The sequence below is a fragment of the Phyllostomus discolor genome, chromosome 2, assembly GCF_004126475.2.
Source record: "Phyllostomus discolor isolate MPI-MPIP mPhyDis1 chromosome 2, mPhyDis1.pri.v3, whole genome shotgun sequence".
Lineage (NCBI taxonomy): Eukaryota > Metazoa > Chordata > Mammalia > Chiroptera > Phyllostomidae > Phyllostomus > Phyllostomus discolor.
In genome coordinates, this window is record NC_040904.2 from 150,652,634 (window position 1) to 150,724,722 (window position 72,089).

At 38.3% G+C, this 72,089-nt stretch overlaps 1 protein-coding gene and 1 pseudogene across 5 annotated transcripts; both read right to left on the reverse strand.

Annotated features, from left to right (window-relative positions):
• Positions 1-573: 573 nt before the first annotated feature.
• On the reverse strand, positions 574-34,324 carry CPSF6 (cleavage and polyadenylation specific factor 6). Of its 5 annotated transcripts, none has more exons than XM_028531692.2 (11): positions 34,158-34,324; positions 25,213-25,422; positions 23,193-23,296; positions 20,165-20,310; positions 19,104-19,277; positions 18,865-18,975; positions 17,873-18,377; positions 15,424-15,539; positions 14,611-14,764; positions 11,989-12,178; positions 574-5,431 (listed from the first exon to the last, which is right to left on the reverse strand). In XM_028531692.2, exons 1-10 carry the CDS (start codon positions 34,215-34,217, stop codon positions 11,992-11,994), a joined length of 1,767 nt encoding a protein of 588 aa, XP_028387493.1. In that variant the 5' UTR covers positions 34,218-34,324; the 3' UTR covers positions 574-5,431; positions 11,989-11,991. The 5 variants fall into 5 exon arrangements, with proteins under 5 accessions (XP_028387493.1, XP_028387492.1, XP_035874590.1 ...); XM_028531691.2 differs by having other exon boundaries at positions 11,989-12,181; XM_036018697.1 differs by having other exon boundaries at positions 574-11,908; positions 11,989-12,181.
• Positions 34,325-62,479: 28,155 nt separating this feature from the next.
• On the reverse strand, positions 62,480-63,589 carry LOC114512934 (annotated as a pseudogene).
• Between the last annotated feature and the right edge of the window lie 8,500 nt (positions 63,590-72,089).

The window sequence follows — 72,089 nt, forward strand, 5'->3', positions numbered from 1 at the left end:
GGGGGAACAGAACAACAAATCTGCATCAAATTTTGCATTAGTCTTGAACATTCCTCCAAGGCAACTATTCAGATGATTCAGAAGGCCACAGCCATGGGCAACTGGTGATTGGCAGCTTCATCATGACACTGTGCCTGCTAATACATTAGGTCTCATGCAGTGTTTTTTTTTTTGTTTTGTTTTTTTGTTGTTGTTGTTATTGTTGTTTTGTGAAACATCAATTCATCGTGGTCACTTAGTCCCCCTATAGCCCAGGTTTGGCACCCTCAGACTTCTGGCTTTTCCCAAAACTAAAATCACTTTTGAAAGGGAGACTGAGATTCAATCAGATTCAGGAAAATATGACGGGGCAGCTGATGGCAATGGGAGAACTGTGTGCGGTCCCAAGGTGCCTACTTTGAAGAACTGAGGCATCACTGTCCTATGTACAATGATTCTTGTATCTACTTCAATAAATATGCCTCTTTTTCATACTCCATGGCTGGATACCTTCTAGACAGACCTCGTACATTAATTAAACCATATACAATGGTTAACAAATTATAAATCAAACAAAAAGGACAAACTACAAAGTATTATCAAAACTGGTTTTATTATCAATACAAGATAAATACCATGCTTGTTACTAGTGCAGTTTAAGGCCAACAATGGCCATATAGCAAACTGCTGAACAATCACCTAAATGCTAAAGAAAGAAAAGACAGAAAGTAAACATTAAACACAAAATTGCAATTACAAACATTTTAATAAAATGGAATGAGCTTTCTAAGAGAAGCAAATATGGAAGTCTAGTTCTTATGGACACCAAAAATATGTACTTTTGATCAAATATCACCTTACCTTTTGCACAGAAATCTTATTTGTGTGAAGTCACCAGAGTCAATAGCTAAAATTTCAAGACTTTCTTTGGCCTTCTAGTATTAGACAAATTATTTACAAACTGTGATTCAGTAATTCATGGATACTGGAATATGATACAATTTTTTTGTTAAGGGCGTTCCATTAAAAATTGTAAAACAACTTTGTAAGGCTGCACAAGGCTGTAAACTACTTTGCTAATATGCCACTGGATGAAGAGGAAGAAGGAATAATAGACCTTTTTTTAAGGCTAAAGTCATCAATGTTATAGATGCATTCCTTAGAATACACTATGATTTACCCCAAAGGATCCTTTCCCATTAAATACCACCTGAGTACTTCAATTTTCAACGTAAAAAAATAAACGTGAATTTACCACTGTATTTTAAAATAACTTATAAAATGCTGAGAAGTGTTACGCAGTAACAATGCAACAAGAAAAAAATCCATCTTCAAAATGAAATGCTTTTTTTCCTGAATGCCAGTTCTGTCCAAACATGAAATGACTGTAAAACATTTACACCCATACTCTCATATGGAATGAAATTTTTTTCTGTAGTATTTACTATCCGCAGACACCATTTTAAGATTTGTGTGACTTCAATTAAATCATACTTAATATTTTAAGACTCCCATTATAATGTTAATATAGCAGGAAGTCCTTAAAACATTAAAATCTATCTGTATCTAACCAAATCTTTATATGTCCCACACAAAAACCATAGTAGCTGCATACTCAGTGTGAATGCCAACAACCTGAAATTTTAAAGAAACATTAGTTAAGACAAACCTAAATCAATCTGAGCAGGATACAACTGTCTGAATATTTTGAATATTCAGAAAAATTCATATTGCTTCTTTCTAATCCCAAGAAAGAAAAGTGTAAGAACTTCCTCTCAGAAGCCTAGACATTTTAGCACATTTTCTATTTCAACTTACAGTGAAACTTTAATCCTGTATCTTCTGATTTCTCTAAATCAAAAAGCTCACATTACTAACGCAAAGAATGCTATATGTAAGGCCACATCTTAATAAATTTATAATTTTTGGTTGAATATTTATTTAAAAATTAGTCTAAGGCTTCTAAGAGTCAAGTTGCTAAAAAAAAAAAAGTACAGCAGTATTTAAACTTAAGATTAATGTAAAACAAAACACACACACACATACTTTAAGAACAGAAAGATAGAATGCTTTGCTACAAAAATCCCACTTAATGTATTTTAGAACAAAAATGTCCAATATGTACAATGGGTAAGCGTGCATTTAAGTACATACAACTGTGGGAAACATTTACAAACAGCTATGGGATGCAAATGGACTTAATGGATTAAAATGTAAAAGGCAGATAGTATCTGTAAAACACCAAGAATTTCAATACTGAATTATCATAAAGAATCAGAACATACACTTTCTCTTAACAAGCTAAACCTTAAAACACAAAATTGGAGCCATCTTATGAGATACAGAAAATGCAATGATCATTCAGGTAGTAAAAACCAAAATGTAGAGAGCACTCCAACAGGAAGTTTGTAGTACAATCTCATTGTATAAAACAGTATGTGTTTAGTTATTGGCACATTTAAATATGTAAGGGAAAAGTTACCCTTCTAACAATTTTCCCCTTTCACTATAAAATGTTGTACGACATTCATTAAAACCTCCATGTTTAGGAACTGACCTTAAAAAACTAGTAAAAAACAAAACAATGTTCTCCACAGGAGATTTAAATAAAAATAATACCTTAAACTACAATGTGTAAGTTATTTGTGAACTGGAAACTGCAGTTAACCGCTTAAGAATAATATTCTAGGTAAAGGGGACATTAAATGGACTACAACCACTAGCCACTGACTAGCCACTGCAACTTAGGCCGCATCTTGCTTACAAAAACTGACAAAATAAACATTTCCAAATTTACACTGAAATATCCTTCCTATAACATGTCCTTTAACTAAAGGTAGCATACTTCAATTCAAAGTGTTGCTTCAAGAAGCAATACCATTCAAGTGCTGTATCACTCACTCATAACTTTATTGGCTGAAAGGAATGTTGCCGCATAGCACTAATAAATGCTATGGTTTGAAATTAACTTCAAGTTTGTTTTCATATCCAGTATAATTATTACTAAGAAGAAACTGAAAGGTCTCCAGGACTCTTTTTTTGGTGTGTCTGTAAGTAAAGATTTATCTCTTTGGATTGTTTTTGTACATTAAAAGAAATATTTTGTTTTGTTTTGTTTTTTCCAAATACATCAGCCCACAGACAACAGAAGGGAATATAAATAAAACAAGTCTTGCAATTTTCACCTTTATAGCTATACATTCATGTGCTATCATGTAGAGAAACACGGCAAAAATTAATTGGTCAAACCAAAAAGTTATTTCCCTCTGACAATACTTAAAAATAAAGGACCAGCAGCAAGCAATTCTAGTACACTCACACCTTTTGCAACAAGCCACAAAATGAAATCAGCCATGTAGGGAGAGGAGTGACACAGAATGAGCAGTAAAGGGTTCCACTGATAAAAAGTGAAAAAGTAAATGAAGAATTTAATTAGCATAAAATTTCCAGTTTCATCAAGTTCAAATGCAGTTAGAGTTTTATGGTTCCATTTAAAAATTGTTCAGAGAAAATTTTATTATCATGGGTATTTACTTACCTTTTAAGCTTACTATTACCTAATTTCCCCTGTAATATATATTTATGTCCATACTTGGCATTAGGACATTATAATGAAAATATAAAAAACTAGGAAAATGACAAAAAAATAAAAAAACACCTATACAGAAAACAAGAAAATCAATTGATACAACTATCAGATAATGTTAAAAAGGCAAGTGCATTTTCAACAAGATAAAAGACTTTAAAAATCTGTGAGCAAACAGTTCTGATAAACACCAATGATCCATGCATAAATACACTCACAAAATATTTTAAAATAAAACTGGCAATATCATGAATAATTTGAAACAGCTAGTTTTGTAAGAACTTGTGTGACAGCGCACAAGAGGAAAGTGAGGACTGCAGTACAGTTCTCTAGAGGGCTTCTACAGTTGCACGTGACATAATATCTAGGATACCTAAAAATACCTTAAGCACTGTCCTAAGATTTGGTGATACTTTGAAAAAACCAATGTGTATTATCAGAAGATCTCTTAAATATAATCATATTCCAAAACATTAAAATCAAATTGTAACCTGCTTAAGGTTTTAAACTCAAATTTCTGTAGTGATTCAGGATAACCTTCCTATAAAACATCTAATCAAATGACACTGCCTATGCTAATCTTGCAATTTAAGAACATATGCTAGGCAAGTGCTTCTGTAGGCCTATATGCATGGCAGGTTTGAAAAAAAAAAAAACTCTAGCAAGAACCAATAGGCTGCATGAAAATATACAGAATTCCTTAAACTGTGGAGATAGGATATACCTATAAGCTCCCATTACACACACAGGAGAATACAACTTGATGTTAATAAACATCACATCCTTCAGCAATCTATATAGTAACCAGAAAATAAAGCTAAGGCTTTCTTTACTTCAATCTGTCTGCTTCATGACTGTATTTACACTGACCAGGGCTTCAAAAATTAACTACGAGCACTATCAATATAAAACCACAAATAACTGCCGCATCAAATCAGAACTGTCAAAATAGTTTTTCAATGCCAGCAGTTTACAATTAAGCATTTCAGTACATCTGTGCTGTAATTAAGCTGCAGTACTGTAGCAAATAACGTATGAGTCTTCACTAAAATGTTAAAACCACAAAATCGTTTTGACCCCTACACATTGCCTGAATTGCTATGTCTGTGAAATTTCATTTTTACAGGTTTACATACCATTCACAGCAAAAATCACAAGCTAACTAGGTAAAAACAGCTAGAAAAGCAGAATATAGAAATATTAAATATCCATGTAATCACCTATCCTAATATCAAAACCAAGGGCAACAGACACTTAATTAGTATGTTTAATTCACTGAACGCAAGATTAGATTGATGCATATCCAAAAATGCTATTGCAATGCGTTTTTAAAGGACAGTATAAATGTCATAGTAACATTATCTTTAGATATTGCTGAACACAAGACTTTCCCTGAGGTGTAAACATCAAATAACTTGAACAGCTTTACACATCAGCCCCATTAAACAGTTTATTACAACACTACATCTATTGTAATCAAAGTGGTGCTGTTTACAGACATTATCATATGAACATTTTTAACAAGAACATACTACTATAAAAACAAGCATTTACTTGACATTTTTCCAATTGCTTGCACATTATAATGGCCAAAAAGTATATAACCAGTAATAAAGTTGCAAAAGCTATAACTTTTTAAATCACACAGGTTTTCTTCAAATAAAAACAGTTAAGCAACATAAAAAATAAAAGTAGAGCTACTGGTTACCATTTATGCAGATTTGCTTTATTCAGATCTATTCCTGTTCATTTTATCCATGAATCCTTACAGGTTCAGTTCAATCACAAGAAGCAAACTGCTGGACAAGCGTCATGTTTCCCTCATGAAGACTGTTTTTGTCTTGGAAGGTGTTCCTCTTCCTTCAGCTGTAATGTGTCAAAATTTGTGATGTAGATTTTGCTATTCCCCATAATACACAGAAAAACGCTGGCTTAACTATACATACACAAGTCGTGCATCTACTTCACTGTTAAGTATTCTAACACAAAATAAGAATTAACTGAAACAGTAGCTGCCTTTGTGGTGGAGAAATGCTCCCAATTTATATAAAAATTAAAACCGAGACATTCTGATTTCATTCTTCGTGGACATTACAGCCTTATAAATTTAATGACTGAAACAGAAGTGAAAATATAACAGCTACTGTTTCTGTAATAAAAACATTTGTAAGTCATTTCCTAAAGTATGCATACTACAAAAATAAATGAAAAATGCTTGAACGATTTAATGTGATTATTTTTCATTCAGCCACATATCAATTCTATAGAACGCATTAACAATGAAATGCGAACTGAATATAAAATGCAATAAATTAGTTTACAAATTAGTTGTATTTATTTGACAGCATACAGGAACTTTTGAAATGTTATCAATCAAAAGGTCCTCCATGTTACAATATTTATAAATAAAATTTATGAATATATAGCTCAGTATGCACATTTAAATAACATCCACATACAAATCTTTAGACATAATACAAATTTAAAACATTTACTTTCACTCTATTTCACCTATATTTAAATATTTAATGTATATAAACTAACCAAAAACAAGCTAAATAGAGATCTACAATGATAAATTTCATTGAAAACTCACATAAAGAAAAAACAACCAATAAATCTCATAAACTAAAATTTCAAGAATACATAAATATATGAACTTCAAGTAGAGCTTCACAAAAAAGACATTTAATTAACTTGGATATAAGTGATTACTGAAGTACCAGGCATTTAAAATATAAATGCAAAGAGAACATTTCAATAAATCTTATTATTGAAACAGTAAGAGGCAAAAAAGCACAATATTTTAGTGGTATTTTGCCATAAAATTAAGAAATACTCTTGCTCTACTAAGAGTAATTAATATTCTGTTGTAACTATAAATTTCACCATTTATGTCCTTTCCACTAGCTGTGAGAATCTTAAGAGCACCAGTACACATATACATAATATTTATACTGCCTAGCAGTAAATCCTAAACTGCATGGCTGCAAAAGAAAAAAAAAAACAGCGCTACAATCCTGGACTTTCTCTTTTAAATGGTTTCTATTTGCCCATGTTCTTCAAAAAGATTATTTAAGCTATTTCTAATGTCACCTGTTACTGTGCCCTTATCTGATTGTTGATGAACCTTTTGGTGGAAAAAAATCTAGAAAGGCTGCTTTCATGTATTATTTTTATTTGCAATGTACTTTTAAAACTAGTATCATAGTATTAAAGTGACAACAGATATGAAAAAATGGATTACTGAAAAAAGTCATCAATCTTACTGCAAAAGAATGCTAGCTCCCTGTTTTGTTTTGTTTATGCTTGGAAGGATGAGTCATTAAAAGGGAAAGTTTATTTAATGTGACAGTGAGCAAAATAAAAATACCCAACCCTTCCAAAAAACATATAGCATACATTCCAACTTTATATCATTCATCACTCCAATGGAAAATTTTACTGTTTTTAATGTAGAAAATCCTGTTCATAAAATTACAAAACATCTTTATCCAGGACGAATGAACTCATCTTTTGCATGATTTATACTTTTGAGTTAGATCTTTACTATTAATAAGTCTCTCATTTTCACCATACAGACATAAAATCTGGGGAATACTCTGACAATTTATATTTCTATCTCTAAACATGTTACAGTTATCCATTGTGGAAATACAAAATTTACAAACTGAAATGGAAGCAAATTTGAAGGCAACACAACCCATATCCAATAGTCCAATTCCATATTATAGTCTTAAATTTCTAAGTAGACATCTATATAAACAAAGATATCAAAAAGCTTAAAAGTGACAAATACATCCAATGCTTGTTTTCAGAATACCATTTGGTCAAATCTTTTCATGTCAAATCCACACAATTACTTGCTTTAGCTATCAGTCATAAAAAGGAGATCTACTATAATGGGTTAAAAACAACTAAGTCGACAAATGGAACCTGCGCCTTCTCAATGAAGTCTTGCAAGTGAGCACTAAATAAAATTTCAATACAGAGAGGCATCTGCATTTTCAGATTAATGTGAGATCAAGTCAATACTAACAATTAAAATGATGAGTTCCGTGTTAAAAACTATCTAACCGAATTTGTTAACAACAGTATCTTAAATGCATGACAAATCCAACCTTCAAGTAAAAGATTCAAATGTATATTAATATGGCTCTTTTGTAGGTTTTTGTATTAATCACTGAATTTTAATAACTCTAATATTTTAAAGATGTGCTTCTATTAACTCAGTGAAATAAAATTCACTTTTATCTCAAAATTTCTCCTTAATGAGAGGAATGGAGACGATGAGCAAAAGAAACAGAAGTATCTTTAATGTAAGTTAAATCTTTTCAAAAATCAGAATTCCTTCCTGCATCAACAAGAATGTATTATACAAAATTCTGTTTAGTGTAGATGTTTACAAAAAATTCCCTTACTACCCAAACATTTCGTATTTCCATCTTTCAACCTTTAGACACAGTACTTACCTCATTTTAACTAAAGCCTTTCATTACACTATAAACCCTTTACATGATTGTTGCTATAGGCAGTTCACTAAAGAGTAGAAATAACCTTCACCACAAAAACTTAGCTTTGCCCTTAAAATTTCACAAAATGGACATTTCAAAATAAGTTGTTTATGTGATTCAGAATTCACTGCAAGAGTATAAATATGCTACTGCAGAAAGCAAATTGGTAAATCTAGATAGTGTATATGGCAAACTTAGCCCTTGTTGGTTATCAGGTTTTCATTTAACAATGCTAACTAGTCATTCAAAATATTACTCATTCAAAACAATCTAATTTACAAACTAAAACAATGGCAATAAACTTCATACTAAGATGATGGTGAGAGCAAAGTGACTCACATTGGCACCGATTATTTTTTTAAGAGGGAACATAAATTGTTTGTCAACAACCATATTCTTAAACCACAGTGAGCAAACACACTATACAGTCATTCAACAGGATCACTTCCTACCCTCCCACACTTAACAATTAAGATAGCTGTAAGTCAGACAGGTTTTGCAAGTAATACTAAAAGCAAGAAAAATTAGAGCAAAAAAAGTGAAAGCTAGCATATCCAAATGAAGCAGTTAGGATATCCGGGAAAACACAAAGAAAACACAGGGCTGGACAATATTAAGGCAGTCTCAGATGACCTGAGAGTTACAGACATAATTTTTCAATCTCATTACCACCAGTATCCTTCATCATGTAATTAGGAGAGTTTAATTTTCACATAAGCCTCAAAGTAATACTAACTCTTAAGAAAATGAAACATCTTAATACATAAGGAAAAATTTATGGTTCTTTTGGCTTTTTAAAGTTTTTTCCAAATTAATGAAAAGTTATAAACTGAATAAGGAATGCAAAGTGCCCTAAATCTTGTGCAACACCAACCTCTTTTAAGATCGTAACATTTATGTCTAAGGTAATCATTCAACAAAAAGTAAAATTATTTAATTCATATTTCATACATAATGCTTAAGTTTTTTTTAAATCAAAGAAACGGATAATGATTTGAGAATATATAAAACCTCATTTATCAGGGAGAGATGAGTAAAAAGTATTTTTAAAAATTTAAAAATAATTTGGTTTTAATACTCTTTAGTACACAAAGAGAAACTGAACTGTTAACAGAAATTTACTGAGTAGGGTTGTTCCAAACAAGTAGTAAGTGGAATGCAACCTAAAATAATACAACTATGAAAGCAAAATTATTTCTGTAAGAAGTGTACAATTTTAAAACACGGAAATACTTTTGTTTTGCTCAGAGTGGTCTGAGAATAGAGGCAGAAATTACAGAATTTGAAGCACAATGTATTTACATAACAAAAATTTACAATACTGATATTCCCATTAAAATATTGTCTATTTAAAATTAGATACTATATTGCTTTTGGAAAAACTAATACATTTTAAAAATGAGAGAATGCAATTAACATTACCAACAGTTCGAACACAAAAAAATTAAAATGGAACAGACATTAACAGCTTGCCAACATCATTATGTTTCCAGTTAAATTAAGAACTTGCTCTTTTAGCCATTTATCAGCACTTTAATAATAGATTACATTATTATTTTATTTATATACAGACTTACTGGCATTCACTTTAGCTTCCAAGTTACTCTTATTCCATTTAGTCAATTTAAGATTTACATAAAAGCTCAAAAGGACTCATATTTAAAAACTTCTGTAAAGGTCAACAGACCTTATTATTATGGTTATTAAATGTGTAGAAAGTTGACTATCCCAGTCCCCATCCCTTTATTCATGTCTACACATGTAATAAGTAAGTTTGGTATAGCAAAGGTATAATATTCCAGAATAACAGAATTTTCTGCACTGGAAATGCTCATGTAAAATTTTGCTTGGATGTAGGCACATAACAATATTACAACTCAATTCTGATTAATGTACAAACAAAACATGGAAATTTTGGTATGGTACACATCAGTGATTTATAAGAAATGTCAACAAATAGTTTGCAAGTTAGGAATTCACAATTAATGTCTGAATCCTTAACGAAACTCAAGCTGTAAACAATCTATTTAGGTGTACCCATTACTAAGAATGTAATGTTAGTTAATTCAAACACTATGCTAGTTTAAATAGAACCAGTTAAAACCACAACAACAACAAAGAAAAAACCAACCCAAACTCATTAATTAATTTTGGGCACCAACTGGTTCAGAAGCCCCTGATGAAGACATATAATCTTAAGAGATGACTGAAAATGTATGCAGGTTTCATTAACATGCCTTCAGTAAATGGAATCTTATTGAAAGCTGACAAAGTCTAAATAAAAATTTAACTTGTAGGATCTGTACCTTATTATATAAATGAAATGGCTGATATAAAGTTGGCCACAATTCACCTTAAGCAACTGATGGACACTGAGAAGTTTTTCGCAAGATGAGATCAGATCTATTCAACCCAAGGAGAAAAAACCCTGTATGTTTAAAATTTAATGTTTGAATTTACATGATACAACATTCAATTCTTACTCATATCCAAAACACAGTATCAATTTCAATAAGCTTAATTTTAAAAGTAAAAGGTGATTTGCATATTAAAAATGTTTTGAGTTATTTATATTGCGTTCTATAATACAATACACGGAGGATTATTTTAAAATTAAAATTTCGATACTCAAAATGCGTCTTTGAAATGCAAGGAAAAGTTTTAAAACTGGTCTTTTCACTTCAAAGATCCCTTAAAACTGGAAATAATTAGTGAAATAGCCTGCTGTGTACCATAAAAATAAGACTTACATACTTACTTTATAAATAGTATTATTCAAAAAAAATTTACCATTTGCTATAAATACCTACTATTAAAGAAACTGCTATCCTACCACAAAATTATACATTTGATAGTCTTTGATTTTGTCCATAACAATTTAAATACTAACAATTACCATCACTGAATTTTTCAGTGTTTCCCATGATTAAGGAAAACAATCATGTGAAGAGTAGTTACGTATAAAGGGTTTGTTTTAGCCTAATTTGAGTATGCCACCAACATATAAAGAAAATATTTGTTTACAGAATAACCTTTGTGTAATATGCACAACTCTTTGTAGTGCCCTCCTCCCACTTTTCACATGAATAAAAATAAAGTTACACGTGAAAATGAAGTAGAAACAGACAACTCTTCCCGCTTTATGAAAAATGTACACAAGAAAGTTTTAAAATACAGAAAAAAAGACAATGATTATGGTTTATGAATGAGACATCAAAGAAAATTATTTCAAGGTTATTCTAACCTGGGATGTATAATTTGATACAATTTAAAATTCACAGATACGAAGTACCCTGAATCCATTTAAATGGAATAAGTGTTATATCTTCTTTGCAAATTATATTCTTTCTTTTAAAAACAAAAACACCAGACACTAGAAAAACTATATTTACTAAATAATGGGTTTTTTTGAAAGTAGAAATGCTCTTTGAAAGTTGAGTAACCATCCTGTCCTTTTAAAAGTTTTAGGGATAAATTAAGTTTGTTCCAGGAGAGAAACTTGAAATTTATTTTTTAAAGTCCATGCACTTTACATATATATATGAAGTAACTCCCGGTATTTTTATATTTTAAATCACATGCTTACTATGTGATTAAGAGAATTCTAATTTCTAGATTTCAGAAGTAGACAATGAGTCCTCTTGATTATTTTCTTGCTTTCCTAAGACCCTTAACAATCTGAAAGCTAAAAGTTATAACTCAGCAATACAATATTCAAAAAAAGTCAAGATTTTTTTACCTGTTATTACTTACCTGTCATTTGTTTCAGATGCTTCCAGAAGATTAAATTCAGAACAAGTAGTTGGACCATTTAAAATGTAGGTATATACTGTATAAACAACAGCCTCGGAGTTATGATGACTGTTAATAATGTATATACTAAGTACAGCAGGAATAAGGAATACTCACCTTCTAACGATGACGATACTCGCGCTCTCGGTCACGCTCTCGGTCACGGTCCCGGTCCCGGTCCCTGTGTCTCTCTCGTTCTCTACTTCTCTCTCTATAATAATCATCGTGACGATCTCTACTGCGGGATTTATGACGCCGACTCTTTTCTCGTGATCTACTGTGGTCCCTCTCTCTTGATCGTTCACGTCTTCTAAAAGAAATTACTGGATTAATGCTCTCCATAACTGCATAGCTTAAAAAGATTTTCAATATTTTGGTGTTTAACACCAAAAATACCAAAGGCAAAAAAATTCTTTCTAAGTCTAATTTAGACTTAAGATATCCTGAATTGTTGATAATGATTTATTAACTCACCTAAAAGTATGAAGTAGAAATTCCATTTTTAAAATATTCACCCCCAAATTGGGAACCTGTCACACCAGGGCAACACACCGTATCATCTGTTATATCTATTATAAGTAATAGTCTAAAACAGGAATGTAGTGTTTACTGAATGAAAAACAGAAAGGTGAAGGATAAAATTTCAAAGAACTTCTGTTTCAAGCTAAAGAACACAGAGGAGGTAGTTCTGTAAATTCATGAAGTCACTCAATATACAATGGAACTTAAATATAATAAATATCACCTATTAACATAGATTATCTAAACCTATATATAAATATTAAATTTACATTTATAACTAACCAAAATATGCTACTGCTCTAAGACGTTTTCTAAAAATGTATACATGTTTGCTTCAAGGGCTGGGAAGTGCGGTAAGCAGCAGAGAAGAAAACCTAGTAATTGCGACCACTAGTAGAGGCTGGGATACTATTCACATTGTTACTTAAGGAAGAGAAATGTCTCACAAACCACTTGAAAAACAGGTAATTTAACAAAGCATGTTCCCTAAAGTACTTTTAGAAATTCTATTCTAAATTTGAAATCCACAATAAGGAGATAACAACTGTGTATGAGTTTAAATTTCTACTTTGTGTTTTTGCACCAGACAACTACATGTAGCAAACATTTATTAGGTGCTTACTTTGGATTTCAACAGTTTAAAAGAAAACTGTGTAAGATATGGTTTTTAGCTATGACTAATTTGTTCAGATAAAAATCCTTATACTGGGTCAAACGTTAATAATTATAAAGTTGGGGACCATAACAATGACAAGCTCCTTTTCCTTAGTTTTATGAAGCAGACTCTACCACCAGATAAAGCACACAAAAGACAGATCTAAGAGTATCATGAAGATTAAAGATCTAACTTTCAAAAATATCCAAAATTTCAAGGTTAGCAGTAATGCTAAAAAATGGAATTTACCTAATTAAAAAACTAAGAATAGATCTTTCATCCATAAACTCCCTTGTTCAAGAAATGTTTATTTAGCACCCACTCTGTACAGTCATTAGAAGTACTGCAGTGACAGCCACTATGGAAAACAAGTGTGGAGGTTCTCCCCCAAATTAAGAATAGAGCTACCATATGACCCAGGAATCCCTCTTCTGGGTACCCACCAAAAAATTAAAAAACATTTATTTATAAAGATACAATGTACCCCTAGGTTCAATGCAGCATTACACATGGTAGCCAAGACATGGAAATAACCAAAGTGTCTGTCGATGGATAACTGGATGAAGATGTCCATACACATACACAATGTTCGTATACACAATGAAATACTACTTGGCTGTAAGAAAGGATGAAATACTTCCATTAGCAACAACATGGACGGATCCTGACAGCATCATGCTAAACGCAGTTAGGTCAGATAGAAAAGGACAAGAACCATATGATTTCATTCCTATGTCGGAGATGAAACAGAAAGCAACAAACAATAAAACTCATCGACAGACAACACTATGGTGGCAACAGTATAGGATAAGGGAGGTAGGAAGATTCTGAAGAAGGTAAAGGGCAGGTCAAATATATGATGATGAATGGAAGCTAGACTTTGGTGGTGAACACACAGTGTAACATGCAGATGATGTATTATTGAATCGTACACTTGAATATTATATAATGTTACTGTCAGCCCAATAAAGTTGATTAAAAAAAGAAACATTGTAGTGAACAGTATGAGGAAGGCCCCTTCCATCTTTCAAAGTGAGAAGAAAAAAAAAAGTAAATTAACAATAAGAATGTAGTAAGTACTATGAAAGAAATAATAGAACATGACAAAATATCCCAGGAGAAGACCCCTGCTAGAAGTTAGAGGCATGAAAAATAAGAAACCCTGTGATGAGCCAAAGAAAAGGGCTCCTAAAAGAAAGAATGTCAAACATAAAAACAGTGAGATGATCAAGTGTTTGAGGTGTCAAGAGAAAGAGAAGGGAGATCAGTATAGCAAGAGAATAGTAAGCAAGTGGACAGGTACACAATGAAGATGAAAAGACAGGGACTATTATCACACAGTCTGTTTACAGTCTTATTCTAAGAGTAATTGGAAGTCCTTAAGGGGTTTTAAGCAAATGAACACCTGACATTTGATTCAGAGTTTAAAAAAAAGCACAAAACACTCTAATGAGTAAACAGTAATAAGTATAATCAAAGTCCTATTTTAAAGTCCCAAACATATCATTTTTCTATTTGTAAAAGCAGTAGTTTTAAATAAACATGAGACAGGAAAGTTTTACCTTGATCCAGAACCATAAGACTTGGATTCAATTCCATGAAGGCAATCTTGCAAAGAGCTAATAAGAACTTTGCAACGATCATCAGCAGATACTTTGGATTGTTTAATTAAAGAAATTGCAGTTACCAATGTCTCAATAGCACTCCCATAATCACCTGCGAGGGGAAGAGAGGCTCAAGTCAAATGAATTTTGTTTTCAAAATAACATCAAACCACCTGGAGGAAGAGTGATAAAGCATTTTACAAAAGGAGTGAACTAAAACAATCACAGAAAATGTCCAAATTTTTCTTTTTTTTTTCAGTGTTTCACCATTTGGAAAAAGAAAGAATACAATTTGTTATTACTATAGCTGTGTGAAGCAGGTTATCACTTTGTAAATATGATAATAAATGAGTTACCCTAAGGCTCCTGAATTAATGTCAGGGATAAGATTTAAGCCTACATCTAAAAATTTTTAATTAGGTGTTTTTCCATTAAACTGTGACTGACACATGGCTCTCTTCAATACCTTTTAAAATAAAATACAGGTAATGATTTGGAAATAAAAAATTACTACATCTAAATCATTATTCTTAATAACATAAATAAGAAGTATTAACCCTGGCTGGTGTTGCTCAGGGGATTGAGTGCCAGCCTGTGAATCAAAGGGTCACTGGTTCGATTCCCAGCCAGGGCACATGCCTGGGTTGTGGGCCAGGTCCCCAGTGGTGGGTGTGCAAGAGGCAACCACACATTAATATTTCTCTCCCTCTTTCTCCCTCCCTTCCCCTGTCTCTAAAAATAAATAAACAGAACAGGAAGAAATATACAAACCAGCACTAGCATCAGACACAGCTCTTGAAATAGCACTGCTTGAGATTGCCCTGTTTCTGTTCATGATTTCTTCAAACTCAGCTTCACTCAATGGTGTTCTTGCTGTATCCATTTCCCTGTGAAATAAAAATAAACCTTAAATCATACTCAACAGATTTTCTAAATTAGTATTAATAGTATAAAGGATTTCATACTGGTTGCTTTTGACAAAGGCCTTAAAGCTAAGGTTTACTTTTCCAGATGGAAGCATGCTATTTTCTCCTACAAAGAAAGCAAATCTAAGCAAAATTCTCACACCATTATCTTACAGGTAAAATGAAGTTGCTTAGAAATCTTGTCTGAGGTCCAAAAACAATATATTCACATCCCTACAATATAATATTCTTCAGACATACAAAAATAGGTATAAGAAATTGTTCTGATGAATACATACACAGACACACACAGTTGACTACAAAAAACATAGCCTATAAAATCAAGAGCAGGAATTTGGTTTCATTATGTTTGGATCCTCTAGGCATAGGCCCAACTCACAAATGAAGAATAATAAATGTCTGATGGCCCTGTGTGGCTCAGGAGACTGAATGCTAGACTGCAAACCAAAGGGTCACCGGTCTGATTCCCAGTCAGAGCACATGCCTGAGTTGCAGGCCAGAGGCATGCAAGAGGCAACTACACAATGATGTTTCTCTCCCTTTCTCCTCTGTCTAAAAATAAATAAATAAAATCTCAAAAAGAAAAAAAGTAGGATAAAATTTCAGGACAGATAAGATCTTGTTTGCCACTGAATCCCTAGAAGAGTATCTGGAAAATAAAAAGTACTAAGTGTAAATATTTGTTGAAAAAAATGAATAAAGTGCCAAGATTTTCTAAAGCTGCTTGACAAAGACTACTTTAAAAATGTTATATGTACAGTACAGGATAAGGTAAATTTTTTGCTATCTTAGTTACTAGTTACTTGGTAAGACACTGACGTTTAGGATACTGAGTTAAGGCTGTTCACAGTTCATCTAAGTTTTGCATGCTTTATAAAGGTATTAATTTTATTCACAAAAAAAAAACCTTTATAAACATTCTGACCAAATTATAAGTTGTTCAAAATCCATATATGATCTCGACTAAATGCTGTGACTTCTACCCATCGAAAATCAGCACACACCCTGCCCATTAAAAAGCTCATCAATAATACCTCCTCCAGTTCTTGAAAACCTGATACTGGATATGGCTCAAATTTTAAGCTGCTGAACCACTCATCCAACCCAACTCTATATACTAAAGGTGAACACTTGACATGTAGTTGGCCATGGGAAGTGAAGTGAATAAAATAAAAATTATACTAACTTAGCAGTTGTAACATTTTCTTCTATAGAAAATGAAGCATTTTTGGTAATCACAAAGATGCAACCTCTATGGAGAGATAACTGTTAACAGAATTTGTTTACAACACCAAATTTACTGGGGGTGGAGGGTCTGGTCAATTATATAGTATTAGGCAGACACTGAAATCCATTCTGGAGGATTCTCAGACAAAATGAAACACTAAGTAGTTTAAAAGTGATAATTAAACAAGAATCTCAAAAGAAACTGAAGGGGCAAACATTTCTTGGAAATATTTCTTTTAAGATTTTATTTTTTTTTTTAGAGGGGAAGGGAGGGAGAAAGAGAGGGAGAGAAACATCAACGTGTGGTTGCCTCTCACATACCCCCCACTGGGGATGTGGCCCACAACCCAGGTATGTGCCCTGACTGGGAATTGAATTGGCAACCCGTTGCGTCGCTGGCCAGCACTCAATCCACTGAGCCATACCAGCCAGGGCCATTTCTTGGAAATTATAAACACAACTTTCCAAGTTATGACAGTATAGATAATTTTTAAATTACTTTGAGAAGGGGCTAAGACATCACTTAGTTCAACAGGAATTTCTACCCAGCTTTTCTCCAAAGTTGCCATTATTTTAATTTCCACAAGGCCTGTGTTTTACAAGCTACCCAAATACTCTTGTACATTATTTTATGTTCCCATTTTAATTAAAAGTTAGTGATGTGCCACTCAGGACTCACAGGCAGCATGAGATAATCTGTAGTAGTTATCAAACAAACTCATCTAATTCCTAAAACAATGAAGAAACTTTAGTTTTATGTGTAATGCCATCAATTAGTAAATAAGATTCAAATATTAAAATCTTAAAAATAGAATTCCACTCTCCAGGGGAATGACTCTCCAGGATTTAGTGACTTGCCCTAAATCACATGGCTATATATGTGGTGGAGCTGGATTACTCCCAAACCCTGTTCTGTATGTTTTTCACCATATCATACTGCCTTTTCTAATAAGAAGAGAAAACTGAATACCTGCAGAAAAGGACATAATTTTTTTTTAAAAAAACCTCAGTGACGGAGCCTAGAATATCTTTTACCAAACACAATTCATAAACACATACTAACTCACCTTCCAGGAGGCCCATAGTCACCCCTATCATATGGCGGAGGTCGGCCATAAGGATCTGTTGGGGGTGGACCCCGGCTATCTGATGTAGGCATGCCGCTGTTAGTTGGTGGAGGAAAGAAAGCTGGGTTCACATGTGGAGCTGGCGGTGGAGCACCTGGAGGTGGTCCAGGAAGATGCGGAGGAGGAGCAAGTGTAAGGGGTGGCCCAAGAGGACCAGGAGGGCGAGGTGGAAAAGGGCCTGGAGGTGGAGGTGGTCCCTGTTGCGGAGGTGGTGGACCAGGAGGGGGGCCATAGCCTGGAACTGGAGGTGGAGGACCAGGAGGAAGCGGACCCAATGGAGGCTGTCCAAAAGGTTGTCCAGGAAAAAGAACTGGCGGTGGGGGGCGATCTCCTCGATTAGGAGGCCCGGCTAAAGGAGGAGGCAGAACCTGACCAGGAGGTGGAGGACCTGGTGGACCAGGTGGGCCTGGAGGTCCTAGGGGTGGACGTGGTGGAGTCTGTCCAGCTACAGAATAAAGTGGAAAGAGGGAGAGAGAAAGGGACAGGGAGAAGGGAAGAGAGGGAGGGGGGAGAGAGAGAGGGAGAAAAACACTTCAATAAGGTATTTTTAACCTTTATGCTAAGGTTATACTTTTAAAGCATAACTCACAGACCAAGATGCTTTCTCTTTAAATAAAACCCATGTGGTAAATGCTACACTAACAATTACAAAGGTGAAGTCTATCCTTACAAATTTAACTTCTCAATTTATGCTTAAGAAAAATTACTGAAACAAAAACTTGACAAAAGACAATAATGCTTAGAGATAGTTTCCATCTTTCAGTATACACACATTTCTTATGGTGAAATAACCCACCTTATATTCTACTCTGATGCCAAGCTAGAAAGTGAAACAAGGAAAAATGGTCTTGAAAGATTTTAAGAGGTAAGAAAATAAGACGGATGTAAATATTCTATATATAAGTCAAGCAAGTTTGGAGAAAAATAAAGACCTTTTAGGCCAAAAATGGGTATTTCCTCTATGCTGTGCCCCATATGCCATGGAATCCTAGTTTCCAGGAACAAAGGCCGAGTTCCTTTAACAAGATGCTTGATCAAATTTCCTGGATTCCAAAAATAGCATAACAAGGAGAGTAAGACACATTAATAATGCATTACTTGAAAAGAGAGAAAAGGAAAAGAGGTATTAGATAGATACATTTTATCCATGGTAATTTAAGAAAATTTTTACCTGGAAAAGGTGGGGGTGGCCCTCCTGGTCCTGCTGGCCCAGGAAATCTGTCCCCACCGGGAACAGCCCCTGGAAAACGGCCCCGTCCTCTACCACCTTGTGGAAATGTTGCACGTGAACTGCCTCCCGGAGGACCAGCTTTACCTTCCCCAGACATTTGTCCTGATTGTGTAGCTGCAAATATCCAAATACTCATAAATAGCATTTATTAAAATAGTTCTCTGAAATGTAACCACTGTTATTAGAAACAACCATTTCATTTCAAAGTTCATTTATACTATATACTAACTTGTAGATGCCTTGGGCCTATCCAAACTACTTCAGAAGTATTGGTTAGGAAAACATTCACATATACTTAAGTTCTTTTGAAGTATCAAATATTCAGGCATACGTGTACTTCCAAGAAATAAATGAGTTACTTTCAAAATACAGTACTCTGCAGCAGCCAAGACCACAATTCTCCAACAGAAATCTGAATTTCATTAAACATAAACCATTTAAATTTTGCAACATATTCTTCAGTTAAGCCTTAAGTGCCACTTGAAGTTCTGTTAATTACATGATCATCCATATTAAATTATCTCTGTAAGTGATAACATTCATAAGTGGGTAATGGCAAATCTTTTCTATATTCACTTTACCAAGTGGTGAAAGGTCTTGGTACCAAGCAGAAATCAACGAATATTTTCTGGTTATCAGTGGGTTCTCCACCACCATAACACACATCCACATTAAGTTTGCTTCAATCTAAGGATTAGAATGTAGTTTCTTCCTTTCTCTAGGATGGGAATGACAGGAAAAGCATGGTAGGGCTATAGAACTTGCACACTGTTGAATAGTATGGGTTTGTGACACCTAGAGAAAAATGGGAGGAGGTTTCCAGTACACAGAACCATAGTCATAACCAGTAATTAAATCAAACTGAAAGCACGGACTTTCAAAAGTGGGTTCCCCAACAAACTAAATATTAAGATGATTTATCTAGTATCATATCTAATAAATGCTAGCAACTTTGAGTAAAATACACCTCTTCTAATAAAAGCCTCAGAGGAATTGCTTACTTTTCCTGGACTGCATTTCAAATTGACTCAGGAACTGTTTATTGCATGGAGTTACAACAGGATTCTGACCATGAAGTTCTCTTTTAGGCAACAGATCCATTAACTTTTTTGAGGATGCTTCAGATCCAACACCAACAAGGGCAAACCTAAGAGATGTTTAAAGGGGCAGGGTAGAAAGTGAGGAGGCATTAATAATGTTACTATTGTTAAAAATGAAATAGCCTGAATTCAATTTTATCTAAAATATTTCTTAATTTAAGCGGTACAACTTCACACTTTCATCTTTAACTTTTTAAAATAACGTACAATTTACTCATTTAAAGGGTATGGTTCAGTGGCTTTTAGTACATTCAGAGTTTTACAACCACCACCACAATTAGTTTTAGAATATTTTATCACCCCTAAATGAAACCTCAAACCCAGTAGCCACCATTCCATTTCCTCCCATCCCCCAACCCTAAGGAGTCACTAATTCACTTTCTAAATATGGATTTGCCTATTTTGGCCATTTCATATAAATGACACCATACAATATGCAGTCCTTTGTGACTGGCTTCTTTTGCTTAGCATAATGTTTTCAAGATTTAATCATGTTCATGTATCTGTACTTAATTCCTTTTTAGGGCAGAATAATATTCAATTATATGGATAGGACACATTTAAAAAATCCATTCATTGATGGATATTTGAGTTGTTTCTACTTTCTGGTTATGACAAGTAATGCCACTATGAAAAGATGCTCAACATCATTAACCACCAGGGAAATGTAAATCAAAACCACAAGGAGATACCATATCACATCCACTAGAATAGCTTTAATCAAAAAGACCAGTAACAAGTGTTAGTGAGGATGAGGGGAAATTGGACGCCTCATACACTGCTGATGGGAATGTAACATAGCACAGCCACTTTGATAATCTGGCAGTTCCTCAGAAAGTTAAATATGGAGTTAACACATAATCCAGTAATTCCACTCCTCTGTGTGTGTGTGTGTGTGTGTGTGTGTGTGTCCAACAGAACTAAAAATGTATGTTCATTTAAACCTGATACATGAATATTCACAGGGGCATTATTCATAATAGCAAATACTGAAACACCCCAATGTCCATCAAATAATGGGTGACATTGCTAAAAATGTATATTCCTATGATGGAATATGTACCCATAAAAATAATTAAGTACTGATACATGCTACAACATGAATGAACCTTGAAAACATTATGCTAAGTGAAAGAAGGGACCACTTATTGTATGATTCCATCTATGTGGAATGTTCAGAATACGTGAATCCATACGGACTTCTTAATAGGTGTAAGATTTCTTTTGGGGTGAGAAAATGTTCTGGAATGAGTTAGTGGCAATGCTTGAACAATTTTATAAGTATACTAGAGTACTTTAAAAGGATGAATTTTATGGTATACGAATTATATCACAATTAAGAAAAATACATTTGAAACAAAAAATGATTACCAATTTTGCACAGCTACACAACATTCTAGATTATTATCAGAAGGGTTCTTGGAGTTTAGAATCCTTTTCTCCCTAATGTTCAAAGTGGTCATTAACTAGATTCCTTATTCTGGTCAACAAAAAAATTCCAGTTTTGAGTCAAGATTAAATTTAGAAAAAAATTTAATGAATTCATTAATTTAACAAATATTTATTAAGCAACATAATACCTCCTACATGCCAGGCAACATTCTAGGGCTAGGGATACAGTAGCGAACAAAACAAAATCCCTACTTTCATTCAGCTTATAATGTAATAGGACATAGGGCAACAAACAAGTAAAAATACACTAGTAACAGGAAAAAAGAAAAAAGAAACAAACACAGTGATGGGAACAGAAGGTGCTATTTTGCACAAGATGGTCAGGGAGGGAACTTTAAAACAGTCCTGAACAAAGTGAGATCCATGTGCATAGTTGAGGAGAAAGTAAACTAAAAGAGGAAACCTCTTATGTAAAGGTCCTAAGTAGGAATGTGTTTGAGCAACAACAAAGAGAAACTGTGTAAGGAAGGGAAGAGTGGTGGGAGATAATGTCAGAGAGGTGGCGGTGAAACAGATTGCACAGTGCCTGTAGCCACAGCAAAGACTCTGGCTTTTACTCTGAGTAAGACAGGAAGCCATTAGAAGATTCTGAGTAGAAAAATATTTATGTCTCTTGTTCCCAACTTCTACATGCAGCATAAACTGTAGATCAGGCTGAAAGCAGGAACACCAAAGGAGCTACTGCAAATGTTCAGGAGATAGTGTTATATAAAATAATACCTGTTGTAACACATTTACAATAGGTAAAACAGTAACAACCCAAATAAAAATAAGAATGGTAAATTACAATAGCATACAAGGTATAATGGAAAGAATTAGACATTAGAAAGAATGTTTATTTATTGATAAATAATTGTTTTACTGCTTGTATCTAAACATGTGAATTGTAATCCTGGGGTTTTTTTGTAATAAAAATATCAAGAAGCACTATGAAGAAATCTGAAAGTATATTCGCTAAAATGTTCACAGTGATCATCTACAGATGGTGTGATTATGGCTTTTTTAAATTTTTTTACTTTTGGACAGCTAATGTTTCATTATGTTCCTATAATGACCTTATCTCATTTATATAGTTTAAAGTTTAGAAAAATAAAGGAAAACATCCATGTTACATTATTTGCCAGTTGCCCATCTTCCCCCACCCTTTAATCACAAGAATGATAACACTTCTTCAAACTGTCATCTCAATAATCACTGTAGCCACAGGCAGAGAAAACTAAGGAAAATTAAAGAATAGACATTATCTGTCCACACTTCCAACTCCACTAGTTGTAGTGAGTTAGACCACATGGTGGAATGAATTGAGTACAATTCTTTACCCAAGAACCTCCTGCCAATCAATGTGAATAATAAAGCACCCTACACACATTTATAGTTACCACTAGCTTTAAGGAAACTTACCCCCCAAATTGTAGTACTAATTACTAACTTATATTACTGGGGTGGGGGGGAGTCGGACAACGACAAGGACACTTACCCCTTTGATTGGCCATTTGCCCGATTTTCAAAAAATTTTATCTCCAAAATATCATTTACTCCCAAAGAATGAACTGCTTCAGTTAAATCTTCATCTGTTGTCCACTGCAAGACATTTCCCCTTCATTAAGCATCAAAATATATCCATGATTTTTACTGTTTCAATTTAGTTTTAAAGAGTAAACTCAAAATAAGATAAAACGAATGCTGAGTGCAATTAAGTGCAGTTACTTAAGTCAGTCTCCAATTTTAAAAGAGCACGAGGACCTGAGGACAAAACTTTATTCCTTGATAATTTTCAGAAACTAGAAACCCTTAGAGATAGACTTTTTTTTTTTACTCTTAGTAAGTTTCTGATCTCTTCCAACTTTAAACTGCAAAGATTTTAAATTTTCAAAAAAAATCAATCTCACTTGTCATTTCCTCTTCTTAAAGGCAAATTTTTGGGGGGAAAATAAATCCCATTAAAAAAAAATAAAAGATGAAAAGAAAAAACTAACATGTATTGAGTACCTATCATGTATTTTATATCAAATATTTAACTCTTAAAACAATCTTACAAGTCCTATTAATCTTATTTTACATATGCAATAGAAAGGCTAAAGAGTTTGTCCAACATCACACTAATAAATGGAAGAACTAAGATTCAAAGCCTTACTTGACAACCATTCTATACTGCTACAGTCTCCAATACTATAAAATTGTCAGAGTGGTAGAAGATCAATTAATTTTTTAATGTAAAAACTTAAAAATAAAATGCTATTAGGAAAGTGGAGAAGGGACAACTTTTAAATTTTTATTGAATTTATTGGAGTAACATTGGTTAATGGAGTTATATAGGTTTCAAGTGTTAATTCTGTAATACATCATGTGTGCACTGCAGCGATTTTCAACCTTTTTCACCTCATGGTACAAATAACCTAATGACTAAAATTTTGCAGCACACCAAAAAATATTTTTGCTGATCTTACAAAAGGAGGTATAATGTTGATTCTTTCATACCAGAAGGCTACTGTTGTGTTGGCTGTTGTCATTTTTTACTTAAGCAATCTAAGGAAAAAGAGGTCAGTGTCCTGACTAAATAGTGATGTGCTGCATGTTTTAACTCTTGCAGCACTGCAATTGAAAATAGCTGGAATACACCATAGCCAGGTAGCTCAGTTGGTTAGAGCATTATCCAGATACAGAAGGTTGCAGGTTCAATTCCCAGCCACTGCACATATTACGAGAATCAACAAATGAATGCATAAATAAGTGAAACAACAAAAATCAATGTTCCTTTCTTTCTCTCCCTCAAATCAACTTTTTAAAAATTGTTGGTATACTGTTCTATGTGTTCACCACGCAAAGTCAAGTCTCCTTCTGAGAAAGGGTAAGTTTTGATTACTAGACAATTTTTAAACTTCCCAGTATATACATGTTTCCAAGTAGAGATGTAAAAATTCTATAGGACTGTTTTAGTGAGTATTTAAAATTTAATGCTAATAAAATTAACAAGTTATATTAAACATCCATTTAATGAAACTGCCAACCACTAATCTTACAGTCTCATAAACTGAAATTAAAATAATGTATACAGCAGTACTTCCATAAATCAGATTTCAAATTTAAGAGGAGAAATTAAACTCAACAAGTCTGTAATATGAATTGTGTCTCTTTCTCTCCTATAGTTCTGAATTCTGGTTTTGAGACCTTATGTGAACATTTTTTTCTTTGTAAAACTGAAACAGATGAAGTCTGGAAGTGGGAGAAAACAACTGCCTTGAAGACAAACTAGTTGAACTATATTTAATTGGTATCTCTACCAAAACAAGTTGAATGACTACAAAATTCAAAACTAGAAGATTGGGAGTTTATGTTTTAAAGGTACTTTTATTGTTCTCCTTACTGCATAAGCAAGCATACAGAACAACCAATCTAGTAACTTCAAGTTCTTTTATATAAGTTGAGAAAAACATTAACTATTGGAGTAGTTAAAAACCAATTGCCAATAATCTAATTCATATGGTAAGTTTACTTACCCACGTTAGGTTTCCAATGTACAATGCAATTCTCTTTCCAGTATATGTATAGACAACATTTGGTGCTGCTCCTTTACCCACATCATCACCAACAGTTGGTGGGAGAGTATCCATGTAATCCCGATCTTCTGGGGCATCTCCATTATTTGCCGATGGAGAGATGACATCGTCATACAAATCTATCTGATCATGCCCACCATATTCAGCTTCCTGAGACACAGAAATAATGCTCTAAATTATATAATAGACTACTACACTAAACAGATTTGAATATAAATTCATTCAACTATTAATTTTTAAAAGTTTGGTAGAAGATCAATGACCCAAAGATATCAGTAAAAAATCTTCTCACTTCATGCTACACATATGTTCTTGAATAGTGCCCATAAATGGCTATACAATAAATCCAATTTTCTCACTATTTATTATAACACAGAGAATCATGTTCCTCTGGGAAAACAACATGAAGACAAAACAATGTAAAACTTTTCTCGAAAATAAAACATTCTTAAAGTGAAAGTAACAGTACACAAATTAATACAAATAGATGAGCTTTTAAAAAACTGACACAAAAATACAAACAAATCAGGGCCATTACAAATCTTTACTATTTAACTGCAGAAAAACACAACTACTATTTTCTGTAGTATTCAGGATCTTGTTTCCTAGCACTGTGAAATCCACTAGTTTTAGAAAAAAGCATAGTGAGCTAAGCTGTAGGGAAGGAATAATGAAATGTGGGTATTGAAATAATTTAAATGTCATAACAAATGAACAAGAGAAAGAGAAACAATAAATAAAAAACAAGTAAAACAACAAATTGGTGTCTAGCAATAGTTTTATTATTCTCAGTCAACAAAGAATTAATGCTTGACTTTTTAGATATCTAGTTAATTAGCAAGAGAAAAAGGGCGTGGGCCTGTGAACCAAAGGGTCATGGCTTTGATTCCCAGTCAGGGCACATGCCTAGGTTGCACACGACAGGTCCCCAGTGGGGTGCTCAAGAGACAACCACACATTGATGTTTCCCTCCCTCTCTTTTTCCTTCCCTTCCCCTCTCTAAAAGTATATGAATAAAATCTTAAAAAAAAGAAAAAGGACATGAACGAGGATATAGTAAAGCTTTGTCACTGTCACCAGCAGAATTAAAACAATGCTAGAGGACACCACTTGCATTCCAAAATAAGAAGAGGAAAACAAAAAAAGAAACATATATAAAGGAGAAAAATGAAAAAGGAGGGTTCAATTTGTAAATAAAATGAAATGCAGGGATTGGCAGAACACTCAACACCACTTATAACTGCCTTTGGTAACCATTATTAGACCACTGGCTTAACTTCCTATATCAGAGGAAAATCTACTTTCATCTTTCTCCCTTTCCTCCATTAAGTACCTATAATTGATGTGAACTATTTTATTCCTGTGATGTAGAATACAGGGTGGGGGCAAAAGCAGGTTTACAGTTGCTTGTATGGAAAATAATACAATAAATAAAGAGAAATACAAGAATAAATTCACTCAAAACTGTAAACCTATGTTTGCCCCACCCTGTATTTGAGATAATACAGAAGCAATCACAATTACAAAGCAACAAACTCAAAAAATTCTGACATAACTCATATCCTCCCATCAATACAGTTTTTTATTATTATTAAAAAGGAGCTGTCTATAAATGGCACAGTAAGAGGAGCTAGTAGTTTTAGGGACTATCACATGAAAAGAGAATGACCCAGAGACAGCATTTGTAATATGACTGTGAACAGATCAACAAAATATTATTACGGGCCCCACAGGAACATAGTGTTACTCAGAATGAAGGCAGAGTAAAGTCGTGTTGTTTTTTTTTTTAAGAGAAAAGAAAAAGACCTAGGAGAAATACCATTTATACACATAGCCAAAGGGACCTGAAATTTGTCAAGTCATCTTCAGGTAATCATCTGCATAAAAGAGCCAACCAGTTTCCTAATTATACAACGGAATCTTTACATAATAATTTTGTTATGAAATAGAATGTAAGACATTTAATGAAGGTCCCAAAATCTCAAGGTAAGCCATAAAACAAAGCCATCTTTAGCAATGGGCAGAAACTAAGACCACAAGTCACTAAATGCCATAATTTAATTGTTTATACCGCACTACCAAAATAAGCTTTCAGAACTGAGATTTTGTTAAAGTAACATGCTCAAATTGCAGTGATAGTAAAAAGTAGTGGTTCCACACATCTGAAACACTAGAAAGCTTCCCACAAGGGGTAGTGGGTCCTTTAAAATATTTTGCAACTGGGTTCTGTACCTCAAAAAGTATTATTACTTTTATTATATAAAGGGAGTTGTATTTCCTCAGCAGAGACTACAATCATCATACATGATCTGAGGGAGAATAAAAAAGAATGCAAGAGCTATTAATAACAGGACTAAAATAATAAATTTTTACTTTCACTAAACATATTAATACATTACTTGATTTTTCATTGGTTGTAAATCTAGGACAATATTTACCTAAGTAGACAATAACTTACAAGTGTAACTGCAGCTACACTAACCTGGTCAATCACAATCACTATTTTTGCCCACCCACGAATTCCTATGCTGACACCAACCAATTTTCCACATTGGTATGATTCTACCAACATTAAGGATCAGCCAATTTGGTAGTTAGACTACCAACTGGTTGAAGTATCATGCTAATTGAGACCATGGTCCTGGAGTTTGATCTCCATGTGGGCTGGTTAGCTTGGCTTGGTTCCCAGCCCACAGCCTGTACTTCTAGCCCCAACAGTATGCATTCGGATGTGGTGAAAAATATCAATGACTCTAAATACATCTGTTATCATTACTAAAAATTCAACTCAGAGTACATACTACTCTTTTGTAGTATTAGTAACCTTCCTTTTCAGTTTCAACATATCACACTTATCTTCCACATTAAAAAAAATATACATGTCCTTTTGTTCCCACTTTAAAAAGAGGGAAAACATGCATATTCTATGCAAAATGTGTATCATAAAGAGAGTTCTGAAAGTCTACTGAACAAACAAAAATATGGCTTCTACTTTGTCAAAAAGAAATGGTCAACAATGTCAGGTTCTACAATGTAAGGTACTTTCAATTAGTATCTCTAGAAAATTTTAATGGCATTCAAAAACAAGAAAATATCAACACTACCCCTCTAATTATTTAAGATGCCAAATGCTGCAAAATCTTAACTATCTACTTTTCATACTAGCTAATCACCAATAGAGCTGCACATTATATATAATTTCCAATTATTTACAGCACTTAGGGTTTGTTTTAAAAATCCACTAATGCAAGCCCTGGCTGGTGTAGCTCAGTGGATTGAGCGTGGGCTGGGAACTAAAGTGTCCCAGGTTCGATTCCCAGCCAGGGTACATTCCTGGGTTGCAGGCCATAAACCCCAGCAACCGCACATTGATGTCTGTCTGTCTGTCTCTCTCCCCTCTCTAAAAAAATAAATAAATAAATAAAATCTTAAAAAAAAAATAAAAAAATACAAACCCACTAATGTTTTTTCATTCCCTACATTCTAAATCATTACAATCATTCTAAAGGCTAAGCATCCTCTCAAGATTTTGCACTTCAAAAGTAGCTGTTGCCAAGTCAGAGAAAACACTTAAAAATAACATGGACAGTAATCAAAATTTTAATTCCTTTTTAAAGCAATGTTTCTCAACAGTTTTTCATTATCACCATCGCCCTCCTCCCAAAGAGTTATTTTTAAACACATTTTCCCCTAATCACCTCCTATAAAATTTTAATATCATTGATATACTGTATATACTGAAACCATTGTTAGAATGACCACAGTATAGCTGTACCATGTTTTATTCCCCCCAACAGGGTCAACACTGCTTTTGGTCCAAAAATTGTAGTAATGTCATTCTTGCATTATATGATACTACCAGTAATGGCACAGTAAAGGCCACTTATTTCAAAACCCCACTACTGGGGGGTGGAAAGAAAATCAAAAGAATTTAAGTCACTTCCATTTAGAGAAATATAAGCAGGGGAAAGTTACATCTTGTATTTACAAATATATTCTATATCAAGAAAGAAAAATACTAGCACACAAAATCCAGTATCAGATAACCCAATCTAATATCTATTTTTTAAGAATATATTCATTTTTTCCCTGGCCAGGTATCTCAGTTGGTTAGAGCACCATCATGATATGCCAAGGCTGCAGGTTCGCTCTCTGGTCAGGGCACAATACAAGAAGCAATCAATGAATGCATAAGTAAGTGGAACAAATCGATGTTTGTTTTTCTCTCTCTCAAAAATCAATAGAAATTTTAAAAAAGAAAATACATCATCTTCTGATTTTGTCTAATTATATTGAATAGATATTAAAATTAGTTTGCAATCCCTGTAAAAAGCTCAACTCATAGTAAGGAAGCCAACTTCTTACTAAAAGTATGCCACATAAACCACAAAGTAGACAATTTTATAGGCAGCTGAATGGATCACGCTTAAAAACAATAGAGCTGAGACCCTGACCAGTGTGACTCTGTTGGTTGGGCATTATCCTACAAAGCAAGAGGATCACTGGTTCAATTCCCAGTCAGGACACATGCATGGGTTGAGGGTTTGGTTACAAGAGCAACCAATCAATCAATGTTCCTCTGTCATCACACAGCTATGTTTCTCTCCCTCCCTTCCCCACACTCAAAATAAATAAAATCTTTAAAAATAATAATAGTAAGAGTTTTAACTTTCCTAAATACTTCCACCCAAGATTCTGAACCAGTCTCTACCTATCCAATTCTCAATCTTACATCTGTATCTTAAAGGGTTTTCTATTAAATATAAATTTTTCAGAAATAAGGTTTCGCTGATATATGTCTAATAAACTCATTTCTCAATATTGGCTAGACAACTTGCAAGGGCAGATACATAATGATCAAATATAAAGTAGAATCACTCATGAAATAAAGGCAAGCTGCCTTATGAGGCTGTCTGGGTCCATAACTTCCAAATGAATTTTTTTTCCTGACTGCTACCAACACACCATTTCATTTTTAAGTTGGGTGGTCAGATTACTAAAGCAGTGCTGTTACCAGTGACCTACTGTCAGATCACTAACTAAATTCTAAATTCAGAGCTTTTGATCCCCAACAAGCAAAACACACACTACTTCAATGCATACAGTATCAGCTTTCCTGAAGTTCATAGAATTGTTGACTTTCCCCTTCGCTGCCCACAAAAATTCTACAGGTAAAGATGCACATAAAGAAGTGGATTCTACAATACACAACCTGTCAAGAGTGTTAAAATTATGTAGGTGCCTCTCACCCACACTACAATGCATTCTACCTAAACTTTGCATCCTTCCTTGTTGGCATATAATAGAAACTCAAGAAATGTTTTGAACTGAGTTCTAAAATTTATTGAGTTTAGTAAAAATAAAAGTCTATTAGGCTAGTAACACTATATTTGAGTACAAATCCTAGATCAAATTAAACTGATACACACTAAAAGGGTAAAACAAAACCACTTTCTTCTCAATTCCAAATTCAAGTTAATTCAGAGATTTGGAAGTAGTTCAAACTCTCCTTCCACTGGAACAACTGTTCTCAATTTGGTTACATCTAAAGACCTTCAATTTAAAAACTAAAGTGTTTACATAAAAAAATAGCCCAGTCCCTGTGCCTTTTCTCCCCTTCAACTTTCTTTTTGAAATGAGTTTATACCGTGCATTTCCAAAACAAACACACACACACACACACACACACGCACGCTTCATAAAAGTATGACTATTTAAAATGGAAGAGGCCCTGGCTGGATAGCTCAGCTGCTTAGAGCATCATTGCAATACGCCAAGGTTGCAGGTTGGATCTCTGGTCAGGGCAGGTAAAAGAATCAATCAATGAATGCATAACTAAGTGGACAAAGAGAGGGTTCTTTCTTTCTCTCTCTCTCTTCCCCCCCTCTCTAAAATCAATCAAACTTTAAAAATAAATCAATAAAATAGAAGAAATGGAAAATACATAGACCACAAAGATTTTTTAATCTTACTTTTTAAAGATTTCATTTATTTACTTTTAGAAGAGGGTAAGGGAGGGAGAAAGAGAGGGAGAAAAACATCAATGTGTGGTTGCCTCTCGTGCGCCCCCTATTGGGGACCTGGCCCTCAACCCAGGCATGTGCGCTGACTGGGAATCAGACTGGTGGAGACCCTTTGGATTATAGGTCGGCACTCAATCCACTGAGCCACACTAGGCAGGGCAGACTACAAAGAACTTCAAAGTACACACATTCAATGAAAACTGCAGCTCACATTAAAGAACAAAGATTTTTTAATATGTTCACAGCAATTTAGAAGCTAAAATAAGTCAATACTAGTTATATTTAGTAAAACATTTTACTCAGCTACAATAAAGTTAGTTTACTACAACAACCAATAGAAACAATGACACCAGCTAATAATATAGTGCAAAGTCAGTCAGTAATAATTTTGTAGTTGTCTCGTGATAAAAATTTCAGGAAAAAAATCAGTAATATTAATATTAAAAAAACCCAAAAAAACAAAAAACTAGGATGAGCCCTGGCAAGGTAGCTCAGTCAGTTAAGAGTGTCCTCCTGATACACCACGATTGCAGGCTCGCTTCCCCAGTCAGAACACCTACAAGAATCAACCAGTGAATGCATAACTAAGTAGAGCAACAAAGCAATGTTTCTCTCCCTTCCCCCTCCTCTCTCTAAAAATCAATCAATAAATAATTAAAAAACAGGATAAACCTTGAAAACCAACTACCCTTCTGTGTCTATTTAATCTCATTAAGTATTCAAAAGTATAAACATTTTACTAGTAAAATTATACAACTATGTGTGAGATAAAATGCTGTAGGTACAAACAACAAAAAGCTAGTTTTAAAAGAACCCGATAAAGCAGTTCCTCCTCAGGACCACAAAACTTTAATCTCTTGTTACCTCCTGCTCAGTCAGCACCAGAGATAAACAAGTATCATTCCATCCTCGAATACAAAATACAGAAATGCTCACCCAAATTAAGCCTGGGAAAGCCTTAAATACATCTCACAAAGAGGTCCTGAAGAAAGCTCAAGTTCTAAAATTGCACCTCAATTCTTCATTTATTGTGTGTAGAAAAGCAAAGCAAATGTATATACTCTTGTAAGAAAAGCTAAGAAAGACAGTCTTGAACATTTAATTGTTCCTTTAGTTGCAGGTAAGGCCCGCTTTTGGATGAAATGTTGAATTGGTTTGATAAAAGGAAAAAAAAATCCTGGAGGTCTTTACTGGCCTTAAGAGCATTAGATCTGACTGTGCAGCACTCCACATGATTTTCTAGCTTGTCACTGACATAACTAAGGCACCATATATTCCAAATACAAGTACAATAAAAAGAACAAAGATTTTAAAACCTTACGTTTGATTACAATGAGTAACATTTAGGCATACTCGGTCTTTAATAGAGTAGGAAATAGTGAAAGCTAACTAAAAAAATTTTTCTTTTCTAATGTTGAAACCAGGACCACAAAGTCTTTCCTGAAAAAGAGAACGATAAGGCTTTCTAGCTTTCCCAAATAAAACAAACTAACTCAAGCCCCTAGTCACACAAAAGATCCTAATGGAGGGAGAAAAGAAACATAATTAACCGGTAGAATTTTATTAAGTTTCTCATACAGACCTGGGAAAAAAAATATATATATATAAAGCTTTTTGGTGCACTAGTTTTAGGCACAACTTGATTTTTAAAAGGTGTTACTACATAAAAGTCAGTAAAGACGTGAAGGGCAGGCTCAGAGCTTAAACAGCACTACTCTGGTCACAAGTAAGACCTTTACGAGGATGCCCAACATAACGCGGCGGCTGGTTCTAGGCCAACTGTGGCCTGTGAGATGACCGGGAAAACCTTGCACTCTCACTTTCTCTACCCTTCCAAAACATAAAGCAGATCCCTCCCAGGACACTGAGCATTTTGCTTTTAAAAATCAAGTCATATATACAACCCTTTATTTTTAGACGGTATCATAAGAATTTCGGGCAAACGTTCTTTAATCACTCCTCTGATCTTAGTTGAGCTACCATCTTTTTTGTTCCATCCAACCATTCTGCTTCCAAGTCTTCCTTTTGGCCCAGGCCACCTATCTTCCCAGGTATTTCCATCAAAAAGGCCAAGAATGGATTGGGCCTCAAAGGCACCGCAAGCCCTCCACCACGGAGGCACAGCCAGCACACCGACTTTTAACACGACGTGTGGGTCCAAAAGTCAAAGGACTTGTTGCAAACGCACTCACATCTAAGCCGCCGTAAGAAAATGTTAAGGAAGAGGAAGGCGCCACGCCGAAGCTTGTCGCAAACAGCGAGAGAGCCCAGGGAAACCCGGCGCGCGGGTTACAAAGGGCCGTGAACGCGGCCTTCCATGCGGCGACCGTGCGCGGACAGAAAGACAAAATGGAGCGCAGAGGAATCGGAGCCCGAGCGGCCCGGCCGGGGAAGAGGCTGCGGATGGCGCGCGCCTCGCCGGGCTTCCTCCTCAACCCGCGGCGGAGGACGGGGCGCGGCGACGGCGGCCCGTTCTTCCCGCCGCGCACACGCGGCCCCACCGCCCGGGCCTAGCGCGGCGGGAAGCGCCCGTCGGCCGCCGCCAACAATGGGGAGCAGCAAGGCGGCGGCGAGGGAGGAGCCAGCGGCGGGGCCACTGCGGCCAGCGGCGGCGACACTGGGCACCGCATCCGCGCTTACGGCCCCGCGGCGGGCCGCACCGCCCGCGGCCCACAAAACGACGCGCTAGAACGAGAGGCCGGGGCGCGGAGGTCGCCGCGCAGGGGTCGGGCGGCACGGCCCTCCGACGGCAGAGGCGCACCGTCTGCAGCCGCACCGGCTCGCAGCCCTCGGTGGGCCCAAGTGAGCTCGTGGGCCGCAGCACCGCCCGCTTCGGCGGCGTGGGCCCGGGCCCTCACGAACCTGGTTGAACTCTTCGCCCACATCAGCGTAAATGTCTATGTGGTCCACGCCGTCCGCCATCTTCCCTTGGCCTCGGCCGCAGCCACCGCCGCCGCTGCCGCCTCCTGCAGGTCCGCCCGCAGCGGCAGCAGCAGCCGATCTAGCGGCGGGGGCGGGGCACGCTGCGTCACTTCCGAGGCACAGAGCGGGGAGGGGTGATGAGGCGGGGGCGCCTGGGCGACGCGAGGTTGGGGGGCGGAGGTCGCCTCAGCAGCGGAACGTCTAGGCGGGCTGAGAGGAGAAACTACCTCCCTGAGGGCGAGAGCGCAGGCGGTTTCTTTTGTGTGTCTGAGTTAGCCCTTGGGAGAACGGTGCGGGAGCAGGGGGCGTCCCAGTTGTTTTCACAAATTGTGTTTCCTCGCTGCCCCTGGCGCACTCATACGTCTTGTATATTTTCATTTCATAGCTTTTCTTACATTTCTCACAGCTAGGGCTTCTAGAAAGGCGGGAGTTCCATGTGCCCCATTAAATACACAGTGTAGCCCAGCATTCTGTGACCGCCTCGAGAGGAACAATGTCTACTTACCCCTGCATCCTCGTTCCGACACCGACAGGGTTTCATTTGCCCTGTAGACTCTAGATAGCCGTTGATGGTGATCTTGAGTTATTTGCATGCTACTTAAGTTATTTGCATTCTATTTCTGTTTACAGCTCCGCCGCCTGCGTCGTCTTTTTCATCTCCTCTTACCTGTTCATTGCCTCTCATTTTTTTCCTCCCTACATCTGCAGTTGGTTTTCTTTGGAATAGTTCAGATGCCTCTAACTCGAATGCAATCATACTAGAGCCCACCCAACAAGGTGGAGGCATCTTGAGGCAAGGGGCTTCTCTCATAGAATCATAGAATGCCCCTTCCCGCCGCAGTGGGGGCTGGGGGCGGGGATAACACTGAAAAGGGTGTTATTAGGTCCATACATCTGAACTTACAGATGAGGATACTGAGGCCTCATAGAATGGATGGAATTTAACTGGAGTCACGTGGTCGATAAGGGAAGAGCTGTTACCACCAATGCTTGATTCAAAGGTGTCTCCCAGTTTGAAACCTTTCTTCATTATTTCTTTTCCACCAAATTAAAGTGTGTTTCCTAAGCTCCAGACTGGCCAGAAAGCATTCATACATTGATAAGCCAAGCAATATCTGTTCTGGATATGGTGGAAAAACCTTTGCGGGAGTCACGAAGACCAATCTGGTGATGTGGATACAGACTTCTAGTAAGACACTTACCAGCTAGATGACGTCAGTCAAGTTACCTAATTTCTCTCATGTTCAATCTCAGAACCTTAAAATCAGGGTAACTATTTACCTCGCCAAGGTTGAAGGTTGATGGTAGTTTTAAATGAGGTAGTATGCAAAAATGCCCTATCCTTTTCTGCTTTCGAAAAATATTGTACTGATTTCCTTTTTTCAATGGGGCTTTAAGGAAGAGCCCCTCATGGTAAAGGATAGTGATGTGGCAGGCACAATGATGGTCCACCATAGAAGGCTACATCCCAATCCTCAGAACCTGTGAATATGCTACCTTACAATGCAAAATGGATTTTTCAGATATGATTCAGTTAAGGATATTGAAGTAAGGAGATTATCCTTGTTTTTCCTGGTGGGTCCAAAGTAATCACAAGTGAAAGAAGACTGAAGAGTCAGAGAAGGGGATTTGACTCTCTAATCAACTGAGCAACTCAGCCAGGGCAGCATGACTGATTCTTTGAAGTTCATTGTGTGCCTGGGGTGGGGAGGGGGTGGGGGGAGGGGGGGATTCCCTGGCTGCTTTTGAGAGGCTGCTTTTGAGATTTTTTTTCCTTTTTAGACTTTGATTTTCTGCTCTTGCAGTATGTATGTTTGGAAGAACCCTCAAGACAGCACAAACTCTCTTTGGAGCACTCCACATCTTTCCTCTCACACATGTATCTTTTCTCTCCTAAACTCTAAGGATCCCCACAAGACTTGCGACTGGGGGAGCAGCAGGGAGCAGCAGGCAGCAATAGCTGCTCCTGGGCTTACCCCTTGAGCTTGTCTCCAAGGCGCCATTTTCTCTGACTTTTCAGTAAGCTTTTTAAAAGAAGCCTTGCCATGGCTCACTTTTTTCCTATCATGTTTCTAGAGAGCCAAAGTAGAGTACCGCCTGGGCTCACTCCTGTTGCTTTTTCTATTTTAGACTTTCCAGTGAACTAAAAGCAGCCTCACCTGGGCTTACTTCTTTCACTGTAACTTTTACTTCTGAGTAAGTCCATGCAGCTCAGTGTGGCTCACTTTTTTTCATATAACATAAGCCAAAGCAGAGCGCTACTTAAGCTCTCTCTCCTGTTGCTTCTTCTACCCTAAGCCATTCCTTTGTTTCACTGTCCACAGCTTTAATAAATGCACTCTCAAAATAACTTAGACTCATATTGTGAAATATTTTCTGCATGAAGTCAAGAACACATACGCTATCTGCTGGCCTGAGGCAGACCCACTGTGGGACACTGATAATTTCACTATCCAAAGTCCCATTCAGTCTGTCGTTGGTTTTTGTTCTAGTTATTTGTCATGTTTTGTTTGTGCTGGTTCTCACTCATGTTGTCTTGTTACCTGACTATCTTTGTGTGCTCAACATAATTGAAGAAATAATGTGAGACTTATGACTTTTCTTTAATAAAGGATTTTCATTTTCTTCTGGCAGGATCTGGGAGTACCAGCAAACAGGAGCACCCTAATCTACATGACTGGGCATCTTGAGGATGATTAATTTAGTTTGGTTCACCCTTACCTCCCAGGGTCCTGTTGTTCTGAGGACCAACCCAAACCATGGTTTACCAGAAACGCCCCATGTGATAGGACCTACACTCCATATTTTGTTCCCCTAGATGTCAAAATTGCAGCTTAACCTCTCAACCATATTGTTCGAATCTGAAAATGCCCTCAAGGGCAAGAGCACTTTGAATTTTGTTTCAGGTATTTTTTTAAAGATTTTTATTTATTTTTAGAGAGAGAGAAAGAGAGAGAGAAAGAGAGGGAGAGAAACATCGATGTGAGAGAGAAACATCAACCAGTTGCTCCTTGCATGAGCCTGACTGAGGACCGAACCTGCAACCCAGGCATGCACTCCAACTGGAAATCAAACCGTCAGCCCTCCTCTCTGCAGAATGATGTCCAACCAACTGAGCCACATCAGTCAGGGCTTGGCTCAGATATAAAAAAGAATCAACAGACCCCACATGGAGTCACTTGTAGTAAGTCCTACCGAGACTGAATACCTAACCTAATTGCAGTTTCAGCCTCTTGCAGGAGTGGAATTTTAAGCCAGTCAGTCTGGAATTTTCTGGTTAACACTAGTGAGGTAATCTGCCTGGTAAGATCCTCTTCCTTTCACTAAGGAAAAGTGACCTTGTCTGAAATAATTCACTCTTTTAACTTTTTTGACCTATCCCATTTCTGCCTATAAAAAACATCCATTTTGTACAGCTCCTTGGCACACTTTCTATTTAGTAGATGGAATGCTGCCCAATTCATGAATTGTTCAATAAAGTCAATTAGGTATTTAAATTTATGCATTTGAATTTTGAGTTCTTTAATATAGGGTGGCTCCTTACTTGGCAATGTTTAAAAATGAAATATTATAAATTTAAAAAGTGCATAATCATAATGATGACAGCAACAAAAACTCTACCACTTATTGAATACCTTATACATACCAGCCTTTTTGTTAGGCATCTTGTAGTCATTAATGTGCATAGATGAAAAATTGGATGCTTGGTTTTTGTCCTGGCTTTACAACTGACTAGCTTAGTAACCTTGGAGAAATCCTTTACCTCAAGTCCTCCATGAAGGTCCCTCTCAGCTCTGAAATTCTATTATTCAAATCTACATAGAATTGAAAGTCCAAGTGCCTTGGGAGCAATTTAACTATTGTATGCTAACTGTTGCAGAGGAACTTCCTTCTAGCCTGCCTGCATTAGTTTTATATTGCTGCTGTAACAAATTACCACAAATTTAGTGGCTTGAAACAACATAAATTTATTATCTTACAGTTCCAGAGATCAGAAGTCCAAAATAGACATCAGTGGGCCAAAATCAAATTGTTGGCAGAGCTGCACTGCTTCTGGAGGCTCTAGAGGAGAATCCATTTTCTTGCCTTTTCCAGCTTCTAGAAGCTGCCCACATGTTTTGGCTGTGACCCTCACCCCATAATTGCATCACTCCAATATAAACAATATAAAATCAGATGTTTAGGAAGAGTAGTAAAGGACTTGGAAAGGAGGTAAATAAACTTTGCTGTACATCTACTTCTCCACATAAAGGAACTATTTCTCTCTGTGCACATAGCTGTGCAACATAGCTCTGCTCCAGAGTTTAAATCACCACCATTCAAGAAAATGGCCATCTATTTCAGTTTAAATTACAAAATCTAAAGAGAAAGCAACTGTTTACCTCAGTTTTTACAAAAGTCTACCCGTCCAATCAAGTTTGTGTAAGGGGGCAGGATCACAGAGTAAAAACAGGGCTTGCGAATTCTACTCGAGTTTGGAAAGGGTGGAAAATTGTCACAGAAAGATGGTTACTTTGAGCTAAGCAGACACAGTAAAGGTTGTCTAACACATTTCTTTCATTGGATGACATAGACAAAAGTCTGATGGTTGGGGGAAATCCATAACCCATAAATATTTAACACATGCTGTCATACCAACTTACTCCAAATAAATAAATGTCATAATCACTGTAGGAACATGACTTTGGTTCTAAGGTATTACAGGCCATACTTTAGCCATGTGGTCCCCAGACTTTTAAAAACTCTCACCTCTATTAGTATAAAATTTATAAACATGCAATCATAATATATGTAAATACAAACATTTTATTAAGGCATTTCATATTCCCATTTTATATATCATGAATATACATACAAATATAACATTTTGTATAATGAAATAAGCAAGTTTTTTTTAATTTTTAAAATTTATTTTTAGAGAGAGGGAAGGGAAAGAGAAAGAAAGGAAGAGAAATGTCATGTGTGGCTGCCTCTCTAATGGCCCCCATTAGGGACCTGGCCCGCAACCCAGGCATGTGCCCTGACTGGGAATCAAACCAGCAACCCTTTGGTTCGCAGCCTGCGCTCAATTCACTGAGCAACACCAGCCAGGGCAATAAGCAAGATTTTTAAATGTCTTGCTACTCATAACCTCATATCATCATTAGTGGACATAAATGCATATTTCAAATAGTCTTCTTGAAATTTTTGGGCCAACTCTTGTCAGATCTGATTACATTGTCATTGTTTTCATTTTATTACGGGGCTGACAAGAATTCATACTAGAAGCATACAAATGTTGGCTCTGCTGTTTTCTTTTCTTTCATTTGTACTTACATTATTACTATTAGTGGTGAACCAGGGTTTCTCAGGTTACTTTTTAAGACACTTGGGCATTTTGTGATGGCTAGCTAACTTAAAGCTAGAAAATAGATTTTTTAAAAAATATATTTATTTATTTTTAGAGAGAGAGAAGGGAAGGAGAAAGAGAGGGAGAGAAACATCAATGTGTGGTTGCCTCTCGTGCACCCCCTGCTGGGGACCTAGTCTGCAACCCAGGCATGTGCCCTGATTGGGAATCAAACGAGTGATCCTTTGGTTTACAGCCCATGCTCAATCACTGAGCTACACCAGCCAGGGCTAGAAAGTAGATTTTTAATTCTGTGTAACTAGGCTCTCATAAACTGTCATGTATCATAATAATATACTACAAGTAAAGTATGTTAGGTTCCTGTTTGAGGGGCTCCCTTTAAAATCCTCTCCATTGGGGAAGAAGTCCCTCTCTTTTTTCTGGATCACCCAACAAGGAGGATTATGTGGGAAGTGAAAGAAGCTAATGATTCAAAGCCCCCACTTCATGGGCTCCTTGCACAATTAGTTTGAGACCACTGTTCCTTTCCACTCCACCTTCTTCTCTGTCATGCACCCCTGCCTCATGTCAGTTGGGGGCAGAAGTGCACCAGGCAAGCATCTTTTTGAATCTAAGTGGAAGTTGAATGAGGTGTACATTTAATATGGGTTTAAGGGAAAGTACTTATGTGGAAGTTATTTTTAGCCATTTGGTATAGGAATGCTTTCCAGGAGTATTTTTACTGCCACTGGATGACTCGTAGCTTCTGCGATACAAAGATGCAAGGCCAGAGGTCACATCTTGACCTAAGTGAGTTCAACTATGCTAGGCACTAGATATAAGAAGTGGAAGAGAAACAAAGTTTGAAATCACTGAATGGTGTCTGAAATCAGATACTATTCTTTAGAAAATTAGTCTAAAGAGACAGGAAAAATTGCTAGTAGAAGATATGCTTCTCATTGATGCCCAAGTCAAAAAAGAAGTCTCTGCTGGCAGGAATACACTAAATAATGATTTTTCTGTTTATGAGAAAATCACAGGAAATTTAAATTCCTGTTTCTTTTCTTCAAATAACAATTTGCTTTCATACCTTATTCTGTATTCATAATTTTTTTCTTTTTCTTTCAGAAAGCTCCCAAAATATAGGTGTATCAAGCCTCAGAAAACCTAGATTCATGTCTGCCACAAACCTTAGTGACATGAAACTATTTGACATATGAATTGAGTGAGGACACTAATATCAGTTCATGCATTAAATATTAGTTAAGTTTAATTCTTCAATTTTTAGCTAAAATATAAAAGTACACTATCAAGTATCTTTCCATATCCCAATAAATATATTTATACACTCTATCTACTTCAATGATAACTGATTAACAAATGACAACTATTCTGTTTTGCTAAGTAAGAAAGACTTCTTTGCAGGCTCAGAAAAGTGGGGCATTACACCCTCTCCTGCTCTTCCTTGAATCAATCAGTTCCACATTTTAGGTATTGCAGTTCCTACTACCAAATTCTGTTAGACTGAACAATATAAAATTAAAATTTTATAGGTCTAAAATGGTTGAACATTGACAAATTTATAGGTTCACCTTAGTAGACATTTAGGATGGATTCAGCTGCAAGTAATAGAAACAAGACTCGAATTCATGTAAACAATAAGAAAATGTATGGTGAGAATATCAGTGAATTCACAAAACTTACGAAAAGATTTGAGAACTAAGTTTGGAAAACTGGCAGAAACCAAAAGAGGCAACACTGAGTCAGGATCATGCTGCAGAGATAAACAGTAATGACAGCAAAGTATACATACCGTGTATTTTGCCATGTAACGTGCACCCACATTTCTGGCTCAAACTATCAGGAAAAAAATCTTTTGTTTTAATTTTTTAATTTAATTTTTTCTATTTATATTTAGAAACAAAGCCAGTTATCATATTCCAGGGTATTATTTTGTATACAGATATTGTTATTGCTTTCTAGAGTTACATTTTTAATGCATAAGCATAAATAAAAGAATTAAAAACATTTATATAGATACAGGATTAACACTACACATGTATAAAATGCACGTTTATTTTCCCCTCAAATATTTGGGCAAAATAAGTGCACATTAACCCTGGCTGGCATAGCTCAGTGGATGGAGCGCGGGCTGGGAACCAAAGTGTCCCAGGTTCGATTCCCAGCCAGGGTACATTCCTGGGTTGCAGGCCATAACCCCCAGCAACCGCACATTGATGTTTCTCCCTCTCTCTCTCTCTCTCTCTCTCTCTCTCTCTCTCTCTCTCTCTCCCTTCCCTCTCTAAAAATAAATAAATAAAATCTTTAAAAAAAAAATAAGTGCACATTATACACGACAAAACATGGTATTAGTTAATTTTGTGTTAAGTTTCTACATGGCCAATAAAGTGATTAAATTGTTCAATAGCACATACAAATTTTTATAAAATGTCACTTCATCAATCAAAGTCAAGAAGGAATGTTTCATCTCAAGAGCTAGGTAAGCTATTGTGGAGCAAGAGGTCTGACTAGCAAGCTACTGTATCCCCAACTCCGTGTCATTTTCATGGGCTCTCCTAAAATAAAGCTAATCCTGCTACTCACTCATTTTTCTCTACGCTGTCTTCTTTTTAAACAAACGATTTCAGATGGCACTCTGGGAGCAAGCTAGTATGTTTCCCTTCCCCCTCTCCCTCCCCTACAGGCATGCATTTCTTAAACTCTATGGGTCCCACAAGACTTGCAAACAGGGGAGCAATGGGCAGCTGCAGCTCATCCCTGGCTAGCCCTCTGACCCTGTCTCCAAGGCCTCATTTTCTCTGACTTCTCCGTGAGCCGAAGCTGTCCCAACTAGGCTCTCTGCTGTTGCTTCTTCTCTTCTAAGCGCTTCTTGTTTCACTGTCCCCAGCTTTAATAAATGTACCCTCAAGAAATAAATAAATGAATAAGTAAATAAATAAACAAATAGAAACAACCTCAAATACATGGATCTGGGAGTGGAAATACCTAAGGTGAAAATACAAGCTGTCTCTGCACTAGGCTCCAACAGTGTTATGACTGACGTTGCAAGCAAGCAGGCCTGAGGTAAAGAACATAGGTGATGATAGTGATGATGATGATGATGATGATGATTATAAACCCTTATATCACATTATTATACTGTGAATAACAACCACATTTTCTCCTCTTTATGTTCTCATAGAATCTGGCAGGCTGCCTTAGTTGTATAAAGGATTCAGTGAGCCCTGGCTGGGGTAGCTCAGTTGGTTAGAGCATCATCACAATATGCCAAGGTTGTGGTTTTGACCCCTGGTCAGGACACATAAAAGTATCAACCAATGAATAATACATAAATAAGTGGAACAACAAATTGGTATTTCTTGCCCTTTCCTTTCCTCTCCCTCTAAAATCAATAAATAAAAAGTTAAAAATAAAACTGACATCATAATAGATGTCCCCTTTTCACCCAAGGATACAATGTAAATATCTTTCTATATTGATACGTATTCCTTTGTATCATTTCAATGCACATAAATTACCCACTGTGTGACTTTACTCTAATATTTCTTAATGCAGAATTTTATAGAGTTGAAATCGTATTGTGTTTCATCTTCTCTCTTGCCTTTTTCATTTACTATAAAATAAGCAATGTGTCATTAAGATTTTTCTTAAAGATAAATATGAATAATCTAATATTTTGTCTGTGATAACTAACTTAGCTATTGCTCTATTCTTGAATATTTAACTTGTTCACAATTTTTCATGTATAGATGCTGCAAATGATGATCATTTTTCAGAATTTTTTAAAAAAGATTGTATTTATTTATTTTTAGAGAGGGGGAAGAGAGGGAGAAAGAGAGGAAGAGGAACATCAATGTGTGGTTGTCTTTTGTACGCCCCCTACTGGGACTTGGCCCACAACCCAGTCATGTTCTCTGATGGAGAATAGAATTGGGGACCCTTTCATTTGCAGGCCAGCAGTCAATCCACTGAGCCACACCAGCCAGGGCTCAGAATAATTTTTTGATAAGACTTGAGTTCCCTAGATTTTCCCTTTAAGTTATTCTAAATACAAGGGAGGTGTCTGTAAAGCATTAATTCAATGTCTGATTAGTAATTAATATTTATATAATTAGCATATTTTCCCTGAGCATATTGAATTTATGATTTAATAATGTTGAATTAAATGTGCTGATTATAATTTTCATAGTGTAATGTCTTCTCAGGAAATCTATGCATATAGGACATTTATTTCTGTCTTATAAGACCTGAGGAGCTTATTACAATTTTCAGGTGTTATAGACATTTCTAGTTCTCTTTGCTTTTTAAATATTTCATGGGTCAAACCTGCGATTTATTTGATGCTGAGTCTTTGGTGACATGATCCCCCAACCACAACATTGTTCTTCCCTAAGTCCCTGCTTCCCTTAGTCACAAGGACCAGCTGGGCGGGTGGAAAGGTCTGTTGCCTGAAGCTTGTCACGGGAGTCAAGGGAGAATGCCAAGCCCAGAGTTCCATGGAGAGCTGGGCCGAGTGAGCTGGGGGAGAGAATTCTGAATCTACACACCGAGGGAGAGGGGCAGAGGCAGGTATTAGAAGCCAGAGAATTGTGCCAGGAATGGGAAAGCCAGGGATAGAAGACTGCAGAAAAAGATAGATTTGGTGAAGAGTCTGTGGCCTCGGCCAGACCACGTAGCTGGTTGGAAGCTCTTACTGCTGGCTTGATGGCATTTACCTTTATGCAGCACAAGGCCGTGTGTTCAAAAAGTCAGGAGCAGAGCTCTCACCGAAGTGCCCTCTTCCCACCCCTCCAACATACCTCCCTCCTTCTTTGGGTTCAGTAGTATTACAGCTTTCCTATATTAACAAGTAGAAGGTTCTTGTATTAGTTTCCTATGGCTGCTGTAACAAATTACCACACACCTAGTGGACTGAAACAATACAGATTTATTGTCTTATAGTTCTGGAGGACAGAAGTCTGAAATGGACTTCAGTGGCCTAAAATCAAAGTGTTGGCAGAGCTGTGTTCTTTTCTGAAGAATCTGCTTCATGCCTTTTCCATAAAAGATCAGGCTTGAGACTTAAAAAATGTCCAGAGGAGACCTTTGTTTGTATGATGACCTGCACAAAGGCCCTCAAGCCTGTAACACAGAAGTCCCTTCTGAAAGCTGAACACCCCCAAGTAGGGCACATTCTACAAAGCGTATTTCAGATGTGGCCATAGGACAAAATGTGGGGTCCTGGAGAGGAAGGGGCAAGGATTTGGGAGAGAGGTCTCCACTTCCCGCACCCGCTGACTGCCAGGCGGCTAGAATGGCACCTGCCAGACTGGATGACCTAGGAACTTACTCTACCACCAGGGTAGGGAATCTTTGCAATTACTGCTCCACAGGTCTGGATGATTGCTGTGAATCAGAGGCTGCTGTGTTTTTCTCATTCTTCTCTTTTACAGATAGATTGTGTGTGTGTGTGTGTGTGTGTGTGTGCGCGCGTGCGCGTGCTACTCCATTCCTGCTGTACAATTTCTAACAGGAAGATTTGAGCTAGATAACTTGTCTTTTAGTTTATAGGCTATCAGACAATGAGGAATGACATGTGGCTGTCATAAAGAGGACTGAGAGTTAATCAGAGATTGTGAACTTTGAGGTGGATGGAGAAACTGGATGGGACTTTGGTAGTTTCTGCCGCCAGAGAGGAAATAAATGCATGGGAAGAGGTATGCACATGATATTTGGGTATCTGGAAGGACAACATGGGCCAGACACTCAAAGTTGCCCCTCAATATCTCTTCTCCTCTTTCTCATTATTAGAAGTCTTTAGTTTGGCACATGGTTACCCAGAAAGCCAATATAGTTCCCAGCCTTGCTTGCAAATGGACAATTCACATATCAAGCCCTAGGCAATGGGATCTGAGTGAAAGTGATGTTTGTGACTTCTGGCCTGTACTCTTTATTTTTTCTTTAAAGATTTTTATTTATTTTTCTAGAGATAAGGGGAGGGAGGGAGAAAGAGAGGAAGAGGAACATCAATGAATGGTTGCCTCTCACACATCCCCTACTGGGGAACTGGCCTGAAACCCAGACAGGCATGTGCCCCAACTGGGAATTGAATCAGGGACCCTTTTGTTAGCAGGCCAACACTGAATTCACTGAGCCGCACCAGCCAGGATTGGGCTGCATTCTTAAAGGGAGTGGCATACTCCTTTCCTCTTTTCCTTCTTTCTGGTCAAAATGTGACATGATATTAAGTCACCTGGGACCTTGGAGACCAAGAGAGCACCATAGGAGCAGTGGGACAAAAAGATAGAAGGAACTTGGGCCCCTGACACTGTACAGGGATATATTAGACTTTTACATGAAAGAGAAATACCTTTTGTCTTGTAAAGTCAGTATTATTTTAAGTCTTTATTTATGTGGTGAAATATACATCGTGTGGCTGAATATATCTTAATTTCACAAACATGTTGAGTTTAAGGTGCCTTTAAAAATTCTTATGAAAAATGTCAAACGTACACAAAGGGAGAAATAATAATATAGTAATTTTGTGTGTACTCACCTACAGCTTCAACAACTGCCATTTCACCTATCTGATTTACACTTCTGAACCCACATCCTCCACATTCTTTCTACTGGAGAATATTGAAGCAAATTTCAAATAAATCATTTCTTCTGTTAACATTTTAGCATGTATCTCTAAAAGACAAAGATTCTTTTTTAAAAAAAAAAGAAGAGTGCTTTTGAGTAAAATAAATATAGGTATCTATAAGAGAGTTGAGCATATCTCTGTAACATTCAGGACAAAGGTCAGACCTGAAGACTGGTGGATGGTATTTAAGGGCTTCGTAGTAGATGAGATAACCTAGGGAAAGTGGTCCTCTGCGTTTAAAACAGAAAAATTACATCAGTTTAGATAAGCAGAGGTTTCCTTCACTGGTGTCAGGAAGCCTGGGGAGTTGTGAGAGATAGGATGAGTGCACATGGGTGGGAAGGTTTTATGAACGTCGTTTTCAATACCCAAAGTTCATTTCTCATCTTGATTTTCCTTGGGAAAGAAAACTACAGTCTCATGTCCTAAAAACCAGTTCTTTGTTCAGAGATAGTTCACACATCTTAGTCACAGCCTATGAACCCCAAGGAATGTTTGCTGAAGCCTCTCGGTTCTTTTTTTTTTTTTAAAGATTTTATTTATTTATTTTCAGAGTGGGAAGGGAGGGAGATAGAGAGAGAGAAGCATCAATGTGCAGTTGCTGGGGGTTATAGCCTGCAACCCAGCATGTACCCTGGCTGGGAATCGAACCTGCAACACTTTGGTTCGCAGCCCGCACTCAGCCTCTTGGTTCTTTAGGAACTACTTGCGTCTGCTTGGGTGGTGTGGTGTGACAGGATGTGCTGAGACTGCTGCAGCTGTTGTTCTGTTGTTGTGAGAATATCCTGGAGCCACCCTGAGTGGAGAGACTGAGGATGAAGCAAACACTGAGTGCAGAGAGGGACAGAAACCCAGTCCTTGACGCGCTGGTTTGTGCTGCAGGTTCAAAGCCTTTATAGCCAGCCCTCACTCTGAATCTTCAAAAAAATAAAATAAAATAAAATACCTTTTTTAATCCTCACCAGAGGACATTTTATCATTGTTCTTTTAAAGAGAGAGGAAGGAATATAGACTGGGTATCAAACCCACAGCCCTTCGGTTATAGGACAATATTCTCACCAACTGAGCCACACCAGCCAGGACTTGACACTGAATCTTTGAGTTACAAATCATGAGCTATCAATTTGCCTTCATTATTTAAATAATTTCAAATTGGATTTTCTGTCACTTGTAATACAATGTGTTCTCTCTGGTAGAGCAGGCCATGAGGTCAATGTTTTTCAAGACCTGGAGGAACCCCACCTCTAGTCATCTCAGCTTTAGCCTGAGCAGGTGATATGTTTACACAAGAAAAACAATTAGCCCACATCCTCTACTCAGTATATTTTCTTGGTGTTCAGTAGCAATAAAAGCATATAGCCTTTTGGCAGATGGGAGAGTTGCCTGCAGGCTTTCCCTAGTAGCTTATGGCTTCTACAGGAACTGGTCAGTTGTGGGGAATCACAGTGGTGCTTAAAGGTAGAGAAAAATAGAAGATTTTTTCAGCAGCTGTGAAAAAAAGTATTCTAGGTAGAGAAATGCAGTGAATTATGTATACAATCTACTTTGTTTATGTGATAGATCTTGCTACTTTCTGCAGAAGCACAGCATGGAGTATTGTTCTGTAAGACCTACCATTTAAAATATGTAACCAGGTGAACAGGAGGATGCAACATTATATCTTTTTTAAAAAATATATTTTATTAATTTATTTTTAGAGGAGGAGAAAGGACAGAGAGAGGGAGACATCGATGTGTGATTGCCTCTCACACACCCCCAACTAGGGGCCTGGCCTGAAACTGTATTCTTCACAACTGCAACTAAATTGGTGTCGATAGTTTGTAGAGGTGGCTCCTTCTTTGACAAAGTGTTAGGGGTGCTAATGGAAGGCTAGAGCAGAAGATGAAATGTTCCACATTGATGACAGATGACCTCAACCTTCAAGCTTGTATTGAAGTCATGGGGCCATCCTCACCTGAATGTGGTTTCATTCTGCAGCACTGACACTTCGAGTAATCATTAAGCAGAGTGCTCAGTGAACAGAGGATGTGGACAATTACTATAGTCACCCCTAGATGATTTTCTTATATGTGGAAGGGGGAATCTCTTTTCCTTTTTGCATTTCATTGAGAAACAGTGGCAGACATGAGGACTATTTGCCAGAAGAGTACTCACACTTTAGACAAGTGATTTGCCAGAGAAATGAGCTGAAGTTATATATCTCTTATTAGGTAAACAGAAGACAGCATATGAATATTTCAAACAAGCATATTTTACACCTGCTAAATTTAGTTCAAAGTACTACAATTTGTTAAAACTCCATAGACAAAGGCTGATAGGAAGCTCAGGCTTATTTCCATTTTTAATAATCTAGAACCCAGCATTTAGGGAAGCCAGAAGGGATTTATTATTTAATTATAAAGTATTTATGAATATTGGCATTAGAAAATCAAGCATCTTCTTTAAAATCTAGCTGCTAGAGTAGTAGAATTAATAACTACTTTTGCCAGTGTTGAGATGGAGAGGGGCAGCTCTCTTAAAAAAGCAAAAATCCAGAGTGGTAGGGTGAACTCCTGGAGTAAGAGTACAGAGCCCCCTGCTGGCAAAGATGAGCAAAGAAGGACAGAGACAAACAACAACAACAACACAATAATAATAAATAAACAAATAAAAGCATTCACCCAAACTACCAGAAACAATGAAGTGGGTCAGAATGTGAAGGTTTAAGGTTGACATGGTAGATGAGGTCTCCTGTCACCATTGGCAAGAGAGACTGAAAATTTGCAGGGTCGGAGGACCTTGGTGTGTCCTGTAAAATTTACCCAATTGGCATAAACGAAGATTTACTGAGGACTGAATAGGAGTCAAACAATTAGGAAAGCATTCGTACTAGCAGCCGGGTCTCAAGTCAGAAAGTGGCGCATGTTGCTTTGCGAGGGGAGAAACTGTGTAGCAGTGGCAATCCACGTCCGAGGGGCAAGTTTCGCCAACAGTTTCTCCGGAGTTAGAAGGAGTTTTTGAGATGGTAGCACCTACAAGTTTCTGGCCAGGAACTTAACGTGTGTATTCATCAAATATCTACTTTCACTCACCCACCCCAACTCCCAGGCTATTTATGAAAACGATTAGGATATCTGGCTTTGCGGTGACTAGGGGACCCAGAGGGTTTGCTATTTGAAATCTCTGTCTTCTGCTGCGAGGACCCAAACTCCTGAACCACCCTTGGGCCTTTTATTTCCTCGAGGGCAAGGACTATGGTTTTTTAAAAAGTCTTTTCAGCTCTGACCCTTCCTAATACAATGGCTGGCCAGTGGAAGGCCTATAATTTGGTGATGCCTCAGACAGGTATTGACTTATATATTAATTTACTTCTTACTTTATTTCTACTATGTCTTCTTTCACAAGAGATTTGGAAATCTTATAAGAGTATATATGATAAAATAGAAAATATAAACAATAAATAAAGCCAGGATCATTAGAAACATACGTTATAGGCAAATACAAGCCAATAGAGTGGAATGAGTTATGCAAGCAGTAGCGGCCCATACAACTATCTGAGCCAAAGAGTCGGATTTGAATTTTCTGCAGAAAAAAAAACCTGAAGGCCAGTTATGATTCTCTTGGTATAAAGGCAAAATATTCTAGTTTCTCAAGTGTTTACTGGAACTTAACTCTAAAATACATTTCTGGTATGGAGCTTTATATCTGGGACATTGAGTGATATGGTAATGTCCTCAATGATATCCTTACAATGAATCCATTAGGGTTTTTCTAAAGCTGCATCTTATAGCCTGAAATTTGAGACATGTCCCATAGTTTAACAATTGAAAGGAATTTTATGGGAGACCCAAAAATTAAGGTTTAAGACCAAAATTTCCTAAAATTTTAGCTAAATCAAAAAATCCAACTAGAAAATCCAGAGACGTTCAAGTCCTTCAAACAATTCTCCATTAAGATCACCCTGGCTGGTGCAGCTCAGTGGATTGAGTGCAGGCTGTGAGCCAAAGGGTCGCCAGTTCAATTCTCAGTCAGGGCACATGCCTGGGTTGCGGGCCAGGTCCCCAGTCAGGGTACATGAGAGGCAACCACACATTGATGTTTCTCTCCTTCTCTTTTTCCCTCCTTCCCCTCTCTCTAAAAGTAAATAAATAAAATCTTTTAAAAATTAAAAAAAAAATAAAGATCACTCTCTTGCCCTTGCCCATGTGGCTCAGTTGGTTGGAGCATCATCCTGTACCCCAAAAGGTTGGAGGTTCGATTCCTGGTCCAGGCACATACCGTAGACAACTAATCAATGTTTCTCTCTCTCTGTCTCTCTCTCTCTAAAAGAGATATTTAAAAAAAAAGTTTTAAAAAATCACCTCTCTAAACCAGACTTTTCACAGGGGTCATTGGAGTTTATGTCTTTTCCTAATCCCTTGGAAGGTGATTATTTTCTGTTCATTCAGAGTAGCAACATATATTATAGTTATCAAATAAGATTTTTAAAAAGACGTTATGGAAATTGAGGTATCTAACCAAAATGTTTTGAAGGATGGATGACTAACCAGCCCTTTGTTCTGGTTATCTATTGCTGTTGTTGAGCTTAAACAAGTAGAAAGCCAGATATTTCCCCAGAAAAATGGGTTTATTTGGGAACAACAAAGAATTGCAATTCAGGACATATGGTGTAATGACAAATCATGCCAAGTCCAGAGAAACAAAGGAGAAGACCACTCTTTTATGAACCTGGGTGGGGCTATTGTAAATGAAGAGTCCATTGCAGGAAACTGAAAGTTCAAATATATGAGACAAATATAAGCCACAAATATAGTGGCTTTTTATTGGTTGAGTTATAGCTGAGCTGCTACTGAGCAAGGAAGAATCTTTTCTTCCTTCTGCATAGGAATCCCTCCCTGTGGGAGATGCAAGGTGCATCAGTTTCTGTTGGGGTCAGCAGTGTGCGTTGAGTGGTTTGTGAGATTTCTCTCTTTTAGCCTCCAGACTCCATTTTAAGTGAGATTTGTTTTTTGATTTTCACAATGACTAGCAAACTACCATAAGACTTAGTGACTTAAAACAACAATGGTCATTATCATCATCTTTCTTCGTTATGGGGGTTGACTGGGTTCACCTGGGTAGTTCTTGCTCAACCTTCCTTATACAGTCACAGACAGTGGCTGGGACTATGATTATCTGAAGGTCTGCTCACTCACATGTGCAGTACCAGGCTGAGAAAACCCAATCAGCTGGGGGCTGGAACAGCTGGTCTCCTTGGGTAACTATCTCTGTGTCACCTCTACATATGGTCTCTCCAACAGCATGGCTTCAGGACAGCTGGACTTCTTACACAGTGGCTGAGAGAAAGAGACAGAGAGAGAACTAGGTGGAAGTCATATTACCTTTTCTGACCTAGCCTTGGATGTCATGAACTGTCATTTCAACCATGTTCTACTTATTGAGGCATGCACCAAGTTCTGTCCAGGTTCAAGAGAAGGAGATACATGGTCCAAGAGGTATTGAGGGGAAAGTATCAAGGTTTGGAAGAGCACATGGGGCCAGAACTACTGTTGCGGCCATTTTTTTCCCTTTTTTTTTTTTTAAGAGGGAGAGAAACATCAATGTGTGGTTGTCTCTCACATGCTCCCCACTTGGGGACCTGGCCCATAACCCAGACATGCGCCCTGACTGGGAGTCGAACTGGCGACTCCTTGGTTCACAGGGCAGCACTCAATCCACTGAGCCACACCAGCCAGGGCTGTTGCAGCCATTTTTATAAAATACAATCTACCACACCCTCCACATTCCAAAGGTCCACTGAGAGAGTACCTATAACCAAGACAAGATCATATTGTTTGTTTATTTGTTTAGAACATGTTAAAAAAAGAAAAAACATGTTTTTATTGTTTCAAGGCACTTTTCACCTACATAATTTTTAAAAATTTTATTTTTCAATTACAGTTCACATTGATATTATTTTGCATTAGCTTCAGGTGTACAGCATAGTGTCTAGACAATCATATACTTTACAACATGTCCCCCGTGATGTTTCCAGCGTCCAGCTGGCACTACACAGAGTTATTCCAGTATTATTGACTGCATTCCCTATGCTGTACTCTACCTCTGTGTGACTATTTTTGTAACTACCAATCTGTACTTCTGAATCTCTTCACCTTTTTCATTTAGTCCTCCATCCCTCTGGCAACTATCAAAACGTTCTCAGTATGCACGAGTCTATTTCTACAATATTTTATTTGCTCATTTATTTTGGTCTTTAGATTCCACGTATAAGTGAAATCATATGGTATTTGTCTTTCTCAAGGCAGGATCATTCTTAAGGACTTATTCTGGGCCTTCAATAAGTGAACAAATTCAAATCCCCCAAATTTTTATCACACAGTCAGATGAGATGACTTAGCATTTTGAAAGACGCTTTTACCAATCACTCATCATAGACATAGGAAAAGCTGCATAACGTTCTCACAAAAGCCCAATTTTCAGCAATATTGAAGCCATTCCTAGTTGATGTCTCCAGCTGGGAGGCGGGGTGGGGAATGTAGCCAGGTCATCTAAATTTCATTTCAGTCAAAGAGCAGTGTAGGAAGAAAGAAAGAGAGAGAGAGAGAGAGAGAGAGAAAGAAAGAAAGAGAGAGAAGGAGGGAGAACCTAGTGCTGTTTTAGGCCCCTCAATGCAGTTATCTGGGTTGCCAGGAGACAGATCTGTCAGAAGACTGATAGTAAGATGTTACAATGCAGCTTTCTATAATAACCAGTAACTAGGAGTTAATACTGTGCTCAGGAAGTTTACCCTGGAGTCATTTTTGTCTAGGTGTAAAGGCAGAGAAGAGATAAGCTGTTAAAAAAGAAGGAAGGAAGGAAGGAAGGAAGGAAAGAAAGAAAGAAAGAAAACTAATTCTATATTCATTTATTTAAGTTTTGAAATTATGCCCATTTAATTTCAAGAATGTGAGGTCACTAACTATTGTATTATTCTTGATATTTTTTTCAAGAATATTCTTGATATTCTTGAAAATTCTTGAATATTCTTGATATTCAAACACAGAATATCTGTGTTTGAAACTCTATGGAATATTTATCCAAAATTCTCAGTGTGACATATTTTAAGGAAGAACTAGGCATAACAGTTGGATCTGTATTTTGAATAGGCTTTGAATAAGTTTAATAGCAGAAAGTCTTTACCTGCTGCTTTATTTAAATTAAGGCTTCAATGTTATCTTAGGATGATACTAGCAGGAAGAAAGGGAGGCCTCCTAGTTGTCAACTGAGATTTGTGCATGTGTGTGCTTAGCATAAATAATTGTGTCTTCAGATCTATCTTCTTTTTTTAATCATTTTTGTTTTAATTGTTCAAGTATTTTTAAGTCATTTTTTAAAATTTTTAATTGTTGTTCAAGTATTTTTTTAAATAATTTTTTTATACAGATCTATCTTCTTTATCGGCTCTGGCAGTAAATATCCAAGCCTCCTATAATGTTCATGAAATTTAGGAAATAGGTTTAAGTTTGAAGAGATTCCACCTAATCCTTCTGCATTGTTTTTACATAATGTTGCACCAGCCCAAGTCACCATTGGAGGAGTTCCCAGGACTCCAGCCTCCCGGGTGGGCGCCCTGAGGGAGGGCTCCTCAGACCTTCCTTCTTCAGAGGCTCAGAGGGAAATGCATTCTAGGTAGGATAGGAAGACCGGGGAACCTCTGTTCTCAGACCTCCTGGAGTGGGTGTGGCAGATACTGCTTATTGCTTACTCAACAGTTTCTTGAGAGCAGAACCCCTTAGTGGTTCTTTAAAAAAACTTTTATAGACTTTATTTATTTATATTTAGAGATGAGGTAGAGAGGAAGGGAGAGAGAGAAACATTGATTGGTTGCCTCTTGCATGCACTCCAACTGGGACTGAAACCTCAACCAAAGTATGTGCCCTGATTGGGAACCAACTGGTGACCCTTCGCCCTGCAGGACAACACCCAACCTAGGGGACTCTCTAGCCTAGCTAAGTTGACATATCCAAAGGTCATTATAGTCATTAACAAATTTTTCTGTTTTCTTCTAGAAATTTAATTATCTTTTTTTAAAGATTTTATTTATTTTTAAAGAGGGAAGGGACGGAGATAGAGAGAGAAACATCAATGTGCGGTTGCTGGGGGTCATGGCCTACAACCCAGGCATGTGCCCTGACTGGGAATTGAACCTGCGACACTTTGGTTTGCAGCCCGTGCTCAATCCACTGAGCTACGCCAGCCAGGGCAGAAATTTAATTATCTTGTTCATTTAGTTGTGTAATCCATCTTGGGATAATTTTGTGCATGATCTAAAGCAGGGGTCAAGGCCAAATAGGGATAGGGCATGGTTTGAGGCAGCAGTGTGCTCAGAGAAGATGGGCTTTGGCCTCTGTCCTGAGGAATGAGTCACAGACTGATACACAGACTGATACAATCACGATTAACTCTTCGTTCTTTTCATTTATTGAGCAAGTATTTGTTGACTGCTTACTATATGCCAAACATAGTCTCAGCTCTGAGAAGACAACAATAAATAACACAGATACTGTCCCTGCTGACATGGAATTCTCCTTTTGCAAGTCATTGGTTGGAGATTAGGTATGTGAACCAATTCTGGGCAATGGGGTCTGAAGGGAACGATGCTGTGGACATTTGTGGAAGGTGCTTCTCAATAATAAAAGGGATACTTTCATGGAAAATCTCCCTGCCTTGTACATGGAGTCCATGATAGCTGGTGCTGCAGCAGCCATGCCCTAAAACTCAGGGTGACACCCAGAGAATGACAGAGAAGCCAACTCAGACCCCTGCAGTCTTTGGGTCCCTTTATGAACCAATTCTGTAATGGCCTATGTTCATGTTTATTAGGTGACATAATTAAATATCCTTATTGTTTAAGCCATACTGAAGGATTCTATTATGTGTAGAGGTAGATAGATTTCTTGGCATGACACCAACGCTCTCTAAGACCATGCCACGACTCCCAATGGTTCCTTCCATCATCCAGCTCCAGCCTCAATTCTCCTTCCATTTGAGACACATGCTGGAGACTTCCAGCTCCCACTCCAACTTGCTTTGGCCTTTAATAACTAAATCGATCCCTTCTTCCTAGATCACTCTGCCCCAAAATTTCCACCTCAAAACTATACCCACTTCAATATTGCTTCCACATCCATCTTCCCTTTCTACTTTGACTTCCATCTCCCCAACCCCACATATACCAAGCCCTAATTGAAGAGGCTGGCACTGGATTATGATTATGTGGTGCTTGCACCAGAAAGGGTGCATTTTTGATGAAACGTGATGCTGTGGAGGAGCAGAAACTAAACACCTTGTACAGAAGCTAGATTGCAGAGACTGAGGTGGACATACAGCAGAGCTGAGGGAACATGTTGTCCCAGGGAGGCAGAGAAAGACAGAGACGGCTGCCTGATAGGCTCGAGCTACCATATGGCCTGACTATACTTAACTGCAGTTGAGTTCCTTGGAAGTCCTGTCTTCTCATAATAAAACTCTTTGTTTAAAATTTAGCCATATTTGTTTCTTACAAACAAATCACCTAGACTATGTGGTTTTGCAGTCCCCAAAGGGAGCCTTATTCTTTCAAGTGCACTATCCCCTCTGTTAAAGAATGTTACCAAGTGTTTGGGAGTTAAACCAGGTATCTGTCTGCTAAGTACACTTCCAGGCTGTCCAGCAATGCCTTCTGCAGGGTCTAGCTTAGGATTCTGAAACAGGGAACAAATCCAGTCTCAGGGTGGATTCCACATTTCCTAGAGTTCTTTTTCACATTTAGCTCTTCTATCTTAATTTGGGTTGTTCTTCCCCAAAGCACAGCCTGGAACACAGACTTAGTTAAGGAGGGAGCAAGCAGAGTGACACAGGGCAGAAGGAAAAGGTAAGGGGTGTATTATGGGGCTGGTTACAAATGCAGATGATGGGGTCTCAACTCCACTGAAACCCATGTAGGATGTGCCCTAGAGTCCACCTGCTCCTTCTACCATTGGCTGAGGTTTGTGCCCAGAGTGTTAATTCCCCTCCATAAATTTTGTGTTATTCTGTACAAGGGATAATCAAACTCTTGTGGCTTCAGAAAAGCCCCAGAGGCAGAAAGGCTGAGAGTTGCAGGGTCACTCAGAGTGGGGCACTGGCAGTGAGCACGGGAACTGTTCACCTGCAGCCGAGATCACAGGTGGGCTGCAGGGGATGTGTCAAACACCATCTCCTACATCCTCTCTTTGGGGAAAGGGCTTTATCATTAGACCTGGCTGTGGGACCTCAATATCAGGGTCCCTAGAAGTATATATGGTAATATTCTGTTACAGAACTACTGTCTGCTAACCAAAAATCCATATTCTCTTCTTCCTGAGTATTCTGCTGCCCTGTGTTTCCTAGCCTCCCATGCAGTTAGGTGTGGCCAATGCACTGAGTTCTAACCAATGAAATGTAAGCAGCAATAATGTGTGTCACTACCAGGCCTGGCCCTTAAAATTCCTCCCAGGCATACTTCTCTAGGTTCTGTCCATTTCTGCTGGCTCGAAGCTGAGTCTCAGGTGACCTTCAAAACCACACGTTCAAGACAGCAGAGACTCTGCCAGCCTGGGTCCTTGCATGACTGTGAGCGACAGAGCATCTCTTACTCCCTCTCCCCCCGTTTCTCCAGCCTCGTCTCCTTCACCTGGAACTATCTTGCTCTGAGAAAGAAATAAACTTCTATGGTGTTTGGGCCATTACACATTTGGGGGTTTCTTTATTACAGCAGCTGGCCTACCCTAACTAATTTACCCATCAGGACACCTTACCATTGCCCAGAAACAGAAGCGATTTTCCAGGTGTCTCTGAATCATCCTATTCATAAAACACTTGAAAGCTTAGGAAGACAATTATAAAGTTAATACATGGACATGTAAACAATACAAGAAGGTTTAAAATCAAAGTAAAAGTCTCCTGTCTGCCCCCTCACCCCATTTCTAGCCCTGTTCTCATTTGGTAACCAATTTTAACTATTTCTGCCTTTATTTTTCTGACTCCTACTTCTATATAATCTCCTCTGTTTTATTAATACTAAAAAGTATTTAGTGGCATCCTGCTAGGAAAAATGAGTAGTTACCAAAGCTTTTTTTTTAATGTAAAAAAATGAGAAAAAAAAATGCCAAAGAAAACTAGGCCAAAGAAATTATAGGGTGGTGGAAGAAACTCAAACCTGCTTTACTTATGTGAAGAAGAAGTAACATGGTGATGTGGGGCAAACACAAAATTTGAAATCACATTTGTGTGGATTTCAGCTTCACCTGCTCGTTCACAAGGTTAGGATGCTGTTGTGAGATGAAGCAGTGCCTCTGCAGGTGTTTTGCTGTAGGTTCATCGCCAGGAATATTTGTGGGGTCTTCACATACCACCATACTACATGATGGGTGCCAGCTAATCTTACTGTCAAATCTTATAAATCGAACTGTTCTGGAGGGTAACCTGTATAGAGTAAAGTGCCTTGGACGTCCATTGTAGGTTGATTTTCTACTACTGAAAAACAATTCCACTTGAGCCAGCACCTCTTGCTCCACCCAACAGAGGGCAGTAGGAGACAGAGTGTATTTGCTTTTAGAAAGGAAGGCCTTTCTTTGAAACCAAGCCAAAGTCAGATTTGAATTGCTGTCAGCCTATCAATGTTGGCCAAAAGCCCAGAAGTATATAACATCATCCTTCTCAAATGACAGATCCCTCGTAAAATAAAACTAATTCCATATTAATTTAGAAATAATCAGACTTCATATATAGACACATTATTCAACCATCAGCTATCAGCCATGAGAAGATTATGGCTCTGTTGGTAAGGAGTTCCTGTATGAGGAAAAGAGCTCATTTTCTCGTTCTCTGTACTATGTTCGAATGGATGCTTCTGCTGATTCATGTTACTAAACAAATGACATCATCTAAAATCTACCACAGAGTGTTCTTCTTTAGTGCAGCTCTTCTCCTTCATTCTGACTAAATGGTCCACTATGGAATTTGTTCAGATTGAAAAAAAATAACAAACTCCCATCTCACTACTCAGTAATGGAAATTTCTACAGAGAGGGGAAGGGAGGGAGAGAGAGAGGGAGAGAAGCATTGATGTGCAAGAGAAACATTGCTTGTCTCTTGTATGTCCCCAATTGGGGAACTGGTCTGCAACCCAGACCCGTACCTTAACCAGGAACCAAACAGACAACATTCTGGTTCGAAGGCTGGCGCTCAATCCACTGAGCCACCACACCAGCCAGGGCTCTTTTTATACATTAAATTTTTTTAAAATGTATTGATCTGAGAGAGAGAGAAACATCAAATTGTTGTTCCACTTATTCAAGCATTCATTGGTTGATTCTTATATGTGTCCTGATTGGGGATTGAACCTGCAATCTTGGTGTAGGCAGATGATGCTCTAACCAACTGGGCTATCTGGCCAGAGCCTATTGGAAGTTTCCTTAAATGCACAATTCATTCTCATTTTTTCTGCATGTATTGCTAGAGCTTTCTTGATTGACAATCTCATTGACTCTATGGGTTTGCATATTTAAGCAGAAAAGGATAACAGCATCCTTCAAATATTTAGAATTTCTTAGGTATAAGTATTGGAAAAGGTAGTTGCCTTTCTAGATAAGACTCATCAGGAGGCAGTCTTGTGAGGTGGTTATCAGCAGGGCGGAGCTGCTCTCTGGCTTCTGCTTTGCTGCTATCTGTGTGATCATGGCAAGTTGCTTTGCTTCTCTGCACTTGTTTCCTACCTAAAATGTAGGGATAATGTTAAAATGCCCAACTCATAAGGTTGGTGTACTTGGAATATGATAAACACTCAGTCGGTACTGTTTCATTTAGCGTCAGAAATAATTTTTGAGTAAATGCCTAACAAAGGTCAGCTGCCATCATCATTATCTTGGGCTATGACTTCAGTAAATATCAGTTATTTAATTTTCCAGCCGGTCTTCAGTCCTCTACTACCCGCATCTGCACACCTAGGCCTGTCCACATGCTAATGCTTGTTCCTTCTTTGACATGAATTTTGTAGCATCTGTCATAACTAATTGTCCCTGATAGGGACAGTCAGTGCAGACTGGAGAAGGCCAGGACAGGACCGTAAGCAGATTCATGGTTAAGCCTGCAAGTCTGAACATGGGAACAAGCTCAGGGGATGTCTATTTATAACTGAATTTGGGACATCAGCTTACATGGAAGAGGGAGTGGTAGGGGTGAGGGAAGAAAGAAGTATGGCGATACCATTAGCCAATTGTTTATACTGATCCAGGATCCTGGGTACCTAGGACTTGAGACAGGCAATCAATAGGACTTCAATCACCAGTACCTGGGACATCTTTGTATACAGCTGGCATTCAAGATAGTCATCAATTGATATTAGAACCTCAATCATGGGGACCCTGGGATTTAGAAGCAAGAAATCCAAACATTCTGGTGGGCTTTCTTGCCCAGTGCTCCTAATTGTATTGACCATATTGCACACTTTAATTCAGTCAATACAGAGCTATAATCCTCAGTATTCTTGGAATCAAATAGGTTGTTTGACTTTGAGGCCAACCATACCCTTTTGCTAAAAGTATTCTGTGGGCTCTAGTTATTTTTAAATCATAAGTAAGTGAAAGTTAACTTGGTTCAGAAAATTTAGAGAAACTTTAGAATGTCATAAACTAGATCAAAAATAACTGCAATGGAAATATCTTATCCCTTTAAGACAAGAAAAACCTTGCAAATACTTATCATCAGCCCTCTCTAAGCACTTTCCTGTGCAGTGACGCAAATGTCCCAAACATTTGTAGGTATTTTTCTCCCAAGGACAGGAAAAGTCTGTAGGCAAGAAGCTCTGAGTTCTTACCCTGAATTTCCTTCCCTCATTTTCTTCTTTCCATTCTTCCCTCCCTTCCTCCCTCCTTTCTTCCTTCCTTGCATTTATTTAGTTCTTAGATGGCTTCAAGGTGATCCTGCTGCAGGAAAATAGAATAAGTAAGCTGCCAGAATACTTTTTAGCCTCACAAATCTGATTTTTATTAGGAAACGAAACTGCTTAATTAGGAGCAACTACTTTATCTTACAAAATCCTTCCTCAATAAAGTATCCATCTATAAGTTTTCTAAGTTCTCTCTGATAGATGCTTGCCTGTGTAACCAAAAGCCTTCCTGTGACATTTTAAATGTCATTTAGAAAAGCTGACATTTTAATATTTTTTTATTTAAAATATTTTATTTATTTATTTTTATTTTTAGAGAGAAGAGAAGGAAAGGAGAGAGAGAGAGAAACACATCAGTGTGTGGTTGCCACTCACATACCCGCCACTGGGGACTTGGCCTGCAACCCAGGCATGTGCCCTGACTGGGAATCGAACCGGCGACCATTTGATTTACAGGCCTGCGCTCAATCCACTGAGCCATACCAGCCAGGCCTTAATATTTTTTTTGTGTGTAAGAAAGCTTTACATTCATTATCTCCTTGGAGTCTGTCACCAAGCTGGTGAGGGGCAAGGCATGTAAGTCTAGTCCCACTTCCTTTTTCTGTTTTATGAGTGAAAGACTGAGACTCACATTAAGTGGCTCTGTGGAAAATACACAAGTCAGAATCAGGACCCGATTCCAGGGTGCTGGGGTTCACAAGTTCTGGTTGTCACTACTGAATTGTGAAACATTTCAGCACATCATGCTTATTATTGAGTACTATATTAGTCTGGGTTCTCCAGAGAAGAACAGAATCAATAGGAGATTTGATATGGAAAGATTTATTATAAGGAATTGGCCCATGCACTAATTAAGGCTGAAAGATCCCAAGTTCTGCAGCCTGCAAGCTGAAAACCCAGGAGAGCCAATGATGTAATTCTAGTCTGAATCCAAAGGCCTGAGAACCAGGAGAGCTGATGGTATTTCATTCCAAGTCTGAGCCTGAAGTCAGAAGACCAGTATCTCAGGCAGAGGACAAATTCTTCCTACTTCACCTTTTGTTCTATTCAGGCCTTCAAGGACTGGTTACGGACCACCCACGTTGGACAGGGCAATTTGTGTTACTCATTCTAACAATTCAAATATTAATCTTATTTAGAAACACCCTCACATACATACCCAGAATAATATTTAACCAAATGTCAAGGCATCGCCCCGGCCCTGCCATGTTATCACATACAATTCACCATCACAGGTACCCACATAACCGTGTGTACATCTCGGTGCTAGACATTCCTGGTACCATCCCATTCTGTGTCAGTCCCTGGAGGTCAGAAACCCAAGCTTCCCTTCTGGATCCTGCCTGGCTGACCGTGGTAGATGAGTCATTTCATCTCTGTGAGTCTCAGTTTTCTCAACTGAACAATAAGAGGGTCAGGTTTGGATGACTTTGTAGGACACTGACAGCTCTGAAGTGGTGTTTCTGTGATTCTATAGTAGAAATCTAAGATTTAAAAACTGATTCAACTTCCATTTTATAGACATGCAGACTCTTTATTACTCTTTTCCTACCCCTCATTCTGCCCCAAGGTCCAGAGTAAGGCACTTATCACCCAGATGGAAGGTCAGAGGGCACACAGGGAACTCAAGGGGAGGGGAGTCGCTGGGGGAGACACCAGCTTGTCTCACAGAGGTTGCTTCTGTGTTACTCTCTTTCCTCTCCCTGCTCCCTGTCAAGAGAAGCTACTGACCCGCGGAAAGCAGAGTCCATTCCCATTAATGGTTAAAAGCAGACTGAGAGATGAGTGGATAAAACAACTATGGGACATTTACACAATGGAATTCTACTCGGCCGTAAAAAAGAAGCAAATTTTACCCTTTGTGACAGCATGGATGGACCTGGAGAACGTTATGTTAAGTGAAATAAGCCAGTCAGAGAAAGACAAATTCCATGTGATTTCACTCATCTGTGAAATTTAATGAACAAACTGAATTAATGAGGAAAATGGGGACAGACTCCTAGATAGAAAACAGATAACAGCCAGTGGGGGAGGTAGAGGGTGGAGAGGTTGAGCAAAAAGGAAAAAGGACCCATGGAAATGGACAACAGTGTGGTGTTTGCTTGGGAGAAGGGGTATAAAGGGGTTAAATGATAATGGGAAAAACATACAATAAAAATTTAAAGACAGTAGATTGAGAAGCTTGGTACAGAGCGTCTCATCTTCTTTTTAAGGAGCATATTTGAGTGACTTCCAAAGGGAAAATTTGAAATTTAAAAATCAGTGTCTTTCACCTCCCATCATAAAAATTGGCTCCATCTGCCCTCTCCCTGAGTGAGCTCAGAGCACAGCAGCCCCCTGCAAAGGCATTCAGGACCACCCCTGCTCTCAGGTGAAGTGCATTCACTTGGATCCCTGGATCCCTGGGGTTGCCCTTTTGAGGATCAGAGTGTGAATGTCATGAGTACCTTTGTAGGTGTTCATGGCCTTCAGGTTCATGGCACATCAGATCACGATACTAGTCAGAAATCCCCTTCCTCCCAGCATGTCTCCGGCATGGCGGGTGGTGTCCAGGGCCTTCCCACAGTTACTCCATTCCAGCTGGGAGACCATTTCTGGGGCGGCCTTGTCTTGATCCTTCAAGCAGCTAACTGAAGGCCCGGCGTGATGGCACTGAGCATGGCCTCCAGCTTCTTCTGAATTAGCCAGGTCCTGCAAGGACTCAGCAAGATGCCAAACTGTATCCTGCCTGGATATACTGCCGGGCTGTGTGAAAACAGAACTCAGCAGCTCCAAGCACGTCCCAGGCGGTGCCATACCAGGCGTTATTTAGGCAGCCAAAGGGATGAAGCAGCACATTCTTCTTTGGTCCCTGCACATCATTTATGACAATCACGTCCATGGCTGAGGCTCGCAGGGAGAACTTGCCCTTGAACTTGGGGGCCAAGAGGCCCCGCATCCCCTTCTCCAGCAGGATGCCTTGAATGCTGTTATCTTCACACCGAGCCCACAGTACAAACAGGTTGGCTATAGGCGAGTTGGTCATTCACGTCTTGGCCCCTTTGAGGGTATAGCTCTTGGTGGACGGGTTGTGGTGGGCTCTGGTCTCCATGCTGCCAGGGTCACTTCCACAGTTGGGCTCTGTGAGCCGGAAGCAGCCCAGGAGTTCCCCTTTGGCCAGCCTGGGCAGGTATTTCTGCTGCTGCTTCTCACTGCCACATGCATAGATGGGGTGTGTGACAAGGGAAGGCTGGACACTCATCGCTGACTTGTTGCCATTGTCCACTCGCTCCAGCTCCTGGGCCAGGCGCCCATACGCCACAAGTGAGACTCCAGCACAGATACCCAGGTGCCTTCCTGCTCCCTTCACAGGCCACTCAACTTCTGTTTTGTTCATAGCTGTGTTCTGGCTTCAAGGAAAACGTGAATACTACAGGTATTTACCCATCAAGTAAATGCAAATGAAGGTAATAATGCTGTGTAAATGAGTCCATAAACAAAAATGTGAGAAAAATGTCAAAAACTATACCGAGTACCATGATACATATGATATATATAAATATATTATTTTATCTATTATCTAATATAAAATATATAATGTATTTATATAATATATATCATGGTATTATATATAGTTATATATTTACATGTAACATTTGTATATTTATTATATATAAATATATAAAATACTGTCCTTGCACCAGGGACCTTACCATCTGTTGGAGAGAAGATCAGCACACAAGAAATTCTGGTATGATTTAGAGTGAAGTACAGACCCAACAGAGAGGGAGGTCAATGAGTAAGACTTCCCCTGAAGTAGGAAGTAGGGCTTGGGCTGGATTTAAACAACAAAACAAAACAAACAAACAAAAACATGGAAAGATTTGGATGCACAGAAGCAAAAAAGGAGGACTTTCTGGGCCAGGGAGGACAGGCCAGGATCAGCAAGACTCATTTGCATGACAGTGAATGGACCAGGCAGATATGTTTGAATAGGTGGGGCAGCCAATAGAACAAGGCACAATAAAGGTAGTGTTTGAGGATGGTATCAGCTGACAGCAATGGGAGGATGGAAGGGGAGTCTCAGAGGCTACTTACCTCTCCCTGATTGCCTAATATATGTGTTAGGCTCTGTGGTAGGATTTTACATATATTATCTTGAATCATTGCAACCATCTAAAAAGTAGGTTTCATTATCTCTCCGTTTTATGGATAAGAAAATTCAGTCTCAAAGATACTGAAAAAGTCCAAGGCCATCCAGCTAATGGGAGGCTCAGGAAAAATTCTAACCCACTTGGTCTGACTCCATAACAACCCTTTATTCTGCCATCTCACACTGTCCCTCCCAGAACCAGGAAGCTGCTGCTAGTGCCAGTCCCTCAAGTCAGCTGCAACTTAATCATTTGGTGGATTTTGCCATTGCAGCAGCCAGTTACTGAGCAATTGATTACTTTGCCTGGCGGTGGTCTGATTAAGGTAGCTCTGTGTGTCTCAATAACTCAGTCAACCACTTTGTGGTTTGTCCTAAGGACAAGTCCTGATCCAGTGTGTGGCTGGCAGTGTGGTTGGCGGCAGAGAAGGCAGTCGGACTGAGAGCTGCTCTCCTTACTGACTCCCAGGGGCAAACTGCAAAGGCAGGCTCTGTGAATGGCTGCTGTAATCACAGACCAGAGGACAGTCCTTTATTCTTGCCTAATATGGAAAATATTGGTCATGCGCCAGTTGTTTCTGTAGCACCTACACATCCATGGCCTTGAGCACAAATTAAAAACCAAATTTTAATTCAGACATCCAAGTTATTTACAAGAACTGCTCTACAAGAAGATCAGAGGGAGACGCAGAAGCTATGGTTTATAATCCATACATGTCTTTTGTTAGTTGTTTGAAGAAATTGGAAGAGGGATAGTCATGTGTGTGTTTCAGGGGGGAGAAAGGGATCCTATTTGTGTATAAGAATTTCTTTTAAATTATATTATAAAGGCAAGTCGTTGTATAAACCTTAGTTCTTGAAGACCTAAGTCTTCTCTTTCTTAAAAATAAAGATGGAGGTGGGAGGTGGGGATAGGTGGGCTGCGTTGGGGGAGAGTGGTGGGGGAAAATGGAGACAACTGTCCTTGAACAACAATAACATTTTTAAAAACTAGAGATGGAGCCGATACTTCACACCCCGCATCACTGATGCAGTTCAACCCAGACATAAACAGTCTGATTGCATCACTGCTACACACCCAGCTAGCGTCTCAGTTGGGACTTTCCATGGAGTTAACTGCAGTTGTGAATTATTAATTATTCTAACTGAGCCAGGCTCTTAATTGCCTCTTGAAGCTTCTCATTAAATGTTCTTGAATTGGTTAATGTGAGGATACCATGAATGCAAATTATCATTTAGCAATATGCTATGAACAAGCACAACTGTTTTTATTATGCATTCTATAGTGTGGAATTTTAAATGTGGAAAAGTCATAATCAACCACCTATTCTAAAATTCTGTTTTCATTTTTTATTATAGTTCATCTTTGCGAGTTCTGGGTTTCTGTCAGGATCCCCTTTCCCTTTCACACTCTGGAATCTGAAGTGGAAGCCATAATGGTTTCAGGCTTTCCAGAAACTTACCTATTTCAGAAAAGAAGATCAATAAATACTTTGTATGAGTGTTTTTCAAAAGTAATGTCTCTTCTCTGTTTTTATGTACATTAACAAAACCATTTTAACAGTCTCATATGCTAAAAACACTTCAGCAAAACTGGCCATTAATCTGCCAAGATGAGAATGTGTAATTTTTCTGTTTTCCAGGACTGGATCCAGTGGGATGCTTAATGGGTACCCACTTTTTCAAAGAGGTAAAATACAATAAAAAAAAAAAAAGAGTCAGAAATCCAGGCAAGAAGTCAGCATCTAACTGATTTATCCATGAGCCACCAACTTGGGATTCAAGGAGCAGGACTTATTCTTAAAAGGGATGTCTTGAGGCTAGCTTCCAGGCCACAAGGTATTCTAGAACCTCTGCTCGGGACATTCATAGAACTCCCTATCCTCCGACCCCCCCCCCCCCCATTGTACTCACCCCAGCTGTGAATACTAGCATAATGTCTTCCCTATAACTTTCACAAAGGTCAAGTCTCAGACTCTCCTGTTCAGCTCTGTCACCCCAACATTCGGCACTGTGTCGTGCATCATCACACCCCAGGACAGGCTATTATCAGCTCTTGCTCAGATCATGGCAATAGTCTCCAGACTAGTCTCCCCGCTTCTATTCTTTCCAGTCTCTGCCACCTCCTGCCAGCCTCCCCTTCCTCTAGCTAATTCCTCCTCATCCTTCAGCTCTCTCCTGATCAGTCAATTCCTTGGGAAAGCCTTTCTTGAAATCCTGGTCTCCCTGGTATTCCCACCAACAGCACCTTGTGCTTCTTTAGCATAGCACTTTCCTCAGCTTATTTATTCATTATTATTATTATTTGGTTAATGCTGCTTTCTCTAATTTGACTTGTAAATTCCACAAATGCAGGGAATGTACACATTTTGCTCAGTGCCTGGAACATAATAGGAACCCTAAATATATGTTGAATTAGTTCATGAATACTTCTATGTAATTAAGTGAAAATGAAAGGTAGGAGAGGAGTGAGAAGTGGAAGGTCCTGGGGCTTGTGGACCAGGCAAAAAAGTAGTGATCGCAATTGAAGGAGGATGGAATTAGAGCAGCCTGACATGACGCCACTGAGAGGGGGTCTGGAAGGAGGAAACACCTCCTGCCTCAGCTCTGGAGGAGCCTTATTTAACTCTCCCAGCAACCCTGAACTTTAAGATCATCAACTGAAGGTCGTTGGCATCAGTCAACACCAACAGGAATCCCCAGTCTGGGGTGCAGTAAAGAAGGAAACTTTTTTCAGTGCAAACGGCTCAGCTGTGAAAAAGGCACATGTCAGGGAGCCCTGGAACCTGGCCCCTCTGGCTAGACAGTTCCGCTCTGCTCCTTGCTGGTCTGCTCTGCTCCAGTCTGCTCTGCCCTGCGCTGGTCTACTTCACTCTGCTCTGGTCTGCTCTGTGCTGGTCTGTTCCAGCGAGGCATCTTCAGACCAGGAAATGCAGTCTTCAGTCTTTGGTGAAAAGGAAAAGTGGGCTCCCAGAGCCGGAGGGGAGCTGACTTACATAGACAGACATCCTTGCCCTTTGTCCCAGATTGGTTTGTCCACATGCAAATGAGGACTCCAGTCCTCGCAGTTTGATTGGTTCTGATTGGTCAGAATGAAGCCACCCTGATTGGTTGGTGAAAAAAGCTGATTTGGGGGTGGGGGGGGGGGGAATACAGCTATGCAGCTCCAATTGGATGGGGAAAGCCTCAGTTCTATTGGCTGAAATATAGGATTCCAGGAACTCCTTTGTAAGGACTGGCTCATATGTCAGGAGCACAGTACAAGCCGGCAGTTCAGTGCAGGATTGTCCCTGATGTGCAGTTTGCATGAGAGGTCCATGTATAGAAATGGCTGCTAGACTCTTTTTAAAATTTGAGCCCAGTTAGCCACCAGGAGCTCTTTTTCATAGGTGTCCTCTTTCTCAGGGTACAGAAGAGAAATAAGTTACACAGGTGGCCAATGGAAGACCCAAGACTCAAATGAGCTCTGAGTTCAAGTGTCCTTTTTCACACCCAAAAGCTACTTTTCTTTGGTGTAAGAATAATCAGTGGCAGTTAAATATTTGTCAATACTAAAGTGTTTGCTTGGGACTCCTCCGACCTTGCTTCTGCCTTTCTCACTTTCAGTAACAGCACTTGTGTGTTACTCATTTATTCTTCAGGCATGTCCATTTTAGGGACCACATTCTGATGGCTATTACCTAGAGGTCTGTGCAGAACATCTGTATTCTAGGCTTTGCTGTGAGTGGTTGTCTTCTGCTGGTCCCTGCAGGCTCTGTCATGGCCAAAATGCTGACAGAGCAGCTCAGGAGGCCAGATGGAAGCTTGGTCACACTGCGGCGATGCCTGTGGCAGAAAAGTGTCAAGACAGACAGCTGGAATATGGTTGTTCCTGTCTTGGGAAAGGCTTTGGACAGGAGCAAAGAAGCAGGCTCAGAAAGAAGTGCCAGAGACAGGCCGTGTAACTGCAGGTCAGATGACACTCTGTGTGCTGGTAAACAATGTCAGTCATGTTCCCACACAGATGGGACACTAGCAGGAGAAAGAAGCTCCATTTTGTCACTTTCATCAGTATGAAAGCTTTTTGTGAGAGAAGAAATCTGTGGTATTAGGGGAAATATATCCCTGTGTGTACTGAATACTACTAAAGGTATTTTAAAGGATTAGAAACATTGCCTACACATTCTTCTAACAGTTGTGTTTCCATTGATTAGAGGAATGGTGCCCGGTATCCTTTTTGGTTTGCTTTATTGATCCACATCCTTGATTTTAAATCATTTTCTAAAAATAGAGTTCACACCTTGTGAAGAAACCTTTCTTTTTAGAACTGATTTCTCCTGAGCCAGTTAGATATGGTAAAATTCGGTTTCTGCTTCAATTTCATGACATTAAAAATACAGTCTGCCCTGGCTAGGTGGCTTAGTTGGTTGGAGCGTCATCTCATACACCAAAATGGTTGTGGGTTCAATTCTCGGTCAGGGCACGTACCTAGGTTGCAGGTTCTAGCTGTAGTTGGGAGTTGGGGTTCACATGGGAGACAAGCTATTGATGTTTCTCTCACATCTCTCTCTCTCCATTTCCCTTTTCTCTCTTTCTAAAATCAATAAACATATCTTTGTGTGAGGACTTAAAAAAATACAGTCTACACAAGCAAGGTTTCAGAAGATGATAATACTTATTACCTTTTAAATTTACCTAGAGAGGGGTTGGGAGGTAGAGGGATCAAGCCAAAAAGAAAAAAGACTCATGGACTCGGACAACAGTGTGGTGATTGCGGGGCTGGGTGGAGGAGGAGAAGGGTATGAGGGGGATAAATGGTCATGGAAGAAAATACAATAAAAAGCACACTATAGGAAAAGAAAGAAAGAGATTAATTTATCTAGAATTCTCATTTCTATAAGCTGTTATGCAAAAAAGAATTTCTATACATTTGTCCATTTCAAACAATTCTAAAAGCTTTATTTCAAATACCTTTGCTAATATTTTCTTTTATTTATGAGGTTTTGTACTAAATGACTCACTCAGACAAATACCTAAAATGAAAAAAAAGGTGGCTATAGGAAGCTATAAACAAATTGTTCCCTAGTTTACAAGCTGTGGGATATTTTTCATGTGCCCTTGGTATTCTTTAATGGCTTTTGTCTCTGCATCTAGATAGGCAATATCTGCAATGATATGTGAATGTGTTTAGAATCAACCTTAGAAATTTAAACTGTTGACCATATACTAAATCAATCGGACATTTGAGCTATTTTAGAAACGAGGGTTATCTAACACATTAATTCCTCCCTCTATGTTTTTGGAAGCTATTACAGACTTAACATGCCCTTTAAGTAAGGCATTATATTTATCATTTATCTCAAGACATACTTCCCTTAATTGTGCAAATTCTTGAAGCACAAAATTTATAAACATAACATCAGTTCACTGATTTGGGGTTTTATTCATGAAATGAAAGCTTGTACTTCCTCAGTCTTTCCAATTTTTTGAATTGACAGTTGCTATTTATTTATTCCTCACCTGAGGAGACATATATATTGATTTTAGAGAGGGAGGAAGGGAGAAAAGGAGAGAAACATCGATATGAGGGAGAAATATAGGTTGGTTGGTTCCCTACATGCCCTGACCAGGCACTGAACCCACACCCTTTTGGTATAGGGGGCAACACTCTAACCAATTGAGCCATTCAGCCAGGGTGACAGTTGCTATTTAAATACATGTCACAGAATCTCAGGGTACAAAGGGCCTTTTTGGAAATTTTCCTAACAGCACAGGTGCCTTTAACATCCTCCCTGCTCAGGAACTTGGCCTTGGGTATCAGTGGAAGGCTCTTAGTCCTGCAAATGGGAGCTCCTCATGCCTCCCTCTGGACTTGCTTCTTGTTATCTGTCCTGCAAACCCCAGACTTCTATTGTTTTCACTCTCCTCTCCAGCATCTGAAGCTTTAGACATTTCCTGGCTTCCTAGGAAATGTCTAAAGCTCTCCCGAGCTTTAGCTCTCCTGAGCAGGCCTCTCCCGAGTCCATTCACCTTTGCTTCAGCCTTACACCAGGCTGTGTCTCCTTTTGGCTCCCTTCTCCTTTCAGGCCGGCATGGCCCACCTCAGGAGTGAAAGACGGGGCAAAACTTATTTCCTGAATGTGACATTCACCACTGTCCACTCTGTAAATATTTGGTGCTGGTTTATTCATTCAAAAGATATGTTTTGAGCATCTCCTCTGTGCCAGGCCTGCGCTGGGAGCTGGGAATAGCACATTAAACTATCAGGTTTACCTGTCCTCACCTGGTGACAGGCTAACATAACAGGGGAGACAGGCATTAATGGGAAAGTCACACAAATGCATACAATAAATAGTTAGATGTTGGTAAAAATATGGTACAGGATGCTTTGAATCCATGTCAGGGTGGCTTGATCTGTAAGGAAGGTGGTGGGAGACAAAGCAATGAAATGGATTTTAAGACACAATCCTGTTATGCACCTTGATCTGGTTCTTCTCAATCCTGGCTGCAAGAACAGTCTCCTGGGGAACTTTATTAAATACCTACCCTTGGGCTTTACTCCCTGAGGTTCTGATGTTCTTCGTCTGGGCACCAGCATTTTCCCCAAAATTCTCGGTGATTCTAAAATGGAGCAGTGTTGGTGGGAGGGTAGACCGGGACAGCCACTGTGGGAAGCAGTCCGGTGGCTCTGCAAAAAATTGAGAAGAGGGTTACCACATGACCCAGCAATTCCTTTCCTTGGTATGCACCTGAAAAGCTCAAAACCATGTATTCTCAATGATATATGCTCTCCTACATTCATTGCAGTATTATTCACAGTGGCCAAGACAAGGAGACGACCAAAGTGTCTTCGAATGAGGACTGGATGAAGATGTGGTACATATGTACATACAATGAAATGCAGTACTACTCAGCCATAAGAAAAGATGGAACAGTGCCGTTTGAGACAACATGGATGCACCTTGAGAATATTGTGCTGAGTGAAATCAGTCAGTCATAAAAAGCCAAGAACTGTATGATTTCACTTATATGTGGGATATAAAACTGAGGCTTGTGGACCCAGACAGCATTGTGGCGGTTACTGGTTGGAAGGGGGTGGGAGGTGGGGAGGTGAAGGGGGCCTAATATATGGTGACAGAAGATGGTTTGACTTTGGGTGGTGGGCACACAGTGAAGTATAAAGATCTCGTATCAGAGAAATGTACACTTGAACCCTGTCTGATCCTGTTAACCAGTGTCACCCCAATAATTCAATAAAAAATTGAAAAAAATGGAATGAAGCAGGATTAAGAGCTTATTCTCTTAAACTTATGTGTTGATGGTTTCAATGTTCTACACCTTTATCTGATGTTCAAATGCTAATCACCTATATAACAATAGATTTAACTAAAAGTTTCAATAAAGTTAGTGACAACACTAATCATCCTTACTCACTTGGAAGAAGTGCCAATAAATACCTGCAAGCTATACTTCTGTTACCTTTAATATGTTTTCCCTTTGAAAGCAACATGAGCCTATTACTAAACATCTGAAGAAGAAGGAAGAAGAAAAAGGGAGACACATCTGTAAACTTACTGTCCTCCTGCAAGCACTGGGAGAACTTTGGTGCATTTTCTTCTCCCTTCCCTCATATATCTGTGTAGACAATAAATTAAATAGTGATTGAAAATCTACAAAATAGTTTCAATACAAATTGTGTATTATGTCATATATATCACATAAATTATATCTTTTGGACTGAGAAAAGTTTTGAATCTGGTAACCGACCCCTCGTCCCACCCCGCTCTCCACAGCTCAACACAGATTCCCATCCAAACACCTGGTCAAGCATTGCTCTCTGGCTTGAAGGAATAAAACTAGGCTTGGTCAAGGTCATGGTGACAT

Excerpts from the sequence above, each read along its gene's own strand:
- CPSF6 (XM_028531691.2), bottom strand. The coding sequence starts at position 34,217 with ATGGCGGACGGCGTGGACCACATAGACATTTACGCTGATGTGGGCGAA. Across the intron at positions 25,423-34,157 it reads TGGGCGAAGAGTTCAACCAG|GAAGCTGAATATGGTGGGCA; the intron begins GTTCGTGAGGGC and ends TCTGTGTCTCAG. Across the intron at positions 20,311-23,192 it reads GCAAATGGCCAATCAAAGGG|GTTTGCCCTTGTTGGTGTTG; the intron begins GTAAGTGTCCTT and ends AACATCTCTTAG.